Here is a 72,089-nt window from a genome sequence, read left to right on the forward strand (position 1 = left end):
AAGGCCTTATTCTCTTGGTGGCCCGCTTGACTCTTCGTGGGCTTGGATCATGGTGTAAATGACTCGATTGTCTCTCTCCACGCCCTCAATATCTTTGTGAACTCCATGTTGGTCTTGGACAAGTCTAACCAGAACTTGGAGTGATTCTTTGAAGAGCTTGGCCCGTGCACGCGTGATTGGGCCCAATGGAACTCGGACTGGGTCATTACTTGGGCTAAGGTCCGTGCACACATTAGTCCCCTCCACTTGAGAAGGATTTGTCCTCAAATCTGGATGGAAATGAATGACACGAACAAGGGTTGGTAGTCTGAATCCTCAAATCGAACGCCACCACAGATTGACTTACATGTTTCTTGGTTAGTTTGAAAAAATGCTCACAACCAGCCTAGAAAAACTCATGGCTTTACTCCAGTGGCTCCTCTTGTTCATATCATTCCCCTCCTCTTGAAAGCAATTTGCCCACAAATTGAAGCAAGAATGGTGACAAGACGAGTTACATGCCTTCGACTCAATCTTGTTATGATGGCTACAGATGGCATCCAATTCAAAGCCCATGTGCTAAGTTGGAAAATAACCCTTGTCGAACCTTGAATCTCACAAACCATCTTCAATGTATGCTCAACTTGATCGTTTGTGGTCATGAGGTAAGGGTCCTCAAAGTGGCATGAAGTGTATCCCATGAAATCGAACTCGGGCTCGAACACACTTGCAAGGCACCAAGGCGGATTTGGTGATGTTGGAGCTTCATGTGGACTAAGAGCAAGACAAAAATCATAATGGTCATTGAGGTACTTGTTCTTTAAACGAACCCTTGGTACACAACCATCCCCAAAATGTGGAGTGTTCCCTTCAAGACGAGCTCGAATCAACTCCCCTTTGGTGTGGACTAATTTGAGTTGACATTGTTCCATGAATGGATACCAACGGGGTTTAACTCTTGGAGTACCAACTCCATGGAGGCTTGCAACATCTACAATTGATTTTGGAATGGAACACACCAAGATCAGCTCAACTTGCCTTTGCTTGGTCTGTATAAAAGAAGAAACACTACACAAGGCAAGGGCAAGTTCGTTAAGGAAATAATAGGCCTTCACCGGGTTGCTCAAGATCAGCCCACTTTCTCTCTTTTCTTCCTTTTTACCACCCATCTCATTAGATTTTTTCATCTCTTTTTCTAGTTCAACAGCTGACCCTTTGATCTCATTCCTTTCAACTCCCTCGGATTTTACCTCTTCAGGCTCAAATCCCTCATCTCGCTTTTTCTCCATCCTATAACGCTCAAGCTCACTTTTCATGCGTGCTAGATCAATACAAAGCTGGTCATAAGTAAGTGATACTAGTCCAAAACGACGACCATTAAATAAGAAGGAATACTTATTAGCATGTCCGTCATATTTAACTTCTCGCCTTGACATCCATGCTTTGCCTAACAACACATGTGTCACTTGAATTGGGACTACATCACACAACACCTCATCCACATATTTGCCGATTTGAATAGGTACAAGTGTGTGCTTAGTAACCCAAACATCACCATGAGTGCTCGTCAACTTGTACGGTTGAAGATGATCAATGGTTGGAAGATTTAATTTCTCAACCATGATAGCACTTGCAAGGTTGACTTCACAACTCCCATCAATGGTCAAGCTACTGATTTTATCTTTGACACCACAACGAGTATAAAACCAACCAAGCAACTGAGATTTGATGTTGTCCAATTGCTCATCTACACCACGTAATGCCACTTCTTTGACTCCCTTAGGATCAGGAAGACAATGTTGTGAGCTAGCTTTTTATGCGTCTTGTACTCGCCATGAATGTATGAGGGAACCTGCAAAAAGTTAGCAACGAAACCGAAGATATTGCCTTTCACGCTCCCTTGCGTGTATCCACTCGCACTCATGTATATGGATGTCACTCTAATGCTCTCACGACACTTCTCAAGTCACAAATTGTTCCCCTTGAAGAACTGGAATTCCTCAATGAGTTTTGAATCAACTTCTCTCCAAGCACTCCAAGATGGCAACGTTTAAGTGGCTGGAATTTGAAAGGAAATTTTGGACAGATTTGATGGATGCGCTATTGTGAATGGAATCTCAATGAAAACTTAGCTTCCTAAAATGTAGGAGAGAATGTAGGAGAGTGTTCCTAAAATGTAGGAGAGAGTATAGGAGAGTGTTCCTTAAACGTAGGAGAGTGTTCCTAAAACGTAGGAGAGAATATAGGAGAGTGTCCAAGTGAAAACAAAGAAACCCTAGCGCAAATGAAGCCCTAGCCACAAGTAGAAACCCTAGCGCAAACGAAACCTTAGTCGCACAAATGAAATCCTAGCCGCACAAAGGGAACCCTAGCCGCCACAAGGAAACCCTAGCCGTCGCCCTCTTGTTTCCTTGTTGCCTTCGGCTATGACTAACGACTTGGACAGAATTTGGTAGCAATGTTGGAACACCAACGACCAGAAATTTCGATGCAACAAACGACTCAATACCACGAAACAACTTGCGGACAGATTGTTCACAACAACTACGGATGAATGGATAGAAATTGGACTCACGAAGACCAACAAAATTCCGGGCAGATTTGACACAACAAAGAAACATGCACGGCAGAATTGAAGATGCAAGACACAACCAAGTTTGGACAGATTTTCAAGCAACGACGTGACACACAAACGGACAGAATTGGTGACACAACCAACGACTCCAACGCAAGAACAAGTTGTGGACAGAAATTATCAATAAACTAGACACAACACAAAGGAGAAAACACACCAACAGATTTTGTGTTTGTATGAACAGTAACGTGAACAGTGTCGGATGAACATTACCGGTGAACAGTGTCGATGAACAGTACGATGAACAGTCGTTTTTTTTTTTTGGTTGTAAAGCAAGGCAGCGGAACAAGAAACGCAAAGACAAACTACGGTTGTAACGGAAGATACCTCAACCAAAGCTCTGAAGCCAACTGATACGTTCCTCGATCAACACGTTTCGAGACACGTAGCCCGTTTGCCCAAGGATCTAGCGAGGTTGTCCAACGCTTGGTTTGCGGAACCTAGAATCAAACGGACGACACGATTTGATTTAGGTAGTAGACGACACTCTGATGAAGGTGAATACTCCAGGGGAATAGGTCGGATGAACAATCAAGGACAGGACGCAAGATTGCTCAATAACCCTATCCAAAGCAAGTTAAAGGCTCGAATTCTCTAAAAAAGAAAACGAAAGTACTAAGAATTTTATTCATAAAACTTGTGTCTTTAACCTTACAAAGCTAGCCTATTTATAGGCTAAAGTGACTAAAACCCTAAAGGCTAGGAAAAGGAAAAAGTCGGCCCATGCTGTTGGAACAAGATGGGCCGGCCCATGCTCTTACTTAATCATTAACTAATTGCTAACTAATTGATGGGGCCTAAGGCCTTATTCTCTTGGTGGCCCGCTTGACTCTTCGTGGGCTTGGATCATGGTGTAAATGACTCGATTGTCTCTCTCCACGCCCTCAATATCTTTGTGAACTCCATGTTGGTCTTGGACAAGTCTAACCAGAACTTGGAGTGATTCTTTGAAGAGCTTGGCCCGTGCACGCGTGATTGGGCCCAATGGAACTCGGACTGGGTCATTACTTGGGCTAAGGTCCGTGCACACATTAGTCCCCTCCACTTGAGAAGGATTTGTCCTCAAATCTGGATGGAAATGAATGACACGAACAAGGGTTGGTAGTCTGAATCCTCAAATCGAACGCCACCACAGATTGACTTACATGTTTCTTGGTTAGTTTGAAAAAATGCTCACAACCAGCCTAGAAAAACTCATGGCTTTACTCCAGTGGCTCCTCTTGTTCATATCATTCCCCTCCTCTTGAAAGCAATTTGCCCACAAATTGAAGCAAGAATGGTGACAAGACGAGTTACATGCCTTCGACTCAATCTTGTTATGATGGCTACAGATGGCATCCAATTCAAAGCCCATGTGCTAAGTTGGAAAATAACCCTTGTCGAACCTTGAATCTCACAAACCATCTTCAATGTATGCTCAACTTGATCGTTTGTGGTCATGAGGTAAGGGTCCTCAAAGTGGCATGAAGTGTATCCCATGAAATCGAACTCGGGCTCGAACACACTTGCAAGGCACCAAGGCGGATTTGGTGATGTTGGAGCTTCATGTGGACTAAGAGCAAGACAAAAATCATAATGGTCATTGAGGTACTTGTTCTTTAAACGAACCCTTGGTACACAACCATCCCCAAAATGTGGAGTGTTCCCTTCAAGACGAGCTCGAATCAACTCCCCTTTGGTGTGGACTAATTTGAGTTGACATTGTTCCATGAATGGATACCAACGGGGTTTAACTCTTGGAGTACCAACTCCATGGAGGCTTGCAACATCTACAATTGATTTTGGAATGGAACACACCAAGATCAGCTCAACTTGCCTTTGCTTGGTCTGTATAAAAGAAGAAACACTACACAAGGCAAGGGCAAGTTCGTTAAGGAAATAATAGGCCTTCACCGGGTTGCTCAAGATCAGCCCACTTTCTCTCTTTTCTTCCTTTTTACCACCCATCTCATTAGATTTTTTCATCTCTTTTTCTAGTTCAACAGCTGACCCTTTGATCTCATTCCTTTCAACTCCCTCGGATTTTACCTCTTCAGGCTCAAATCCCTCATCTCGCTTTTTCTCCATCCTATAACGCTCAAGCTCACTTTTCATGCGTGCTAGATCAATACAAAGCTGGTCATAAGTAAGTGATACTAGTCCAAAACGACGACCATTAAATAAGAAGGAATACTTATTAGCATGTCCGTCATATTTAACTTCTCGCCTTGACATCCATGCTTTGCCTAACAACACATGTGTCACTTGAATTGGGACTACATCACACAACACCTCATCCACATATTTGCCGATTTGAATAGGTACAAGTGTGTGCTTAGTAACCCAAACATCACCATGAGTGCTCGTCAACTTGTACGGTTGAAGATGATCAATGGTTGGAAGATTTAATTTCTCAACCATGATAGCACTTGCAAGGTTGACTTCACAACTCCCATCAATGGTCAAGCTACTGATTTTATCTTTGACACCACAACGAGTATAAAACCAACCAAGCAACTGAGATTTGATGTTGTCCAATTGCTCATCTACACCACGTAATGCCACTTCTTTGACTCCCTTAGGATCAGGAAGACAATGTTGTGAGCTAGCTTTTTATGCGTCTTGTACTCGCCATGAATGTATGAGGGAACCTGCAAAAAGTTAGCAACGAAACCGAAGATATTGCCTTTCACGCTCCCTTGCGTGTATCCACTCGCACTCATGTATATGGATGTCACTCTAATGCTCTCACGACACTTCTCAAGTCACAAATTGTTCCCCTTGAAGAACTGGAATTCCTCAATGAGTTTTGAATCAACTTCTCTCCAAGCACTCCAAGATGGCAACGTTTAAGTGGCTGGAATTTGAAAGGAAATTTTGGACAGATTTGATGGATGCGCTATTGTGAATGGAATCTCAATGAAAACTTAGCTTCCTAAAATGTAGGAGAGAATGTAGGAGAGTGTTCCTAAAATGTAGGAGAGAGTATAGGAGAGTGTTCCTTAAACGTAGGAGAGTGTTCCTAAAACGTAGGAGAGAATATAGGAGAGTGTCCAAGTGAAAACAAAGAAACCCTAGCGCAAATGAAGCCCTAGCCACAAGTAGAAACCCTAGCGCAAACGAAACCTTAGTCGCACAAATGAAATCCTAGCCGCACAAAGGGAACCCTAGCCGCCACAAGGAAACCCTAGCCGTCGCCCTCTTGTTTCCTTGTTGCCTTCGGCTATGACTAACGACTTGGACAGAATTTGGTAGCAATGTTGGAACACCAACGACCAGAAATTTCGATGCAACAAACGACTCAATACCACGAAACAACTTGCGGACAGATTGTTCACAACAACTACGGATGAATGGATAGAAATTGGACTCACGAAGACCAACAAAATTCCGGGCAGATTTGACACAACAAAGAAACATGCACGGCAGAATTGAAGATGCAAGACACAACCAAGTTTGGACAGATTTTCAAGCAACGACGTGACACACAAACGGACAGAATTGGTGACACAACCAACGACTCCAACGCAAGAACAAGTTGTGGACAGAAATTATCAATAAACTAGACACAACACAAAGGAGAAAACACACCAACAGATTTTGTGTTCGGATGAACAGTAACGTGAACAGTGTCGGATGAACATTACCGGTGAACAGTGTCGATGAACAGTGACAGTTTTTTTTTTTTTTTGGTTGTAAAGCAAGGCAGCGGAACAAGAAACGCAAAGACAAACTACGGATATAACGGAAGATACCTCAACCAAAGCTCTGAAGCCAACTGATACGTTCCTCGATCAACACGTTTCGAGACACGTAGCCCGTTTGCCCAAGGATCTAGCGAGGTTGTCCAACGCTTGGTTTGCGGAACCTAGAATCAAACGGACGACACGATTTGATTTAGGTAGTAGACGACACTCTGATGAAGGTGAATACTCCAGGGGAATAGGTCGGATGAACAATCAAGGACAGGACGCAAGATTGCTCAATAACCCTATCCAAAGCAAGTTAAAGGCTCGAATTCTCTAAAAAAGAAAACGAAAGTACTAAGAATTTTATTCATAAAACTTGTGTCTTTAACCTTACAAAGCTAGCCTATTTATAGGCTAAAGTGACTAAAACCCTAAAGGCTAGGAAAAGGAAAAAGTCGGCCCATGCTCTTGGAACAAGATGGGCCGGCCCATGCTCTTACTTAATCATTAACTAATTGCTAACTAATTGATGGGGCCTAAGGCCTTATTCTCTTGGTGGCCCGCTTGACTCTTCGTGGGCTTGGATCATGGTGTAAATGACTCGATTGTCTCTCTCCACGCCCTCAATATCTTTGTGAACTCCATGTTGGTCTTGGACAAGTCTAACCAGAACTTGGAGTGATTCTTTGAAGAGCTTGGCCCGTGCACGCGTGATTGGGCCCAATGGAACTCGGACTGGGTCATTACTTGGGCTAAGGTCCGTGCACACATTAGTCCCCTCCACTTGAGAAGGATTTGTCCTCAAATCTGGATGGAAATGAATGACACGAACAAGGGTTGGTAGTCTGAATCCTCAAATCGAACGCCACCACAGATTGACTTACATGTTTCTTGGTTAGTTTGAAAAAATGCTCACAACCAGCCTAGAAAAACTCATGGCTTTACTCCAGTGGCTCCTCTTGTTCATATCATTCCCCTCCTCTTGAAAGCAATTTGCCCACAAATTGAAGCAAGAATGGTGACAAGACGAGTTACATGCCTTCGACTCAATCTTGTTATGATGGCTACAGATGGCATCCAATTCAAAGCCCATGTGCTAAGTTGGAAAATAACCCTTGTCGAACCTTGAATCTCACAAACCATCTTCAATGTATGCTCAACTTGATCGTTTGTGGTCATGAGGTAAGGGTCCTCAAAGTGGCATGAAGTGTATCCCATGAAATCGAACTCGGGCTCGAACACACTTGCAAGGCACCAAGGCGGATTTGGTGATGTTGGAGCTTCATGTGGACTAAGAGCAAGACAAAAATCATAATGGTCATTGAGGTACTTGTTCTTTAAACGAACCCTTGGTACACAACCATCCCCAAAATGTGGAGTGTTCCCTTCAAGACGAGCTCGAATCAACTCCCCTTTGGTGTGGACTAATTTGAGTTGACATTGTTCCATGAATGGATACCAACGGGGTTTAACTCTTGGAGTACCAACTCCATGGAGGCTTGCAACATCTACAATTGATTTTGGAATGGAACACACCAAGATCAGCTCAACTTGCCTTTGCTTGGTCTGTATAAAAGAAGAAACACTACACAAGGCAAGGGCAAGTTCGTTAAGGAAATAATAGGCCTTCACCGGGTTGCTCAAGATCAGCCCACTTTCTCTCTTTTCTTCCTTTTTACCACCCATCTCATTAGATTTTTTCATCTCTTTTTCTAGTTCAACAGCTGACCCTTTGATCTCATTCCTTTCAACTCCCTCGGATTTTACCTCTTCAGGCTCAAATCCCTCATCTCGCTTTTTCTCCATCCTATAACGCTCAAGCTCACTTTTCATGCGTGCTAGATCAATACAAAGCTGGTCATAAGTAAGTGATACTAGTCCAAAACGACGACCATTAAATAAGAAGGAATACTTATTAGCATGTCCGTCATATTTAACTTCTCGCCTTGACATCCATGCTTTGCCTAACAACACATGTGTCACTTGAATTGGGACTACATCACACAACACCTCATCCACATATTTGCCGATTTGAATAGGTACAAGTGTGTGCTTAGTAACCCAAACATCACCATGAGTGCTCGTCAACTTGTACGGTTGAAGATGATCAATGGTTGGAAGATTTAATTTCTCAACCATGATAGCACTTGCAAGGTTGACTTCACAACTCCCATCAATGGTCAAGCTACTGATTTTATCTTTGACACCACAACGAGTATAAAACCAACCAAGCAACTGAGATTTGATGTTGTCCAATTGCTCATCTACACCACGTAATGCCACTTCTTTGACTCCCTTAGGATCAGGAAGACAATGTTGTGAGCTAGCTTTTTATGCGTCTTGTACTCGCCATGAATGTATGAGGGAACCTGCAAAAAGTTAGCAACGAAACCGAAGATATTGCCTTTCACGCTCCCTTGCGTGTATCCACTCGCACTCATGTATATGGATGTCACTCTAATGCTCTCACGACACTTCTCAAGTCACAAATTGTTCCCCTTGAAGAACTGGAATTCCTCAATGAGTTTTGAATCAACTTCTCTCCAAGCACTCCAAGATGGCAACGTTTAAGTGGCTGGAATTTGAAAGGAAATTTTGGACAGATTTGATGGATGCGCTATTGTGAATGGAATCTCAATGAAAACTTAGCTTCCTAAAATGTAGGAGAGAATGTAGGAGAGTGTTCCTAAAATGTAGGAGAGAGTATAGGAGAGTGTTCCTTAAACGTAGGAGAGTGTTCCTAAAACGTAGGAGAGAATATAGGAGAGTGTCCAAGTGAAAACAAAGAAACCCTAGCGCAAATGAAGCCCTAGCCACAAGTAGAAACCCTAGCGCAAACGAAACCTTAGTCGCACAAATGAAATCCTAGCCGCACAAAGGGAACCCTAGCCGCCACAAGGAAACCCTAGCCGTCGCCCTCTTGTTTCCTTGTTGCCTTCGGCTATGACTAACGACTTGGACAGAATTTGGTAGCAATGTTGGAACACCAACGACCAGAAATTTCGATGCAACAAACGACTCAATACCACGAAACAACTTGCGGACAGATTGTTCACAACAACTACGGATGAATGGATAGAAATTGGACTCACGAAGACCAACAAAATTCCGGGCAGATTTGACACAACAAAGAAACATGCACGGCAGAATTGAAGATGCAAGACACAACCAAGTTTGGACAGATTTTCAAGCAACGACGTGACACACAAACGGACAGAATTGGTGACACAACCAACGACTCCAACGCAAGAACAAGTTGTGGACAGAAATTATCAATAAACTAGACACAACACAAAGGAGAAAACACACCAACAGATTTTGTGTTTGTATGAACAGTAACGTGAACAGTGTCGGATGAACATTACCGGTGAACAGTGTCGATGAACAGTACGATGAACAGTCGTTTTTTTTTTTTGGTTGTAAAGCAAGGCAGCGGAACAAGAAACGCAAAGACAAACTACGGTTATAACGGAAGATACCTCAACCAAAGCTCTGAAGCCAACTGATACGTTCCTCGATCAACACGTTTCGAGACACGTAGCCCGTTTGCCCAAGGATCTAGCGAGGTTGTCCAACGCTTGGTTTGCGGAACCTAGAATCAAACGGACGACACGATTTGATTTAGGTAGTAGACGACACTCTGATGAAGGTGAATACTCCAGGGGAATAGGTCGGATGAACAATCAAGGACAGGACGCAAGATTGCTCAATAACCCTATCCAAAGCAAGTTAAAGGCTCGAATTCTCTAAAAAAGAAAACGAAAGTACTAAGAATTTTATTCATAAAACTTGTGTCTTTAACCTTACAAAGCTAGCCTATTTATAGGCTAAAGTGACTAAAACCCTAAAGGCTAGGAAAAGGAAAAAGTCGGCCCATGCTCTTGGAACAAGATGGGCCGGCCCATGCTCTTACTTAATCATTAACTAATTGCTAACTAATTGATGGGGCCTAAGGCCTTATTCTCTTGGTGGCCCGCTTGACTCTTCGTGGGCTTGGATCATGGTGTAAATGACTCGATTGTCTCTCTCCACGCCCTCAATATCTTTGTGAACTCCATGTTGGTCTTGGACAAGTCTAACCAGAACTTGGAGTGATTCTTTGAAGAGCTTGGCCCGTGCACGCGTGATTGGGCCCAATGGAACTCGGACTGGGTCATTACTTGGGCTAAGGTCCGTGCACACATTAGTCCCCTCCACTTGAGAAGGATTTGTCCTCAAATCTGGATGGAAATGAATGACACGAACAAGGGTTGGTAGTCTGAATCCTCAAATCGAACGCCACCACAGATTGACTTACATGTTTCTTGGTTAGTTTGAAAAAATGCTCACAACCAGCCTAGAAAAACTCATGGCTTTACTCCAGTGGCTCCTCTTGTTCATATCATTCCCCTCCTCTTGAAAGCAATTTGCCCACAAATTGAAGCAAGAATGGTGACAAGACGAGTTACATGCCTTCGACTCAATCTTGTTATGATGGCTACAGATGGCATCCAATTCAAAGCCCATGTGCTAAGTTGGAAAATAACCCTTGTCGAACCTTGAATCTCACAAACCATCTTCAATGTATGCTCAACTTGATCGTTTGTGGTCATGAGGTAAGGGTCCTCAAAGTGGCATGAAGTGTATCCCATGAAATCGAACTCGGGCTCGAACACACTTGCAAGGCACCAAGGCGGATTTGGTGATGTTGGAGCTTCATGTGGACTAAGAGCAAGACAAAAATCATAATGGTCATTGAGGTACTTGTTCTTTAAACGAACCCTTGGTACACAACCATCCCCAAAATGTGGAGTGTTCCCTTCAAGACGAGCTCGAATCAACTCCCCTTTGGTGTGGACTAATTTGAGTTGACATTGTTCCATGAATGGATACCAACGGGGTTTAACTCTTGGAGTACCAACTCCATGGAGGCTTGCAACATCTACAATTGATTTTGGAATGGAACACACCAAGATCAGCTCAACTTGCCTTTGCTTGGTCTGTATAAAAGAAGAAACACTACACAAGGCAAGGGCAAGTTCGTTAAGGAAATAATAGGCCTTCACCGGGTTGCTCAAGATCAGCCCACTTTCTCTCTTTTCTTCCTTTTTACCACCCATCTCATTAGATTTTTTCATCTCTTTTTCTAGTTCAACAGCTGACCCTTTGATCTCATTCCTTTCAACTCCCTCGGATTTTACCTCTTCAGGCTCAAATCCCTCATCTCGCTTTTTCTCCATCCTATAACGCTCAAGCTCACTTTTCATGCGTGCTAGATCAATACAAAGCTGGTCATAAGTAAGTGATACTAGTCCAAAACGACGACCATTAAATAAGAAGGAATACTTATTAGCATGTCCGTCATATTTAACTTCTCGCCTTGACATCCATGCTTTGCCTAACAACACATGTGTCACTTGAATTGGGACTACATCACACAACACCTCATCCACATATTTGCCGATTTGAATAGGTACAAGTGTGTGCTTAGTAACCCAAACATCACCATGAGTGCTCGTCAACTTGTACGGTTGAAGATGATCAATGGTTGGAAGATTTAATTTCTCAACCATGATAGCACTTGCAAGGTTGACTTCACAACTCCCATCAATGGTCAAGCTACTGATTTTATCTTTGACACCACAACGAGTATAAAACCAACCAAGCAACTGAGATTTGATGTTGTCCAATTGCTCATCTACACCACGTAATGCCACTTCTTTGACTCCCTTAGGATCAGGAAGACAATGTTGTGAGCTAGCTTTTTATGCGTCTTGTACTCGCCATGAATGTATGAGGGAACCTGCAAAAAGTTAGCAACGAAACCGAAGATATTGCCTTTCACGCTCCCTTGCGTGTATCCACTCGCACTCATGTATATGGATGTCACTCTAATGCTCTCACGACACTTCTCAAGTCACAAATTGTTCCCCTTGAAGAACTGGAATTCCTCAATGAGTTTTGAATCAACTTCTCTCCAAGCACTCCAAGATGGCAACGTTTAAGTGGCTGGAATTTGAAAGGAAATTTTGGACAGATTTGATGGATGCGCTATTGTGAATGGAATCTCAATGAAAACTTAGCTTCCTAAAATGTAGGAGAGAATGTAGGAGAGTGTTCCTAAAATGTAGGAGAGAGTATAGGAGAGTGTTCCTTAAACGTAGGAGAGTGTTCCTAAAACGTAGGAGAGAATATAGGAGAGTGTCCAAGTGAAAACAAAGAAACCCTAGCGCAAATGAAGCCCTAGCCACAAGTAGAAACCCTAGCGCAAACGAAACCTTAGTCGCACAAATGAAATCCTAGCCGCACAAAGGGAACCCTAGCCGCCACAAGGAAACCCTAGCCGTCGCCCTCTTGTTTCCTTGTTGCCTTCGGCTATGACTAACGACTTGGACAGAATTTGGTAGCAATGTTGGAACACCAACGACCAGAAATTTCGATGCAACAAACGACTCAATACCACGAAACAACTTGCGGACAGATTGTTCACAACAACTACGGATGAATGGATAGAAATTGGACTCACGAAGACCAACAAAATTCCGGGCAGATTTGACACAACAAAGAAACATGCACGGCAGAATTGAAGATGCAAGACACAACCAAGTTTGGACAGATTTTCAAGCAACGACGTGACACACAAACGGACAGAATTGGTGACACAACCAACGACTCCAACGCAAGAACAAGTTGTGGACAGAAATTATCAATAAACTAGACACAACACAAAGGAGAAAACACACCAACAGATTTTGTGTTCGGATGAACAGTAACGTGAACAGTGTCGGATGAACATTACCGGTGAACAGTGTCGATGAACAGTACGATGAACAGTTTTTTTTTTTTTTGGTTGTAAAGCAAGGCAGCGGAACAAGAAACGCAAAGACAAACTACGGATATAACGGAAGATACCTCAACCAAAGCTCTGAAGCCAACTGATACGTTCCTCGATCAACACGTTTCGAGACACGTAGCCCGTTTGCCCAAGGATCTAGCGAGGTTGTCCAACGCTTGGTTTGCGGAACCTAGAATCAAACGGACGACACGATTTGATTTAGGTAGTAGACGACACTCTGATGAAGGTGAATACTCCAGGGGAATAGGTCGGATGAACAATCAAGGACAGGACGCAAGATTGCTCAATAACCCTATCCAAAGCAAGTTAAAGGCTCGAATTCTCTAAAAAAGAAAACGAAAGTACTAAGAATTTTATTCATAAAACTTGTGTCTTTAACCTTACAAAGCTAGCCTATTTATAGGCTAAAGTGACTAAAACCCTAAAGGCTAGGAAAAGGAAAAAGTCGGCCCATGCTCTTGGAACAAGATGGGCCGGCCCATGCTCTTACTTAATCATTAACTAATTGCTAACTAATTGATGGGGCCTAAGGCCTTATTCTCTTGGTGGCCCGCTTGACTCTTCGTGGGCTTGGATCATGGTGTAAATGACTCGATTGTCTCTCTCCACGCCCTCAATATCTTTGTGAACTCCATGTTGGTCTTGGACAAGTCTAACCAGAACTTGGAGTGATTCTTTGAAGAGCTTGGCCCGTGCACGCGTGATTGGGCCCAATGGAACTCGGACTGGGTCATTACTTGGGCTAAGGTCCGTGCACACATTAGTCCCCTCCACTTGAGAAGGATTTGTCCTCAAATCTGGATGGAAATGAATGACACGAACAAGGGTTGGTAGTCTGAATCCTCAAATCGAACGCCACCACAGATTGACTTACATGTTTCTTGGTTAGTTTGAAAAAATGCTCACAACCAGCCTAGAAAAACTCATGGCTTTACTCCAGTGGCTCCTCTTGTTCATATCATTCCCCTCCTCTTGAAAGCAATTTGCCCACAAATTGAAGCAAGAATGGTGACAAGACGAGTTACATGCCTTCGACTCAATCTTGTTATGATGGCTACAGATGGCATCCAATTCAAAGCCCATGTGCTAAGTTGGAAAATAACCCTTGTCGAACCTTGAATCTCACAAACCATCTTCAATGTATGCTCAACTTGATCGTTTGTGGTCATGAGGTAAGGGTCCTCAAAGTGGCATGAAGTGTATCCCATGAAATCGAACTCGGGCTCGAACACACTTGCAAGGCACCAAGGCGGATTTGGTGATGTTGGAGCTTCATGTGGACTAAGAGCAAGACAAAAATCATAATGGTCATTGAGGTACTTGTTCTTTAAACGAACCCTTGGTACACAACCATCCCCAAAATGTGGAGTGTTCCCTTCAAGACGAGCTCGAATCAACTCCCCTTTGGTGTGGACTAATTTGAGTTGACATTGTTCCATGAATGGATACCAACGGGGTTTAACTCTTGGAGTACCAACTCCATGGAGGCTTGCAACATCTACAATTGATTTTGGAATGGAACACACCAAGATCAGCTCAACTTGCCTTTGCTTGGTCTGTATAAAAGAAGAAACACTACACAAGGCAAGGGCAAGTTCGTTAAGGAAATAATAGGCCTTCACCGGGTTGCTCAAGATCAGCCCACTTTCTCTCTTTTCTTCCTTTTTACCACCCATCTCATTAGATTTTTTCATCTCTTTTTCTAGTTCAACAGCTGACCCTTTGATCTCATTCCTTTCAACTCCCTCGGATTTTACCTCTTCAGGCTCAAATCCCTCATCTCGCTTTTTCTCCATCCTATAACGCTCAAGCTCACTTTTCATGCGTGCTAGATCAATACAAAGCTGGTCATAAGTAAGTGATACTAGTCCAAAACGACGACCATTAAATAAGAAGGAATACTTATTAGCATGTCCGTCATATTTAACTTCTCGCCTTGACATCCATGCTTTGCCTAACAACACATGTGTCACTTGAATTGGGACTACATCACACAACACCTCATCCACATATTTGCCGATTTGAATAGGTACAAGTGTGTGCTTAGTAACCCAAACATCACCATGAGTGCTCGTCAACTTGTACGGTTGAAGATGATCAATGGTTGGAAGATTTAATTTCTCAACCATGATAGCACTTGCAAGGTTGACTTCACAACTCCCATCAATGGTCAAGCTACTGATTTTATCTTTGACACCACAACGAGTATAAAACCAACCAAGCAACTGAGATTTGATGTTGTCCAATTGCTCATCTACACCACGTAATGCCACTTCTTTGACTCCCTTAGGATCAGGAAGACAATGTTGTGAGCTAGCTTTTTATGCGTCTTGTACTCGCCATGAATGTATGAGGGAACCTGCAAAAAGTTAGCAACGAAACCGAAGATATTGCCTTTCACGCTCCCTTGCGTGTATCCACTCGCACTCATGTATATGGATGTCACTCTAATGCTCTCACGACACTTCTCAAGTCACAAATTGTTCCCCTTGAAGAACTGGAATTCCTCAATGAGTTTTGAATCAACTTCTCTCCAAGCACTCCAAGATGGCAACGTTTAAGTGGCTGGAATTTGAAAGGAAATTTTGGACAGATTTGATGGATGCGCTATTGTGAATGGAATCTCAATGAAAACTTAGCTTCCTAAAATGTAGGAGAGAATGTAGGAGAGTGTTCCTAAAATGTAGGAGAGAGTATAGGAGAGTGTTCCTTAAACGTAGGAGAGTGTTCCTAAAACGTAGGAGAGAATATAGGAGAGTGTCCAAGTGAAAACAAAGAAACCCTAGCGCAAATGAAGCCCTAGCCACAAGTAGAAACCCTAGCGCAAACGAAACCTTAGTCGCACAAATGAAATCCTAGCCGCACAAAGGGAACCCTAGCCGCCACAAGGAAACCCTAGCCGTCGCCCTCTTGTTTCCTTGTTGCCTTCGGCTATGACTAACGACTTGGACAGAATTTGGTAGCAATGTTGGAACACCAACGACCAGAAATTTCGATGCAACAAACGACTCAATACCACGAAACAACTTGCGGACAGATTGTTCACAACAACTACGGATGAATGGATAGAAATTGGACTCACGAAGACCAACAAAATTCCGGGCAGATTTGACACAACAAAGAAACATGCACGGCAGAATTGAAGATGCAAGACACAACCAAGTTTGGACAGATTTTCAAGCAACGACGTGACACACAAACGGACAGAATTGGTGACACAACCAACGACTCCAACGCAAGAACAAGTTGTGGACAGAAATTATCAATAAACTAGACACAACACAAAGGAGAAAACACACCAACAGATTTTGTGTTCGGATGAACAGTAACGTGAACAGTGTCGGATGAACATTACCGGTGAACAGTGTCGATGAACAGTACGATGAACAGTTTTTTTTTTTTTTTGGTTGTAAAGCAAGGCAGCGGAACAAGAAACGCAAAGACAAACTACGGATATAACGGAAGATACCTCAACCAAAGCTCTGAAGCCAACTGATACGTTCCTCGATCAACACGTTTCGAGACACGTAGCCCGTTTGCCCAAGGATCTAGCGAGGTTGTCCAACGCTTGGTTTGCGGAACCTAGAATCAAACGGACGACACGATTTGATTTAGGTAGTAGACGACACTCTGATGAAGGTGAATACTCCAGGGGAATAGGTCGGATGAACAATCAAGGACAGGACGCAAGATTGCTCAATAACCCTATCCAAAGCAAGTTAAAGGCTCGAATTCTCTAAAAAAGAAAACGAAAGTACTAAGAATTTTATTCATAAAACTTGTGTCTTTAACCTTACAAAGCTAGCCTATTTATAGGCTAAAGTGACTAAAACCCTAAAGGCTAGGAAAAGGAAAAAGTCGGCCCATGCTCTTGGAACAAGATGGGCCGGCCCATGCTCTTACTTAATCATTAACTAATTGCTAACTAATTGATGGGGCCTAAGGCCTTATTCTCTTGGTGGCCCGCTTGACTCTTCGTGGGCTTGGATCATGGTGTAAATGACTCGATTGTCTCTCTCCACGCCCTCAATATCTTTGTGAACTCCATGTTGGTCTTGGACAAGTCTAACCAGAACTTGGAGTGATTCTTTGAAGAGCTTGGCCCGTGCACGCGTGATTGGGCCCAATGGAACTCGGACTGGGTCATTACTTGGGCTAAGGTCCGTGCACACATTAGTCCCCTCCACTTGAGAAGGATTTGTCCTCAAATCTGGATGGAAATGAATGACACGAACAAGGGTTGGTAGTCTGAATCCTCAAATCGAACGCCACCACAGATTGACTTACATGTTTCTTGGTTAGTTTGAAAAAATGCTCACAACCAGCCTAGAAAAACTCATGGCTTTACTCCAGTGGCTCCTCTTGTTCATATCATTCCCCTCCTCTTGAAAGCAATTTGCCCACAAATTGAAGCAAGAATGGTGACAAGACGAGTTACATGCCTTCGACTCAATCTTGTTATGATGGCTACAGATGGCATCCAATTCAAAGCCCATGTGCTAAGTTGGAAAATAACCCTTGTCGAACCTTGAATCTCACAAACCATCTTCAATGTATGCTCAACTTGATCGTTTGTGGTCATGAGGTAAGGGTCCTCAAAGTGGCATGAAGTGTATCCCATGAAATCGAACTCGGGCTCGAACACACTTGCAAGGCACCAAGGCGGATTTGGTGATGTTGGAGCTTCATGTGGACTAAGAGCAAGACAAAAATCATAATGGTCATTGAGGTACTTGTTCTTTAAACGAACCCTTGGTACACAACCATCCCCAAAATGTGGAGTGTTCCCTTCAAGACGAGCTCGAATCAACTCCCCTTTGGTGTGGACTAATTTGAGTTGACATTGTTCCATGAATGGATACCAACGGGGTTTAACTCTTGGAGTACCAACTCCATGGAGGCTTGCAACATCTACAATTGATTTTGGAATGGAACACACCAAGATCAGCTCAACTTGCCTTTGCTTGGTCTGTATAAAAGAAGAAACACTACACAAGGCAAGGGCAAGTTCGTTAAGGAAATAATAGGCCTTCACCGGGTTGCTCAAGATCAGCCCACTTTCTCTCTTTTCTTCCTTTTTACCACCCATCTCATTAGATTTTTTCATCTCTTTTTCTAGTTCAACAGCTGACCCTTTGATCTCATTCCTTTCAACTCCCTCGGATTTTACCTCTTCAGGCTCAAATCCCTCATCTCGCTTTTTCTCCATCCTATAACGCTCAAGCTCACTTTTCATGCGTGCTAGATCAATACAAAGCTGGTCATAAGTAAGTGATACTAGTCCAAAACGACGACCATTAAATAAGAAGGAATACTTATTAGCATGTCCGTCATATTTAACTTCTCGCCTTGACATCCATGCTTTGCCTAACAACACATGTGTCACTTGAATTGGGACTACATCACACAACACCTCATCCACATATTTGCCGATTTGAATAGGTACAAGTGTGTGCTTAGTAACCCAAACATCACCATGAGTGCTCGTCAACTTGTACGGTTGAAGATGATCAATGGTTGGAAGATTTAATTTCTCAACCATGATAGCACTTGCAAGGTTGACTTCACAACTCCCATCAATGGTCAAGCTACTGATTTTATCTTTGACACCACAACGAGTATAAAACCAACCAAGCAACTGAGATTTGATGTTGTCCAATTGCTCATCTACACCACGTAATGCCACTTCTTTGACTCCCTTAGGATCAGGAAGACAATGTTGTGAGCTAGCTTTTTATGCGTCTTGTACTCGCCATGAATGTATGAGGGAACCTGCAAAAAGTTAGCAACGAAACCGAAGATATTGCCTTTCACGCTCCCTTGCGTGTATCCACTCGCACTCATGTATATGGATGTCACTCTAATGCTCTCACGACACTTCTCAAGTCACAAATTGTTCCCCTTGAAGAACTGGAATTCCTCAATGAGTTTTGAATCAACTTCTCTCCAAGCACTCCAAGATGGCAACGTTTAAGTGGCTGGAATTTGAAAGGAAATTTTGGACAGATTTGATGGATGCGCTATTGTGAATGGAATCTCAATGAAAACTTAGCTTCCTAAAATGTAGGAGAGAATGTAGGAGAGTGTTCCTAAAATGTAGGAGAGAGTATAGGAGAGTGTTCCTTAAACGTAGGAGAGTGTTCCTAAAACGTAGGAGAGAATATAGGAGAGTGTCCAAGTGAAAACAAAGAAACCCTAGCGCAAATGAAGCCCTAGCCACAAGTAGAAACCCTAGCGCAAACGAAACCTTAGTCGCACAAATGAAATCCTAGCCGCACAAAGGGAACCCTAGCCGCCACAAGGAAACCCTAGCCGTCGCCCTCTTGTTTCCTTGTTGCCTTCGGCTATGACTAACGACTTGGACAGAATTTGGTAGCAATGTTGGAACACCAACGACCAGAAATTTCGATGCAACAAACGACTCAATACCACGAAACAACTTGCGGACAGATTGTTCACAACAACTACGGATGAATGGATAGAAATTGGACTCACGAAGACCAACAAAATTCCGGGCAGATTTGACACAACAAAGAAACATGCACGGCAGAATTGAAGATGCAAGACACAACCAAGTTTGGACAGATTTTCAAGCAACGACGTGACACACAAACGGACAGAATTGGTGACACAACCAACGACTCCAACGCAAGAACAAGTTGTGGACAGAAATTATCAATAAACTAGACACAACACAAAGGAGAAAACACACCAACAGATTTTGTGTTCGGATGAACAGTAACGTGAACAGTGTCGGATGAACATTACCGGTGAACAGTGTCGATGAACAGTACGATGAACAGTCGTTTTTTTTTTTTGGTTGTAAAGCAAGGCAGCGGAACAAGAAACGCAAAGACAAACTACGGATATAACGGAAGATACCTCAACCAAAGCTCTGAAGCCAACTGATACGTTCCTCGATCAACACGTTTCGAGACACGTAGCCCGTTTGCCCAAGGATCTAGCGAGGTTGTCCAACGCTTGGTTTGCGGAACCTAGAATCAAACGGACGACACGATTTGATTTAGGTAGTAGACGACACTCCGATGAAGGTGAATACTCCAGGGGAATAGGTCGGATGAACAATCAAGGACAGGACGCAAGATTGCTCAATAACCCTATCCAAAGCAAGTTAAAGGCTCGAATTCTCTAAAAAAGAAAACGAAAGTACTAAGAATTTTATTCATAAAACTTGTGTCTTTAACCTTACAAAGCTAGCCTATTTATAGGCTAAAGTGACTAAAACCCTAAAGGCTAGGAAAAGGAAAAAGTCGGCCCATGCTCTTGGAACAAGATGGGCCGGCCCATGCTCTTACTTAATCATTAACTAATTGCTAACTAATTGATGGGGCCTAAGGCCTTATTCTCTTGGTGGCCCGCTTGACTCTTCGTGGGCTTGGATCATGGTGTAAATGACTCGATTGTCTCTCTCCACGCCCTCAATATCTTTGTGAACTCCATGTTGGTCTTGGACAAGTCTAACCAGAACTTGGAGTGATTCTTTGAAGAGCTTGGCCCGTGCACGCGTGATTGGGCCCAATGGAACTCGGACTGGGTCATTACTTGGGCTAAGGTCCGTGCACACATTAGTCCCCTCCACTTGAGAAGGATTTGTCCTCAAATCTGGATGGAAATGAATGACACGAACAAGGGTTGGTAGTCTGAATCCTCAAATCGAACGCCACCACAGATTGACTTACATGTTTCTTGGTTAGTTTGAAAAAATGCTCACAACCAGCCTAGAAAAACTCATGGCTTTACTCCAGTGGCTCCTCTTGTTCATATCATTCCCCTCCTCTTGAAAGCAATTTGCCCACAAATTGAAGCAAGAATGGTGACAAGACGAGTTACATGCCTTCGACTCAATCTTGTTATGATGGCTACAGATGGCATCCAATTCAAAGCCCATGTGCTAAGTTGGAAAATAACCCTTGTCGAACCTTGAATCTCACAAACCATCTTCAATGTATGCTCAACTTGATCGTTTGTGGTCATGAGGTAAGGGTCCTCAAAGTGGTATGAAGTGTATCCCATGAAATCGAACTCGGGCTCGAACACACTTGCAAGGCACCAAGGCGGATTTGGTGATGTTGGAGCTTCATGTGGACTAAGAGCAAGACAAAAATCATAATGGTCATTGAGGTACTTGTTCTTTAAACGAACCCTTGGTACACAACCATCCCCAAAATGTGGAGTGTTCCCTTCAAGACGAGCTCGAATCAACTCCCCTTTGGTGTGGACTAATTTGAGTTGACATTGTTCCATGAATGGATACCAACGGGGTTTAACTCTTGGAGTACCAACTCCATGGAGGCTTGCAACATCTACAATTGATTTTGGAATGGAACACACCAAGATCAGCTCAACTTGCCTTTGCTTGGTCTGTATAAAAGAAGAAACACTACACAAGGCAAGGGCAAGTTCGTTAAGGAAATAATAGGCCTTCACCGGGTTGCTCAAGATCAGCCCACTTTCTCTCTTTTCTTCCTTTTTACCACCCATCTCATTAGATTTTTTCATCTCTTTTTCTAGTTCAACAGCTGACCCTTTGATCTCATTCCTTTCAACTCCCTCGGATTTTACCTCTTCAGGCTCAAATCCCTCATCTCGCTTTTTCTCCATCCTATAACGCTCAAGCTCACTTTTCATGCGTGCTAGATCAATACAAAGCTGGTCATAAGTAAGTGATACTAGTCCAAAACGACGACCATTAAATAAGAAGGAATACTTATTAGCATGTCCGTCATATTTAACTTCTCGCCTTGACATCCATGCTTTGCCTAACAACACATGTGTCACTTGAATTGGGACTACATCACACAACACCTCATCCACATATTTGCCGATTTGAATAGGTACAAGTGTGTGCTTAGTAACCCAAACATCACCATGAGTGCTCGTCAACTTGTACGGTTGAAGATGATCAATGGTTGGAAGATTTAATTTCTCAACCATGATAGCACTTGCAAGGTTGACTTCACAACTCCCATCAATGGTCAAGCTACTGATTTTATCTTTGACACCACAACGAGTATAAAACCAACCAAGCAACTGAGATTTGATGATGTCCAATTGCTCATCTACACCACGTAATGCCACTTCTTTGACTCCCTTAGGATCAGGAAGACAATGTTGTGAGCTAGCTTTTTATGCGTCTTGTACTCGCCATGAATGTATGAGGGAACCTGCAAAAAGTTAGCAACGAAACCGAAGATATTGCCTTTCACGCTCCCTTGCGTGTATCCACTCGCACTCATGTATATGGATGTCACTCTAATGCTCTCACGACACTTCTCAAGTCACAAATTGTTCCCCTTGAAGAACTGGAATTCCTCAATGAGTTTTGAATCAACTTCTCTCCAAGTACTCCAAGATGGCAACGTTTAAGTGGCTGGAATTTGAAAGGAAATTTTGGACAGATTTGATGGATGCGCTATTGTGAATGGAATCTCAATGAAAACTTAGCTTCCTAAAATGTAGGAGAGAATGTAGGAGAGTGTTCCTAAAATGTAGGAGAGAGTATAGGAGAGTGTTCCTTAAACGTAGGAGAGTGTTCCTAAAACGTAGGAGAGAATATAGGAGAGTGTCCAAGTGAAAACAAAGAAACCCTAGCGCAAATGAAGCCCTAGCCACAAGTAGAAACCCTAGCGCAAACGAAACCTTAGTCGCACAAATGAAATCCTAGCCGCACAAAGGGAACCCTAGCCGCCACAAGGAAACCCTAGCCGTCGCCCTCTTGTTTCCTTGTTGCCTTCGGCTATGACTAACGACTTGGACAGAATTTGGTAGCAATGTTGGAACACCAACGACCAGAAATTTCGATGCAACAAACGACTCAATACCACGAAACAACTTGCGGACAGATTGTTCACAACAACTACGGATGAATGGATAGAAATTGGACTCACGAAGACCAACAAAATTCCGGGCAGATTTGACACAACAAAGAAACATGCACGGCAGAATTGAAGATGCAAGACACAACCAAGTTTGGACAGATTTTCAAGCAACGACGTGACACACAAACGGACAGAATTGGTGACACAACCAACGACTCCAACGCAAGAACAAGTTGTGGACAGAAATTATCAATAAACTAGACACAACACAAAGGAGAAAACACACCAACAGATTTTGTGTTCGGATGAACAGTAACGTGAACAGTGTCGGATGAACATTACCGGTGAACAGTGTCGATGAACAGTACGATACGATGAACAGTTTTTTTTTTTTTTTGGTTGTAAAGCAAGGCAGCGGAACAAGAAACGCAAAGACAAACTACGGATATAACGGAAGATACCTCAACCAAAGCTCTGAAGCCAACTGATACGTTCCTCGATCAACACGTTTCGAGACACGTAGCCCGTTTGCCCAAGGATCTAGCGAGGTTGTCCAACGCTTGGTTTGCGGAACCTAGAATCAAACGGACGACACGATTTGATTTAGGTAGTAGACGACACTCCGATGAAGGTGAATACTCCAGGGGAATAGGTCGGATGAACAATCAAGGACAGGACGCAAGATTGCTCAATAACCCTATCCAAAGCAAGTTAAAGGCTCGAATTCTCTAAAAAAGAAAACGAAAGTACTAAGAATTTTATTCATAAAACTTGTGTCTTTAACCTTACAAAGCTAGCCTATTTATAGGCTAAAGTGACTAAAACCCTAAAGGCTAGGAAAAGGAAAAAGTCGGCCCATGCTCTTGGAACAAGATGGGCCGGCCCATGCTCTTACTTAATCATTAACTAATTGCTAACTAATTGATGGGGCCTAAGGCCTTATTCTCTTGGTGGCCCGCTTGACTCTTCGTGGGCTTGGATCATGGTGTAAATGACTCGATTGTCTCTCTCCACGCCCTCAATATCTTTGTGAACTCCATGTTGGTCTTGGACAAGTCTAACCAGAACTTGGAGTGATTCTTTGAAGAGCTTGGCCCGTGCACGCGTGATTGGGCCCAATGGAACTCGGACTGGGTCATTACTTGGGCTAAGGTCCGTGCACACATTAGTCCCCTCCACTTGAGAAGGATTTGTCCTCAAATCTGGATGGAAATGAATGACACGAACAAGGGTTGGTAGTCTGAATCCTCAAATCGAACGCCACCACAGATTGACTTACATGTTTCTTGGTTAGTTTGAAAAAATGCTCACAACCAGCCTAGAAAAACTCATGGCTTTACTCCAGTGGCTCCTCTTGTTCATATCATTCCCCTCCTCTTGAAAGCAATTTGCCCACAAATTGAAGCAAGAATGGTGACAAGACGAGTTACATGCCTTCGACTCAATCTTGTTATGATGGCTACAGATGGCATCCAATTCAAAGCCCATGTGCTAAGTTGGAAAATAACCCTTGTCGAACCTTGAATCTCACAAACCATCTTCAATGTATGCTCAACTTGATCGTTTGTGGTCATGAGGTAAGGGTCCTCAAAGTGGTATGAAGTGTATCCCATGAAATCGAACTCGGGCTCGAACACACTTGCAAGGCACCAAGGCGGATTTGGTGATGTTGGAGCTTCATGTGGACTAAGAGCAAGACAAAAATCATAATGGTCATTGAGGTACTTGTTCTTTAAACGAACCCTTGGTACACAACCATCCCCAAAATGTGGAGTTTTCCCTTCAAGACGAGCTCGAATCAACTCCCCTTTGGTGTGGACTAATTTGAGTTGACATTGTTCCATGAATGGATACCAACGGGGTTTAACTCTTGGAGTACCAACTCCATGGAGGCTTGCAACATCTACAATTGATTTTGGAATGGAACACACCAAGATCAGCTCAACTTGCCTTTGCTTGGTCTGTATAAAAGAAGAAACACTACACAAAGCAAGGGCAAGTTCGTTAAGGAAATAATAGGCCTTCACCGGGTTGCTCAAGATCAGCCCACTTTCTCTCTTTTCTTCCTTTTTACCACCCATCTCATTAGATTTTTTCATCTCTTTTTCTAGTTCAACAGCTGACCCTTTGATCTCATTCCTTTCAACTCCCTCGGATTTTACCTCTTCAGGCTCAAATCCCTCATCTCGCTTTTTCTCCATCCTATAACGCTCAAGCTCACTTTTCATGCGTGCTAGATCAATACAAAGCTGGTCATAAGTAAGTGATACTAGTCCAAAACGACGACCATTAAATAAGAAGGAATACTTATTAGCATGTCCGTCATATTTAACTTCTCGCCTTGACATCCATGCTTTGCCTAACAACACATGTGTCACTTGAATTGGGACTACATCACACAACACCTCATCCACATATTTGCCGATTTGAATAGGTACAAGTGTGTGCTTAGTAATCCAAACATCACCATGAGTGCTCGTCAACTTGTACGGTTGAAGATGATCAATGGTTGGAAGATTTAATTTCTCAACCATGATAGCACTTGCAAGGTTGACTTCACAACTCCCATCAATGGTCAAGCTACTGATTTTATCTTTGACACCACAACGAGTATAAAACCAACCAAGCAACTGAGATTTGATGATGTCCAATTGCTCATCTACACCACGTAATGCCACTTCTTTGACTCCCTTAGGATCAGGAAGACAATGTTGTGAGCTAGCTTTTATGCGTCTTGTACTCGCCATGAATGTATGAGGGAACCTGCAAAAAGTTAGCAACGAAACCGAAGATATTGCCTTTCACGTTCCCTTGCGTGTATCCACTCGCACTCATGTATATGGATGTCACTCTAATGCTCTCACGACACTTCTCAAGTCACAAATTGTTCCCCTTGAAGAACTGGAATTCCTCAATGAGTTTTGAATCAACTTCTCTCCAAGTACTCCAAGATGGCAACGTTTAAGTGGCTGGAATTTGAAAGGAAATTTTGGACAGATTTGATGGATGCGCTATTGTGAATGGAATCTCAATGAAAACTTAGCTTCCTAAAATGTAGGAGAGAATGTAGGAGAGTGTTCCTAAAATGTAGGAGAGAGTATAGGAGAGTGTTCCTTAAACGTAGGAGAGTGTTCCTAAAACGTAGGAGAGAATATAGGAGAGTGTCCAAGTGAAAACAAAGAAACCCTAGCGCAAATGAAGCCCTAGCCACAAGTAGAAACCCTAGCGCAAACGAAACCTTAGTCGCACAAATGAAATCCTAGCCGCACAAAGGGAACCCTAGCCGCCACAAGGAAACCCTAGCCGTCGCCCTCTTGTTTCCTTGTTGCCTTCGGCTATGACTAACGACTTGGACAGAATTTGGTAGCAATGTTGGAACACCAACGACCAGAAATTTCGATGCAACAAACGACTCAATACCACGAAACAACTTGCGGACAGATTGTTCACAACAACTACGGATGAATGGATAGAAATTGGACTCACGAAGACCAACAAAATTCCGGGCAGATTTGACACAACAAAGAAACATGCACGGCAGAATTGAAGATGCAAGACACAACCAAGTTTGGACAGATTTTCAAGCAACGACGTGACACACAAACGGACAGAATTGGTGACACAACCAACGACTCCAACGCAAGAACAAGTTGTGGACAGAAATTATCAATAAACTAGACACAACACAAAGGAGAAAACACACCAACAGATTTTGTGTTCGGATGAACAGTAACGTGAACAGTGTCGGATGAACATTACCGGTGAACAGTGTCGATGAACAGTACGATGAACAGTGACGTTTTTTTTTTTTTTTTGTTGTAAAGCAAGGCAGCGGAACAAGAAACGCAAAGACAAACTACGGATATAACGGAAGATACCTCAACCAAAGCTCTGAAGCCAACTGATACGTTCCTCGATCAACACGTTTCGAGACACGTAGCCCGTTTGCCCAAGGATCTAGCGAGGTTGTCCAACGCTTGGTTTGCGAAACCTAGAATCAAACGGACGACACGATTTGATTTAGGTAGTAGACGACACTCCGATGAAGGTGAATACTCCAGGGGAATAGGTCGGATGAACAATCAAGGACAGGACGCAAGATTGCTCAATAACCCTATCCAAAGCAAGTTAAAGGCTCGAATTCTCTAAAAAAGAAAACGAAAGTACTAAGAATTTTATTGATAAAACTTGTGTCTTTAACCTTACAAAGCTAGCCTATTTATAGGCTAAAGTGACTAAAACCCTAAAGGCTAGGAAAAGGAAAAAGTCGGCCCATGCTCTTGGAACAAGATGGGCCGGCCCATGCTCTTACTTAATCATTAACTAATTGCTAACTAATTGATGGGGCCTAAGGCCTTATTCTCTTGGTGGCCCGCTTGACTCTTCGTGGGCTTGGATCATGGTGTAAATGACTCGATTGTTTCTCTCCACGGCCTCAATATCTTTGTGAACTCCATGTTGGTCTTGGACAAGTCTAACCAGAACTTGGAGTGATTCTTTGAAGAGCTTGGCCCGTGCACGCGTGATTGGGCCCAATGAACTCGGACTGGGTCATTACTTGGGCTAAGGTCCGTGCACACATTAGTCCCCTCCACTTGAGAAGGATTTGTCCTCAAATCTGGATGGAAATGAATGACACGAACAAGGGTTGGTAGTCTGAATCCTCAAATCGAACGCCACCACAGATTGACTTACATGTTTCTTGGTTAGTTTGAAAAAATGCTCACAACCAGCCTAGAAAAACTCATGGCTTTACTCCAGTGGCTCCTCTTGTTCATATCATTCCCCTCCTCTTGAAAGCAATTTGCCCACAAATTGAAGCAAGAATGGTGACAAGACGAGTTACATGCCTTCGACTCAATCTTGTTATGATGGCTACAGATGGCATCCAATTCAAAGCCCATGTGCTAAGTTGGAAAATAACCCTTGTCGAACCTTGAATCTCACAAACCATCTTCAATGTATGCTCAACTTGATCGTTTGTGGTCATGAGGTAAGGGTCCTCAAAGTGGTATGAAGTGTATCCCATGAAATCGAACTCGGGCTCGAACACACTTGCAAGGCACCAAGGCGGATTTGGTGATGTTGGAGCTTCATGTGGACTAAGAGCAAGACAAAAATCATAATGGTCATTGAGGTACTTGTTCTTTAAACGAACCCTTGGTACACAACCATCCCCAAAATGTGGAGTTTTCCCTTCAAGACGAGCTCGAATCAACTCCCCTTTGGTGTGGACTAATTTGAGTTGACATTGTTCCATGAATGGATACCAACGGGGTTTAACTCTTGGAGTACCAACTCCATGGAGGCTTGCAACATCTACAATTGATTTTGGAATGGAACACACCAAGATCAGCTCAACTTGCCTTTGCTTGGTCTGTATAAAAGAAGAAACACTACACAAAGCAAGGGCAAGTTCGTTAAGGAAATAATAGGCCTTCACCGGGTTGCTCAAGATCAGCCCACTTTCTCTCTTTTCTTCCTTTTTACCACCCATCTCATTAGATTTTTGCATCTCTTTTTCTAGTTCAACAGCTGACCCTTTGATCTCATTCCTTTCAACTCCCTCGGATTTTACCTCTTCAGGCTCAAATCCCTCATCTCGCTTTTTCTCCATCCTATAACGCTCAAGCTCACTTTTCATGCGTGCTAGATCAATACAAAGCTGGTCATAAGTAAGTGATACTAGTCCAAAACGACGACCATTAAATAAGAAGGAATACTTATTAGCATGTCCGTCATATTTAACTTCTCGCCTTGACATCCATGCTTTGCCTAACAACACATGTGTCACTTGAATTGGGACTACATCACACAACACCTCATCCACATATTTGCCGATTTGAATAGGTACAAGTGTGTGCTTAGTAATCCAAACCTCACCATGAGTGCTCGTCAACTTGTACGGTTGAAGATGATCAATGGTTGGAAGATTTAATTTCTCAACCATGATAGCACTTGCAAGGTTGACTTCACAACTCCCATCAATGGTCAAGCTACTGATTTTATCTTTGACACCACGATTATTAAAACCAACCAAGCAACTGAGATTTGATGATGTCCAATTGCTCATCTACACCACGTAATGCCACTTCTTTGACTCCCTTAAGATCAGGAAGACAATGTTGTGAGCTAGCTTTTATGCGTCTTGTACTCGCCATGAATGTATGAGGGAACCTGCAAAAAGTTAGCAACGAAACCGAAGATATTGCCTTTCACGTTCCCTTGCGTGTATCCACTCGCACTCATGTATATGGATGTCACTCTAATGCTCTCACGACACTTCTCAAGTCACAAATTGTTCCCCTTGAAGAACTGGAATTCCTCAATGAGTTTTGAATCAACTTCTCTCCAAGCACTCCAAGATGGCAACGTTTAAGTGGCTGGAATTTGAAAGGAAATTTTGGACAGATTTGATGGATGCGCTATTGTGAATGGAATCTCAATGAAAACTTAGCTTCCTAAAATGTAGGAGAGAATGTAAGAGAGTGTTCCTAAAATGTAGGAGAGAGTATAGGAGAGTGTTCCTTAAACGTAGGAGAGTGTTCCTAAAACGTATGAGAGAATATAGGAGAGTGTCCAAGTGAAAACAAAGAAACCCTAGCGCAAATGAAGCCCTAGCCACAAGTAGAAACCCTAGCGCAAACGAAACCTTAGTCGCACAAATGAAATCCTAGCCGCACAAAGGGAACCCTAGCCGTCACAAGGAAACCCTAGCCGTCGCCCTCTTGTTTCCTTGTTGCCTTCGGCTATGACTAACGACTTGGACAGAATTTGGTAGCAATGTTGGAACACCAACGACCAGAAATTTCGATGCAACAAACGACTCAATACCACGAAACAACTTGCGGACAGATTGTTCACAACAACTACGGATGAATGGATAGAAATTGGACTCACGAAGACCAACAAAATTCCGGGCAGATTTGACACAACAAAGAAACATGCACGGCAGAATTGAAGATGCAAGACACAACCAAGTTTGGACAGATTTTCAAGCAACGACGTGACACACAAACGGACAGAATTGGTGACACAACCAACGACTCCAACGCAAGAACAAGTTGTGGACAGAAATTATCAATAAACTAGACACAACACAAAGGAGAAAACACACCAACAGATTTTGTGTTTGTATGAACAGTAACGTGAACAGTGTCGGATGAACATTACCGGTGAACAGTGTCGATGAACAGTACGATGAACATTTTTTTTTTTTGGTTGTAAAGCAAGGCAGCGGAACAAGAAACGCAAAGACAAACTACGGTTATAACGGAAGATACCTCAACCAAAGCTCTGAAGCCAACTGATACGTTCCTCGATCAACACGTTTCGAGACACGTAGCCCGTTTGCCCAAGGATCTAGCGAGGTTGTCCAACGCTTGGTTTGCGGAACCTAGAATCAAACGGACGACACGATTTGATTTAGGTAGTAGACGACACTCCGATGAAGGTGAATACTCCAGGGGAATAGGTCGGATGAACAATCAAGGACAGGACGCAAGATTGCTCAATAACCCTATCCAAAGCAAGTTAAAGGCTCGAATTCTCTAAAAAAGAAAACGAAAGTACTAAGAATTTTATTCATAAAACTTGTGTCTTTAACCTTACAAAGCTAGCCTATTTATAGGCTAAAGTGACTAAAACCCTAAAGGCTAGGAAAAGGAAAAAGTCGGCCCATGCTCTTGGAACAAGATGGGCCGGCCCATGCTCTTACTTAATCATTAACTAATTGCTAACTAATTGATGGGGCCTAAGGCCTTATTCTCTTGGTGGTCCGCTTGACTCTTCGTGGGCTTGGATCATGGTGTAAATGACTCGATTGTCTCTCTCCACACCCTCAATATCTTTGTGAACTCCATGTTGGTCTTGGACAAGTCTAACCAGAACTTGGAGTGATTCTTTGAAGAGCTTGGCCCGTGCACGCGTGATTGGGCCCAATGGAACTCGGACTGGGTCATTACTTGGGCTAAGGTCCGTGCACACATTAGTCCCCTCCACTTGAGAAGGATTTGTCCTCAAATCTGGATGGAAATGAATGACACGAACAAGGGTTGGTAGTCTGAATCCTCAAATCGAACGCCACCACAGATTGACTTACATGTTTCTTGGTTAGTTTGAAAAAATGCTCACAACCAGCCTAGAAAAACTCATGGCTTTACTCCAGTGGCTCCTCTTGTTCATATCATTCCCCTCCTCTTGAAAGCAATTTGCCCACAAATTGAAGCAAGAATGGTGACAAGACGAGTTACATGCCTTCGACTCAATCTTGTTATGATGGCTACAGATGGCATCCAATTCAAAGCCCATGTGCTAAGTTGGAAAATAACCCTTGTCGAACCTTGAATCTCACAAACCATCTTCAATGTATGCTCAACTTGATCGTTTGTGGTCATGAGGTAAGGGTCCTCAAAGTGGTATGAAGTGTATCCCATGAAATCGAACTCGGGCTCGAACACACTTGCAAGGCACCAAGGCGGATTTGGTGATGTTGGAGCTTCATGTGGACTAAGAGCAAGACAAAAATCATAATGGTCATTGAGGTACTTGTTCTTTAAACGAACCCTTGGTACACAACCATCCCCAAAATGTGGAGTTTTCCCTTCAAGACGAGCTCGAATCAACTCCCCTTTGGTGTGGACTAATTTGAGTTGACATTGTTCCATGAATGGATACCAACGGGGTTTAACTCTTGGAGTACCAACTCCATGGAGGCTTGCAACATCTACAATTGATTTTGGAATGGAACACACCAAGATCAGCTCAACTTGCCTTTGCTTGGTCTGTATAAAAGAAGAAACACTACACAAAGCAAGGGCAAGTTCGTTAAGGAAATAATAGGCCTTCACCGGGTTGCTCAAGATCAGCCCACTTTCTCTCTTTTCTTCCTTTTTACCACCCATCTCATTAGATTTTTTCATCTCTTTTTCTAGTTCAACAGCTGACCCTTTGATCTCATTCCTTTCAACTCCCTCGGATTTTACCTCTTCAGGCTCAAATCCCTCATCTCGCTTTTTCTCCATCCTATAACGCTCAAGCTCACTTTTCATGCGTGCTAGATCAATACAAAGCTGGTCATAAGTAAGTGATACTAGTCCAAAACGACGACCATTAAATAAGAAGGAATACTTATTAGCATGTCCGTCATATTTAACTTCTCGCCTTGACATCCATGCTTTGCCTAACAACACATGTGTCACTTGAATTGGGACTACATCACACAACACCTCATCCACATATTTGCCGATTTGAATAGGTACAAGTGTGTGCTTAGTAATCCAAACATCACCATGAGTGCTCGTCAACTTGTACGGTTGAAGATGATCAATGGTTGGAAGATTTAATTTCTCAACCATGATAGCACTTGCAAGGTTGACTTCACAACTCCCATCAATGGTCAAGCTACTGATTTTATCTTTGACACCACAACGAGTATAAAACCAACCAAGCAACTGAGATTTGATGATGTCCAATTGCTCATCTACACCACGTAATGCCACTTCTTTGACTCCCTTAGGATCAGGAAGACAATGTTGTGAGCTAGCTTTTATGCGTCTTGTACTCGCCATGAATGTATGAGGGAACCTGCAAAAAGTTAGCAACGAAACCGAAGATATTGCCTTTCACGTTCCCTTGCGTGTATCCACTCGCACTCATGTATATGGATGTCACTCTAATGCTCTCACGACACTTCTCAAGTCACAAATTGTTCCCCTTGAAGAACTGGAATTCCTCAATGAGTTTTGAATCAACTTCTCTCCAAGTACTCCAAGATGGCAACGTTTAAGTGGCTGGAATTTGAAAGGAAATTTTGGACAGATTTGATGGATGCGCTATTGTGAATGGAATCTCAATGAAAACTTAGCTTCCTAAAATGTAGGAGAGAATGTAGGAGAGTGTTCCTAAAATGTAGGAGAGAGTATAGGAGAGTGTTCCTTAAACGTAGGAGAGTGTTCCTAAAACGTAGGAGAGAATATAGGAGAGTGTCCAAGTGAAAACAAAGAAACCCTAGCGCAAATGAAGCCCTAGCCACAAGTAGAAACCCTAGCGCAAACGAAACCTTAGTCGCACAAATGAAATCCTAGCCGCACAAAGGGAACCCTAGCCGCCACAAGGAAACCCTAGCCGTCGCCCTCTTGTTTCCTTGTTGCCTTCGGCTATGACTAACGACTTGGACAGAATTTGGTAGCAATGTTGGAACACCAACGACCAGAAATTTCGATGCAACAAACGACTCAATACCACGAAACAACTTGCGGACAGATTGTTCACAACAACTACGGATGAATGGATAGAAATTGGACTCACGAAGACCAACAAAATTCCGGGCAGATTTGACACAACAAAGAAACATGCACGGCAGAATTGAAGATGCAAGACACAACCAAGTTTGGACAGATTTTCAAGCAACGACGTGACACACAAACGGACAGAATTGGTGACACAACCAACGACTCCAACGCAAGAACAAGTTGTGGACAGAAATTATCAATAAACTAGACACAACACAAAGGAGAAAACACACCAACAGATTTTGTGTTCGGATGAACAGTAACGTGAACAGTGTCGGATGAACATTACCGGTGAACAGTGTCGATGAACAGTACGATGAACAGTGACGTTTTTTTTTTTTTTTGTTGTAAAGCAAGGCAGCGGAACAAGAAACGCAAAGACAAACTACGGATATAACGGAAGATACCTCAACCAAAGCTCTGAAGCCAACTGATACGTTCCTCGATCAACACGTTTCGAGACACGTAGCCCGTTTGCCCAAGGATCTAGCGAGGTTGTCCAACGCTTGGTTTGCGAAACCTAGAATCAAACGGACGACACGATTTGATTTAGGTAGTAGACGACACTCCGATGAAGGTGAATACTCCAGGGGAATAGGTCGGATGAACAATCAAGGACAGGACGCAAGATTGCTCAATAACCCTATCCAAAGCAAGTTAAAGGCTCGAATTCTCTAAAAAAGAAAACGAAAGTACTAAGAATTTTATTGATAAAACTTGTGTCTTTAACCTTACAAAGCTAGCCTATTTATAGGCTAAAGTGACTAAAACCCTAAAGGCTAGGAAAAGGAAAAAGTCGGCCCATGCTCTTGGAACAAGATGGGCCGGCCCATGCTCTTACTTAATCATTAACTAATTGCTAACTAATTGATGGGGCCTAAGGCCTTATTCTCTTGGTGGCCCGCTTGACTCTTCGTGGGCTTGGATCATGGTGTAAATGACTCGATTGTTTCTCTCCACGGCCTCAATATCTTTGTGAACTCCATGTTGGTCTTGGACAAGTCTAACCAGAACTTGGAGTGATTCTTTGAAGAGCTTGGCCCGTGCACGCGTGATTGGGCCCAATGAACTCGGACTGGGTCATTACTTGGGCTAAGGTCCGTGCACACATTAGTCCCCTCCACTTGAGAAGGATTTGTCCTCAAATCTGGATGGAAATGAATGACACGAACAAGGGTTGGTAGTCTGAATCCTCAAATCGAACGCCACCACAGATTGACTTACATGTTTCTTGGTTAGTTTGAAAAAATGCTCACAACCAGCCTAGAAAAACTCATGGCTTTACTCCAGTGGCTCCTCTTGTTCATATCATTCCCCTCCTCTTGAAAGCAATTTGCCCACAAATTGAAGCAAGAATGGTGACAAGACGAGTTACATGCCTTCGACTCAATCTTGTTATGATGGCTACAGATGGCATCCAATTCAAAGCCCATGTGCTAAGTTGGAAAATAACCCTTGTCGAACCTTGAATCTCACAAACCATCTTCAATGTATGCTCAACTTGATCGTTTGTGGTCATGAGGTAAGGGTCCTCAAAGTGGTATGAAGTGTATCCCATGAAATCGAACTCGGGCTCGAACACACTTGCAAGGCACCAAGGCGGATTTGGTGATGTTGGAGCTTCATGTGGACTAAGAGCAAGACAAAAATCATAATGGTCATTGAGGTACTTGTTCTTTAAACGAACCCTTGGTACACAACCATCCCCAAAATGTGGAGTTTTCCCTTCAAGACGAGCTCGAATCAACTCCCCTTTGGTGTGGACTAATTTGAGTTGACATTGTTCCATGAATGGATACCAACGGGGTTTAACTCTTGGAGTACCAACTCCATGGAGGCTTGCAACATCTACAATTGATTTTGGAATGGAACACACCAAGATCAGCTCAACTTGCCTTTGCTTGGTCTGTATAAAAGAAGAAACACTACACAAAGCAAGGGCAAGTTCGTTAAGGAAATAATAGGCCTTCACCGGGTTGCTCAAGATCAGCCCACTTTCTCTCTTTTCTTCCTTTTTACCACCCATCTCATTAGATTTTTGCATCTCTTTTTCTAGTTCAACAGCTGACCCTTTGATCTCATTCCTTTCAACTCCCTCGGATTTTACCTCTTCAGGCTCAAATCCCTCATCTCGCTTTTTCTCCATCCTATAACGCTCAAGCTCACTTTTCATGCGTGCTAGATCAATACAAAGCTGGTCATAAGTAAGTGATACTAGTCCAAAACGACGACCATTAAATAAGAAGGAATACTTATTAGCATGTCCGTCATATTTAACTTCTCGCCTTGACATCCATGCTTTGCCTAACAACACATGTGTCACTTGAATTGGGACTACATCACACAACACCTCATCCACATATTTGCCGATTTGAATAGGTACAAGTGTGTGCTTAGTAATCCAAACCTCACCATGAGTGCTCGTCAACTTGTACGGTTGAAGATGATCAATGGTTGGAAGATTTAATTTCTCAACCATGATAGCACTTGCAAGGTTGACTTCACAACTCCCATCAATGGTCAAGCTACTGATTTTATCTTTGACACCACGATTATTAAAACCAACCAAGCAACTGAGATTTGATGATGTCCAATTGCTCATCTACACCACGTAATGCCACTTCTTTGACTCCCTTAAGATCAGGAAGACAATGTTGTGAGCTAGCTTTTATGCGTCTTGTACTCGCCATGAATGTATGAGGGAACCTGCAAAAAGTTAGCAACGAAACCGAAGATATTGCCTTTCACGTTCCCTTGCGTGTATCCACTCGCACTCATGTATATGGATGTCACTCTAATGCTCTCACGACACTTCTCAAGTCACAAATTGTTCCCCTTGAAGAACTGGAATTCCTCAATGAGTTTTGAATCAACTTCTCTCCAAGCACTCCAAGATGGCAACGTTTAAGTGGCTGGAATTTGAAAGGAAATTTTGGACAGATTTGATGGATGCGCTATTGTGAATGGAATCTCAATGAAAACTTAGCTTCCTAAAATGTAGGAGAGAATGTAAGAGAGTGTTCCTAAAATGTAGGAGAGAGTATAGGAGAGTGTTCCTTAAACGTAGGAGAGTGTTCCTAAAACGTATGAGAGAATATAGGAGAGTGTCCAAGTGAAAACAAAGAAACCCTAGCGCAAATGAAGCCCTAGCCACAAGTAGAAACCCTAGCGCAAACGAAACCTTAGTCGCACAAATGAAATCCTAGCCGCACAAAGGGAACCCTAGCCGTCACAAGGAAACCCTAGCCGTCGCCCTCTTGTTTCCTTGTTGCCTTCGGCTATGACTAACGACTTGGACAGAATTTGGTAGCAATGTTGGAACACCAACGACCAGAAATTTCGATGCAACAAACGACTCAATACCACGAAACAACTTGCGGACAGATTGTTCACAACAACTACGGATGAATGGATAGAAATTGGACTCACGAAGACCAACAAAATTCCGGGCAGATTTGACACAACAAAGAAACATGCACGGCAGAATTGAAGATGCAAGACACAACCAAGTTTGGACAGATTTTCAAGCAACGACGTGACACACAAACGGACAGAATTGGTGACACAACCAACGACTCCAACGCAAGAACAAGTTGTGGACAGAAATTATCAATAAACTAGACACAACACAAAGGAGAAAACACACCAACAGATTTTGTGTTTGTATGAACAGTAACGTGAACAGTGTCGGATGAACATTACCGGTGAACAGTGTCGATGAACAGTACGATGAACAGTGACGTTTTTTTTTTTTTTTGGTTGTAAAGCAAGGCAGCGGAACAAGAAACGCAAAGACAAACTACGGATATAACGGAAGATACCTCAACCAAAGCTCTGAAGCCAACTGATACGTTCCTCGATCAACACGTTTCGAGACACGTAGCCCGTTTGCCCAAGGATCTAGCGAGGTTGTCCAACGCTTGGTTTGCGGAACCTAGAATCAAACGGACGACACGATTTGATTTAGGTAGTAGACGACACTCCGATGAAGGTGAATACTCCAGGGGAATAGGTCGGATGAACAATCAAGGACAGGACGCAAGATTGCTCAATAACCCTATCCAAAGCAAGTTAAAGGCTCGAATTCTCTAAAAAAGAAAACGAAAGTACTAAGAATTTTATTCATAAAACTTGTGTCTTTAACCTTACAAAGCTAGCCTATTTATAGGCTAAAGTGACTAAAACCCTAAAGGCTAGGAAAAGGAAAAAGTCGGCCCATGCTCTTGGAACAAGATGGGCCGGCCCATGCTCTTACTTAATCATTAACTAATTGCTAACTAATTGATGGGGCCTAAGGCCTTATTCTCTTGGTGGCCCGCTTGACTCTTCGTGGGCTTGGATCATGGTGTAAATGACTCGATTGTCTCTCTCCACACCCTCAATATCTTTGTGAACTCCATGTTGGTCTTGGACAAGTCTAACCAGAACTTGGAGTGATTCTTTGAAGAGCTTGGCCCGTGCACGCGTGATTGGGCCCAATGAACTCGGACTGGGTCATTACTTGGGCTAAGGTCCGTGCACACATTAGTCCCCTCCACTTGAGAAGGATTTGTCCTCAAATCTGGATGGAAATGAATGACACGAACAAGGGTTGGTAGTCTGAATCCTCAAATCGAACGCCACCACAGATTGACTTACATGTTTCTTGGTTAGTTTGAAAAAATGCTCACAACCAGCCTAGAAAAACTCATGGCTTTACTCCAGTGGCTCCTCTTGTTCATATCATTCCCCTCCTCTTGAAAGCAATTTGCCCACAAATTGAAGCAAGAATGGTGACAAGACGAGTTACATGCCTTCGACTCAATCTTGTTATGATGGCTACAGATGGCATCCAATTCAAAGCCCATGTGCTAAGTTGGAAAATAACCCTTGTCGAACCTTGAATCTCACAAACCATCTTCAATGTATGCTCAACTTGATCGTTTGTGGTCATGAGGTAAGGGTCCTCAAAGTGGTATGAAGTGTATCCCATGAAATCGAACTCGGGCTCGAACACACTTGCAAGGCACCAAGGCGGATTTGGTGATGTTGGAGCTTCATGTGGACTAAGAGCAAGACAAAAATCATAATGGTCATTGAGGTACTTGTTCTTTAAACGAACCCTTGGTACACAACCATCCCCAAAATGTGGAGTTTTCCCTTCAAGACGAGCTCGAATCAACTCCCCTTTGGTGTGGACTAATTTGAGTTGACATTGTTCCATGAATGGATACCAACGGGGTTTAACTCTTGGAGTACCAACTCCATGGAGGCTTGCAACATCTACAATTGATTTTGGAATGGAACACACCAAGATCAGCTCAACTTGCCTTTGCTTGGTCTGTATAAAAGAAGAAACACTACACAAAGCAAGGGCAAGTTCGTTAAGGAAATAATAGGCCTTCACCGGGTTGCTCAAGATCAGCCCACTTTCTCTCTTTTCTTCCTTTTTACCACCCATCTCATTAGATTTTTGCATCTCTTTTTCTAGTTCAACAGCTGACCCTTTGATCTCATTCCTTTCAACTCCCTCGGATTTTACCTCTTCAGGCTCAAATCCCTCATCTCGCTTTTTCTCCATCCTATAACGCTCAAGCTCACTTTTCATGCGTGCTAGATCAATACAAAGCTGGTCATAAGTAAGTGATACTAGTCCAAAACGACGACCATTAAATAAGAAGGAATACTTATTAGCATGTCCGTCATATTTAACTTCTCGCCTTGACATCCATGCTTTGCCTAACAACACATGTGTCACTTGAATTGGGACTACATCACACAACACCTCATCCACATATTTGCCGATTTGAATAGGTACAAGTGTGTGCTTAGTAATCCAAACCTCACCATGAGTGCTCGTCAACTTGTACGGTTGAAGATGATCAATGGTTGGAAGATTTAATTTCTCAACCATGATAGCACTTGCAAGGTTGACTTCACAACTCCCATCAATGGTCAAGCTACTGATTTTATCTTTGACACCACGATTATTAAAACCAACCAAGCAACTGAGATTTGATGATGTCCAATTGCTCATCTACACCACGTAATGCCACTTCTTTGACTCCCTTAAGATCAGGAAGACAATGTTGTGAGCTAGCTTTTATGCGTCTTGTACTCGCCATGAATGTATGAGGGAACCTGCAAAAAGTTAGCAACGAAACCGAAGATATTGCCTTTCACGTTCCCTTGCGTGTATCCACTCGCACTCATGTATATGGATGTCACTCTAATGCTCTCACGACACTTCTCAAGTCACAAATTGTTCCCCTTGAAGAACTGGAATTCCTCAATGAGTTTTGAATCAACTTCTCTCCAAGCACTCCAAGATGGCAACGTTTAAGTGGCTGGAATTTGAAAGGAAATTTTGGACAGATTTGATGGATGCGCTATTGTGAATGGAATCTCAATGAAAACTTAGCTTCCTAAAATGTAGGAGAGAATGTAAGAGAGTGTTCCTAAAATGTAGGAGAGAGTATAGGAGAGTGTTCCTTAAACGTAGGAGAGTGTTCCTAAAACGTATGAGAGAATATAGGAGAGTGTCCAAGTGAAAACAAAGAAACCCTAGCGCAAATGAAGCCCTAGCCACAAGTAGAAACCCTAGCGCAAACGAAACCTTAGTCGCACAAATGAAATCCTAGCCGCACAAAGGGAACCCTAGCCGTCACAAGGAAACCCTAGCCGTCGCCCTCTTGTTTCCTTGTTGCCTTCGGCTATGACTAACGACTTGGACAGAATTTGGTAGCAATGTTGGAACACCAACGACCAGAAATTTCGATGCAACAAACGACTCAATACCACGAAACAACTTGCGGACAGATTGTTCACAACAACTACGGATGAATGGATAGAAATTGGACTCACGAAGACCAACAAAATTCCGGGCAGATTTGACACAACAAAGAAACATGCACGGCAGAATTGAAGATGCAAGACACAACCAAGTTTGGACAGATTTTCAAGCAACGACGTGACACACAAACGGACAGAATTGGTGACACAACCAACGACTCCAACGCAAGAACAAGTTGTGGACAGAAATTATCAATAAACTAGACACAACACAAAGGAGAAAACACACCAACAGATTTTGTGTTTGTATGAACAGTAACGTGAACAGTGTCGGATGAACATTACCGGTGAACAGTGTCGATGAACAGTACGATGAACATTTTTTTTTTTTGGTTGTAAAGCAAGGCAGCGGAACAAGAAACGCAAAGACAAACTACGGTTATAACGGAAGATACCTCAACCAAAGCTCTGAAGCCAACTGATACGTTCCTCGATCAACACGTTTCGAGACACGTAGCCCGTTTGCCCAAGGATCTAGCGAGGTTGTCCAACGCTTGGTTTGCGGAACCTAGAATCAAACGGACGACACGATTTGATTTAGGTAGTAGACGACACTCCGATGAAGGTGAATACTCCAGGGGAATAGGTCGGATGAACAATCAAGGACAGGACGCAAGATTGCTCAATAACCCTATCCAAAGCAAGTTAAAGGCTCGAATTCTCTAAAAAAGAAAACGAAAGTACTAAGAATTTTATTCATAAAACTTGTGTCTTTAACCTTACAAAGCTAGCCTATTTATAGGCTAAAGTGACTAAAACCCTAAAGGCTAGGAAAAGGAAAAAGTCGGCCCATGCTCTTGGAACAAGATGGGCCGGCCCATGCTCTTACTTAATCATTAACTAATTGCTAACTAATTGATGGGGCCTAAGGCCTTATTCTCTTGGTGGTCCGCTTGACTCTTCGTGGGCTTGGATCATGGTGTAAATGACTCGATTGTCTCTCTCCACACCCTCAATATCTTTGTGAACTCCATGTTGGTCTTGGACAAGTCTAACCAGAACTTGGAGTGATTCTTTGAAGAGCTTGGCCCGTGCACGCGTGATTGGGCCCAATGGAACTCGGACTGGGTCATTACTTGGGCTAAGGTCCGTGCACACATTAGTCCCCTCCACTTGAGAAGGATTTGTCCTCAAATCTGGATGGAAATGAATGACACGAACAAGGGTTGGTAGTCTGAATCCTCAAATCGAACGCCACCACAGATTGACTTACATGTTTCTTGGTTAGTTTGAAAAAATGCTCACAACCAGCCTAGAAAAACTCATGGCTTTACTCCAGTGGCTCCTCTTGTTCATATCATTCCCCTCCTCTTGAAAGCAATTTGCCCACAAATTGAAGCAAGAATGGTGACAAGACGAGTTACATGCCTTCGACTCAATCTTGTTATGATGGCTACAGATGGCATCCAATTCAAAGCCCATGTGCTAAGTTGGAAAATAACCCTTGTCGAACCTTGAATCTCACAAACCATCTTCAATGTATGCTCAACTTGATCGTTTGTGGTCATGAGGTAAGGGTCCTCAAAGTGGTATGAAGTGTATCCCATGAAATCGAACTCGGGCTCGAACACACTTGCAAGGCACCAAGGCGGATTTGGTGATGTTGGAGCTTCATGTGGACTAAGAGCAAGACAAAAATCATAATGGTCATTGAGGTACTTGTTCTTTAAACGAACCCTTGGTACACAACCATCCCCAAAATGTGGAGTTTTCCCTTCAAGACGAGCTCGAATCAACTCCCCTTTGGTGTGGACTAATTTGAGTTGACATTGTTCCATGAATGGATACCAACGGGGTTTAACTCTTGGAGTACCAACTCCATGGAGGCTTGCAACATCTACAATTGATTTTGGAATGGAACACACCAAGATCAGCTCAACTTGCCTTTGCTTGGTCTGTATAAAAGAAGAAACACTACACAAAGCAAGGGCAAGTTCGTTAAGGAAATAATAGGCCTTCACCGGGTTGCTCAAGATCAGCCCACTTTCTCTCTTTTCTTCCTTTTTACCACCCATCTCATTAGATTTTTTCATCTCTTTTTCTAGTTCAACAGCTGACCCTTTGATCTCATTCCTTTCAACTCCCTCGGATTTTACCTCTTCAGGCTCAAATCCCTCATCTCGCTTTTTCTCCATCCTATAACGCTCAAGCTCACTTTTCATGCGTGCTAGATCAATACAAAGCTGGTCATAAGTAAGTGATACTAGTCCAAAACGACGACCATTAAATAAGAAGGAATACTTATTAGCATGTCCGTCATATTTAACTTCTCGCCTTGACATCCATGCTTTGCCTAACAACACATGTGTCACTTGAATTGGGACTACATCACACAACACCTCATCCACATATTTGCCGATTTGAATAGGTACAAGTGTGTGCTTAGTAATCCAAACATCACCATGAGTGCTCGTCAACTTGTACGGTTGAAGATGATCAATGGTTGGAAGATTTAATTTCTCAACCATGATAGCACTTGCAAGGTTGACTTCACAACTCCCATCAATGGTCAAGCTACTGATTTTATCTTTGACACCACAACGAGTATAAAACCAACCAAGCAACTGAGATTTGATGATGTCCAATTGCTCATCTACACCACGTAATGCCACTTCTTTGACTCCCTTAGGATCAGGAAGACAATGTTGTGAGCTAGCTTTTATGCGTCTTGTACTCGCCATGAATGTATGAGGGAACCTGCAAAAAGTTAGCAACGAAACCGAAGATATTGCCTTTCACGTTCCCTTGCGTGTATCCACTCGCACTCATGTATATGGATGTCACTCTAATGCTCTCACGACACTTCTCAAGTCACAAATTGTTCCCCTTGAAGAACTGGAATTCCTCAATGAGTTTTGAATCAACTTCTCTCCAAGTACTCCAAGATGGCAACGTTTAAGTGGCTGGAATTTGAAAGGAAATTTTGGACAGATTTGATGGATGCGCTATTGTGAATGGAATCTCAATGAAAACTTAGCTTCCTAAAATGTAGGAGAGAATGTAGGAGAGTGTTCCTAAAATGTAGGAGAGAGTATAGGAGAGTGTTCCTTAAACGTAGGAGAGTGTTCCTAAAACGTAGGAGAGAATATAGGAGAGTGTCCAAGTGAAAACAAAGAAACCCTAGCGCAAATGAAGCCCTAGCCACAAGTAGAAACCCTAGCGCAAACGAAACCTTAGTCGCACAAATGAAATCCTAGCCGCACAAAGGGAACCCTAGCCGCCACAAGGAAACCCTAGCCGTCGCCCTCTTGTTTCCTTGTTGCCTTCGGCTATGACTAACGACTTGGACAGAATTTGGTAGCAATGTTGGAACACCAACGACCAGAAATTTCGATGCAACAAACGACTCAATACCACGAAACAACTTGCGGACAGATTGTTCACAACAACTACGGATGAATGGATAGAAATTGGACTCACGAAGACCAACAAAATTCCGGGCAGATTTGACACAACAAAGAAACATGCACGGCAGAATTGAAGATGCAAGACACAACCAAGTTTGGACAGATTTTCAAGCAACGACGTGACACACAAACGGACAGAATTGGTGACACAACCAACGACTCCAACGCAAGAACAAGTTGTGGACAGAAATTATCAATAAACTAGACACAACACAAAGGAGAAAACACACCAACAGATTTTGTGTTCGGATGAACAGTAACGTGAACAGTGTCGGATGAACATTACCGGTGAACAGTGTCGATGAACAGTACGATGAACAGTGACGTTTTTTTTTTTTTTTGTTGTAAAGCAAGGCAGCGGAACAAGAAACGCAAAGACAAACTACGGATATAACGGAAGATACCTCAACCAAAGCTCTGAAGCCAACTGATACGTTCCTCGATCAACACGTTTCGAGACACGTAGCCCGTTTGCCCAAGGATCTAGCGAGGTTGTCCAACGCTTGGTTTGCGAAACCTAGAATCAAACGGACGACACGATTTGATTTAGGTAGTAGACGACACTCCGATGAAGGTGAATACTCCAGGGGAATAGGTCGGATGAACAATCAAGGACAGGACGCAAGATTGCTCAATAACCCTATCCAAAGCAAGTTAAAGGCTCGAATTCTCTAAAAAAGAAAACGAAAGTACTAAGAATTTTATTGATAAAACTTGTGTCTTTAACCTTACAAAGCTAGCCTATTTATAGGCTAAAGTGACTAAAACCCTAAAGGCTAGGAAAAGGAAAAAGTCGGCCCATGCTCTTGGAACAAGATGGGCCGGCCCATGCTCTTACTTAATCATTAACTAATTGCTAACTAATTGATGGGGCCTAAGGCCTTATTCTCTTGGTGGCCCGCTTGACTCTTCGTGGGCTTGGATCATGGTGTAAATGACTCGATTGTTTCTCTCCACGGCCTCAATATCTTTGTGAACTCCATGTTGGTCTTGGACAAGTCTAACCAGAACTTGGAGTGATTCTTTGAAGAGCTTGGCCCGTGCACGCGTGATTGGGCCCAATGAACTCGGACTGGGTCATTACTTGGGCTAAGGTCCGTGCACACATTAGTCCCCTCCACTTGAGAAGGATTTGTCCTCAAATCTGGATGGAAATGAATGACACGAACAAGGGTTGGTAGTCTGAATCCTCAAATCGAACGCCACCACAGATTGACTTACATGTTTCTTGGTTAGTTTGAAAAAATGCTCACAACCAGCCTAGAAAAACTCATGGCTTTACTCCAGTGGCTCCTCTTGTTCATATCATTCCCCTCCTCTTGAAAGCAATTTGCCCACAAATTGAAGCAAGAATGGTGACAAGACGAGTTACATGCCTTCGACTCAATCTTGTTATGATGGCTACAGATGGCATCCAATTCAAAGCCCATGTGCTAAGTTGGAAAATAACCCTTGTCGAACCTTGAATCTCACAAACCATCTTCAATGTATGCTCAACTTGATCGTTTGTGGTCATGAGGTAAGGGTCCTCAAAGTGGTATGAAGTGTATCCCATGAAATCGAACTCGGGCTCGAACACACTTGCAAGGCACCAAGGCGGATTTGGTGATGTTGGAGCTTCATGTGGACTAAGAGCAAGACAAAAATCATAATGGTCATTGAGGTACTTGTTCTTTAAACGAACCCTTGGTACACAACCATCCCCAAAATGTGGAGTTTTCCCTTCAAGACGAGCTCGAATCAACTCCCCTTTGGTGTGGACTAATTTGAGTTGACATTGTTCCATGAATGGATACCAACGGGGTTTAACTCTTGGAGTACCAACTCCATGGAGGCTTGCAACATCTACAATTGATTTTGGAATGGAACACACCAAGATCAGCTCAACTTGCCTTTGCTTGGTCTGTATAAAAGAAGAAACACTACACAAAGCAAGGGCAAGTTCGTTAAGGAAATAATAGGCCTTCACCGGGTTGCTCAAGATCAGCCCACTTTCTCTCTTTTCTTCCTTTTTACCACCCATCTCATTAGATTTTTGCATCTCTTTTTCTAGTTCAACAGCTGACCCTTTGATCTCATTCCTTTCAACTCCCTCGGATTTTACCTCTTCAGGCTCAAATCCCTCATCTCGCTTTTTCTCCATCCTATAACGCTCAAGCTCACTTTTCATGCGTGCTAGATCAATACAAAGCTGGTCATAAGTAAGTGATACTAGTCCAAAACGACGACCATTAAATAAGAAGGAATACTTATTAGCATGTCCGTCATATTTAACTTCTCGCCTTGACATCCATGCTTTGCCTAACAACACATGTGTCACTTGAATTGGGACTACATCACACAACACCTCATCCACATTTTTGCCGATTTGAATAGGTACAAGTGTGTGCTTAGTAATCCAAACCTCACCATGAGTGCTCGTCAACTTGTACGGTTGAAGATGATCAATGGTTGGAAGATTTAATTTCTCAACCATGATAGCACTTGCAAGGTTGACTTCACAACTCCCATCAATGGTCAAGCTACTGATTTTATCTTTGACACCACGATTATTAAAACCAACCAAGCAACTGAGATTTGATGATGTCCAATTGCTCATCTACACCACGTAATGCCACTTCTTTGACTCCCTTAAGATCAGGAAGACAATGTTGTGAGCTAGCTTTTATGCGTCTTGTACTCGCCATGAATGTATGAGGGAACCTGCAAAAAGTTAGCAACGAAACCGAAGATATTGCCTTTCACGTTCCCTTGCGTGTATCCACTCGCACTCATGTATATGGATGTCACTCTAATGCTCTCACGACACTTCTCAAGTCACAAATTGTTCCCCTTGAAGAACTGGAATTCCTCAATGAGTTTTGAATCAACTTCTCTCCAAGCACTCCAAGATGGCAACGTTTAAGTGGCTGGAATTTGAAAGGAAATTTTGGACAGATTTGATGGATGCGCTATTGTGAATGGAATCTCAATGAAAACTTAGCTTCCTAAAATGTAGGAGAGAATGTAAGAGAGTGTTCCTAAAATGTAGGAGAGAGTATAGGAGAGTGTTCCTTAAACGTAGGAGAGTGTTCCTAAAACGTATGAGAGAATATAGGAGAGTGTCCAAGTGAAAACAAAGAAACCCTAGCGCAAATGAAGCCCTAGCCACAAGTAGAAACCCTAGCGCAAACGAAACCTTAGTCGCACAAATGAAATCCTAGCCGCACAAAGGGAACCCTAGCCGTCACAAGGAAACCCTAGCCGTCGCCCTCTTGTTTCCTTGTTGCCTTCGGCTATGACTAACGACTTGGACAGAATTTGGTAGCAATGTTGGAACACCAACGACCAGAAATTTCGATGCAACAAACGACTCAATACCACGAAACAACTTGCGGACAGATTGTTCACAACAACTACGGATGAATGGATAGAAATTGGACTCACGAAGACCAACAAAATTCCGGGCAGATTTGACACAACAAAGAAACATGCACGGCAGAATTGAAGATGCAAGACACAACCAAGTTTGGACAGATTTTCAAGCAACGACGTGACACACAAACGGACAGAATTGGTGACACAACCAACGACTCCAACGCAAGAACAAGTTGTGGACAGAAATTATCAATAAACTAGACACAACACAAAGGAGAAAACACACCAACAGATTTTGTGTTTGTATGAACAGTAACGTGAACAGTGTCGGATGAACATTACCGGTGAACAGTGTCGATGAACAGTACGATGAACATTTTTTTTTTTTGGTTGTAAAGCAAGGCAGCGGAACAAGAAACGCAAAGACAAACTACGGTTATAACGGAAGATACCTCAACCAAAGCTCTGAAGCCAACTGATACGTTCCTCGATCAACACGTTTCGAGACACGTAGCCCGTTTGCCCAAGGATCTAGCGAGGTTGTCCAACGCTTGGTTTGCGGAACCTAGAATCAAACGGACGACACGATTTGATTTAGGTAGTAGACGACACTCCGATGAAGGTGAATACTCCAGGGGAATAGGTCGGATGAACAATCAAGGACAGGACGCAAGATTGCTCAATAACCCTATCCAAAGCAAGTTAAAGGCTCGAATTCTCTAAAAAAGAAAACGAAAGTACTAAGAATTTTATTCATAAAACTTGTGTCTTTAACCTTACAAAGCTAGCCTATTTATAGGCTAAAGTGACTAAAACCCTAAAGGCTAGGAAAAGGAAAAAGTCGGCCCATGCTCTTGGAACAAGATGGGCCGGCCCATGCTCTTACTTAATCATTAACTAATTGCTAACTAATTGATGGGGCCTAAGGCCTTATTCTCTTGGTGGTCCGCTTGACTCTTCGTGGGCTTGGATCATGGTGTAAATGACTCGATTGTCTCTCTCCACACCCTCAATATCTTTGTGAACTCCATGTTGGTCTTGGACAAGTCTAACCAGAACTTGGAGTGATTCTTTGAAGAGCTTGGCCCGTGCACGCGTGATTGGGCCCAATGGAACTCGGACTGGGTCATTACTTGGGCTAAGGTCCGTGCACACATTAGTCCCCTCCACTTGAGAAGGATTTGTCCTCAAATCTGGATGGAAATGAATGACACGAACAAGGGTTGGTAGTCTGAATCCTCAAATCGAACGCCACCACAGATTGACTTACATGTTTCTTGGTTAGTTTGAAAAAATGCTCACAACCAGCCTAGAAAAACTCATGGCTTTACTCCAGTGGCTCCTCTTGTTCATATCATTCCCCTCCTCTTGAAAGCAATTTGCCCACAAATTGAAGCAAGAATGGTGACAAGACGAGTTACATGCCTTCGACTCAATCTTGTTATGATGGCTACAGATGGCATCCAATTCAAAGCCCATGTGCTAAGTTGGAAAATAACCCTTGTCGAACCTTGAATCTCACAAACCATCTTCAATGTATGCTCAACTTGATCGTTTGTGGTCATGAGGTAAGGGTCCTCAAAGTGGTATGAAGTGTATCCCATGAAATCGAACTCGGGCTCGAACACACTTGCAAGGCACCAAGGCGGATTTGGTGATGTTGGAGCTTCATGTGGACTAAGAGCAAGACAAAAATCATAATGGTCATTGAGGTACTTGTTCTTTAAACGAACCCTTGGTACACAACCATCCCCAAAATGTGGAGTTTTCCCTTCAAGACGAGCTCGAATCAACTCCCCTTTGGTGTGGACTAATTTGAGTTGACATTGTTCCATGAATGGATACCAACGGGGTTTAACTCTTGGAGTACCAACTCCATGGAGGCTTGCAACATCTACAATTGATTTTGGAATGGAACACACCAAGATCAGCTCAACTTGCCTTTGCTTGGTCTGTATAAAAGAAGAAACACTACACAAAGCAAGGGCAAGTTCGTTAAGGAAATAATAGGCCTTCACCGGGTTGCTCAAGATCAGCCCACTTTCTCTCTTTTCTTCCTTTTTACCACCCATCTCATTAGATTTTTTCATCTCTTTTTCTAGTTCAACAGCTGACCCTTTGATCTCATTCCTTTCAACTCCCTCGGATTTTACCTCTTCAGGCTCAAATCCCTCATCTCGCTTTTTCTCCATCCTATAACGCTCAAGCTCACTTTTCATGCGTGCTAGATCAATACAAAGCTGGTCATAAGTAAGTGATACTAGTCCAAAACGACGACCATTAAATAAGAAGGAATACTTATTAGCATGTCCGTCATATTTAACTTCTCGCCTTGACATCCATGCTTTGCCTAACAACACATGTGTCACTTGAATTGGGACTACATCACACAACACCTCATCCACATATTTGCCGATTTGAATAGGTACAAGTGTGTGCTTAGTAATCCAAACCTCACCATGAGTGCTCGTCAACTTGTACGGTTGAAGATGATCAATGGTTGGAAGATTTAATTTCTCAACCATGATAGCACTTGCAAGGTTGACTTCACAACTCCCATCAATGGTCAAGCTACTGATTTTATCTTTGACACCACAACGAGTATAAAACCAACCAAGCAACTGAGATTTGATGATGTCCAATTGCTCATCTACACCACGTAATGCCACTTCTTTGACTCCCTTAGGATCAGGAAGACAATGTTGTGAGCTAGCTTTTATGCGTCTTGTACTCGCCATGAATGTATGAGGGAACCTGCAAAAAGTTAGCAACGAAACCGAAGATATTGCCTTTCACGTTCCCTTGCGTGTATCCACTCGCACTCATGTATATGGATGTCACTCTAATGCTCTCACGACACTTCTCAAGTCACAAATTGTTCCCCTTGAAGAACTGGAATTCCTCAATGAGTTTTGAATCAACTTCTCTCCAAGCACTCCAAGATGGCAACGTTTAAGTGGCTGGAATTTGAAAGGAAATTTTGGACAGATTTGATGGATGCGCTATTGTGAATGGAATCTCAATGAAAACTTAGCTTCCTAAAATGTAGGAGAGAATGTAGGAGAGTGTTCCTAAAATGTAGGAGAGAGTATAGGAGAGTGTTCCTTAAACGTAGGAGAGTGTTCCTAAAACGTAGGAGAGAATATAGGAGAGTGTCCAAGTGAAAACAAAGAAACCCTAGCGCAAATGAAGCCCTAGCCACAAGTAGAAACCCTAGCGCAAACGAAACCTTAGTCGCACAAATGAAATCCTAGCCGCACAAAGGGAACCCTAGCCGCCACAAGGAAACCCTAGCCGTCGCCCTCTTGTTTCCTTGTTGCCTTCGGCTATGACTAACGACTTGGACAGAATTTGGTAGCAATGTTGGAACACCAACGACCAGAAATTTCGATGCAACAAACGACTCAATACCACGAAACAACTTGCGGACAGATTGTTCACAACAACTACGGATGAATGGATAGAAATTGGACTCACGAAGACCAACAAAATTCCGGGCAGATTTGACACAACAAAGAAACATGCACGGCAGAATTGAAGATGCAAGACACAACCAAGTTTGGACAGATTTTCAAGCAACGACGTGACACACAAACGGACAGAATTGGTGACACAACCAACGACTCCAACGCAAGAACAAGTTGTGGACAGAAATTATCAATAAACTAGACACAACACAAAGGAGAAAACACACCAACAGATTTTGTGTTCGGATGAACAGTAACGTGAACAGTGTCGGATGAACATTACCGGTGAACAGTGTCGATGAACAGTACGATGAACAGTGACGTTTTTTTTTTTTTTGGTTGTAAAGCAAGGCAGCGGAACAAGAAACGCAAAGACAAACTACGGATATAACGGAAGATACCTCAACCAAAGCTCTGAAGCCAACTGATACGTTCCTCGATCAACACGTTTCGAGACACGTAGCCCGTTTGCCCAAGGATCTAGCGAGGTTGTCCAACGCTTGGTTTGCGGAACCTAGAATCAAACGGACGACACGATTTGATTTAGGTAGTAGACGACACTCCGATGAAGGTGAATACTCCAGGGGAATAGGTCGGATGAACAATCAAGGACAGGACGCAAGATTGCTCAATAACCCTATCCAAAGCAAGTTAAAGGCTCGAATTCTCTAAAAAAGAAAACGAAAGTACTAAGAATTTTATTCATAAAACTTGTGTCTTTAACCTTACAAAGCTAGCCTATTTATAGGCTAAAGTGACTAAAACCCTAAAGGCTAGGAAAAGGAAAAAGTCGGCCCATGCTCTTGGAACAAGATGGGCCGGCCCATGCTCTTACTTAATCATTAACTAATTGCTAACTAATTGATGGGGCCTAAGGCCTTATTCTCTTGGTGGCCCGCTTGACTCTTCGTGGGCTTGGATCATGGTGTAAATGACTCGATTGTCTCTCTCCACACCCTCAATATCTTTGTGAACTCCATGTTGGTCTTGGACAAGTCTAACCAGAACTTGGAGTGATTCTTTGAAGAGCTTGGCCCGTGCACGCGTGATTGGGCCCAATGGAACTCGGACTGGGTCATTACTTGGGCTAAGGTCCGTGCACACATTAGTCCCCTCCACTTGAGAAGGATTTGTCCTCAAATCTGGATGGAAATGAATGACACGAACAAGGGTTGGTAGTCTGAATCCTCAAATCGAACGCCACCACAGATTGACTTACATGTTTCTTGGTTAGTTTGAAAAAATGCTCACAACCAGCCTAGAAAAACTCATGGCTTTACTCCAGTGGCTCCTCTTGTTCATATCATTCCCCTCCTCTTGAAAGCAATTTGCCCACAAATTGAAGCAAGAATGGTGACAAGACGAGTTACATGCCTTCGACTCAATCTTGTTATGATGGCTACAGATGGCATCCAATTCAAAGCCCATGTGCTAAGTTGGAAAATAACCCTTGTCGAACCTTGAATCTCACAAACCATCTTCAATGTATGCTCAACTTGATCGTTTGTGGTCATGAGGTAAGGGTCCTCAAAGTGGTATGAAGTGTATCCCATGAAATCGAACTCGGGCTCGAACACACTTGCAAGGCACCAAGGCGGATTTGGTGATGTTGGAGCTTCATGTGGACTAAGAGCAAGACAAAAATCATAATGGTCATTGAGGTACTTGTTCTTTAAACGAACCCTTGGTACACAACCATCCCCAAAATGTGGAGTTTTCCCTTCAAGACGAGCTCGAATCAACTCCCCTTTGGTGTGGACTAATTTGAGTTGACATTGTTCCATGAATGGATACCAACGGGGTTTAACTCTTGGAGTACCAACTCCATGGAGGCTTGCAACATCTACAATTGATTTTGGAATGGAACACACCAAGATCAGCTCAACTTGCCTTTGCTTGGTCTGTATAAAAGAAGAAACACTACACAAAGCAAGGGCAAGTTCGTTAAGGAAATAATAGGCCTTCACCGGGTTGCTCAAGATCAGCCCACTTTCTCTCTTTTCTTCCTTTTTACCACCCATCTCATTAGATTTTTGCATCTCTTTTTCTAGTTCAACAGCTGACCCTTTGATCTCATTCCTTTCAACTCCCTCGGATTTTACCTCTTCAGGCTCAAATCCCTCATCTCGCTTTTTCTCCATCCTATAACGCTCAAGCTCACTTTTCATGCGTGCTAGATCAATACAAAGCTGGTCATAAGTAAGTGATACTAGTCCAAAACGACGACCATTAAATAAGAAGGAATACTTATTAGCATGTCCGTCATATTTAACTTCTCGCCTTGACATCCATGCTTTGCCTAACAACACATGTGTCACTTGAATTGGGACTACATCACACAACACCTCATCCACATATTTGCCGATTTGAATAGGTACAAGTGTGTGCTTAGTAATCCAAACCTCACCATGAGTGCTCGTCAACTTGTACGGTTGAAGATGATCAATGGTTGGAAGATTTAATTTCTCAACCATGATAGCACTTGCAAGGTTGACTTCACAACTCCCATCAATGGTCAAGCTACTGATTTTATCTTTGACACCACGATTATTAAAACCAACCAAGCAACTGAGATTTGATGATGTCCAATTGCTCATCTACACCACGTAATGCCACTTCTTTGACTCCCTTAAGATCAGGAAGACAATGTTGTGAGCTAGCTTTTATGCGTCTTGTACTCGCCATGAATGTATGAGGGAACCTGCAAAAAGTTAGCAACGAAACCGAAGATATTGCCTTTCACGTTCCCTTGCGTGTATCCACTCGCACTCATGTATATGGATGTCACTCTAATGCTCTCACGACACTTCTCAAGTCACAAATTGTTCCCCTTGAAGAACTGGAATTCCTCAATGAGTTTTGAATCAACTTCTCTCCAAGCACTCCAAGATGGCAACGTTTAAGTGGCTGGAATTTGAAAGGAAATTTTGGACAGATTTGATGGATGCGCTATTGTGAATGGAATCTCAATGAAAACTTAGCTTCCTAAAATGTAGGAGAGAATGTAAGAGAGTGTTCCTAAAATGTAGGAGAGAGTATAGGAGAGTGTTCCTTAAACGTAGGAGAGTGTTCCTAAAACGTATGAGAGAATATAGGAGAGTGTCCAAGTGAAAACAAAGAAACCCTAGCGCAAATGAAGCCCTAGCCACAAGTAGAAACCCTAGCGCAAACGAAACCTTAGTCGCACAAATGAAATCCTAGCCGCACAAAGGGAACCCTAGCCGTCACAAGGAAACCCTAGCCGTCGCCCTCTTGTTTCCTTGTTGCCTTCGGCTATGACTAACGACTTGGACAGAATTTGGTAGCAATGTTGGAACACCAACGACCAGAAATTTCGATGCAACAAACGACTCAATACCACGAAACAACTTGCGGACAGATTGTTCACAACAACTACGGATGAATGGATAGAAATTGGACTCACGAAGACCAACAAAATTCCGGGCAGATTTGACACAACAAAGAAACATGCACGGCAGAATTGAAGATGCAAGACACAACCAAGTTTGGACAGATTTTCAAGCAACGACGTGACACACAAACGGACAGAATTGGTGACACAACCAACGACTCCAACGCAAGAACAAGTTGTGGACAGAAATTATCAATAAACTAGACACAACACAAAGGAGAAAACACACCAACAGATTTTGTGTTTGTATGAACAGTAACGTGAACAGTGTCGGATGAACATTACCGGTGAACAGTGTCGATGAACAGTACGATGAACATTTTTTTTTTTTGGTTGTAAAGCAAGGCAGCGGAACAAGAAACGCAAAGACAAACTACGGTTATAACGGAAGATACCTCAACCAAAGCTCTGAAGCCAACTGATACGTTCCTCGATCAACACGTTTCGAGACACGTAGCCCGTTTGCCCAAGGATCTAGCGAGGTTGTCCAACGCTTGGTTTGCGGAACCTAGAATCAAACGGACGACACGATTTGATTTAGGTAGTAGACGACACTCCGATGAAGGTGAATACTCCAGGGGAATAGGTCGGATGAACAATCAAGGACAGGACGCAAGATTGCTCAATAACCCTATCCAAAGCAAGTTAAAGGCTCGAATTCTCTAAAAAAGAAAACGAAAGTACTAAGAATTTTATTCATAAAACTTGTGTCTTTAACCTTACAAAGCTAGCCTATTTATAGGCTAAAGTGACTAAAACCCTAAAGGCTAGGAAAAGGAAAAAGTCGGCCCATGCTCTTGGAACAAGATGGGCCGGCCCATGCTCTTACTTAATCATTAACTAATTGCTAACTAATTGATGGGGCCTAAGGCCTTATTCTCTTGGTGGTCCGCTTGACTCTTCGTGGGCTTGGATCATGGTGTAAATGACTCGATTGTCTCTCTCCACACCCTCAATATCTTTGTGAACTCCATGTTGGTCTTGGACAAGTCTAACCAGAACTTGGAGTGATTCTTTGAAGAGCTTGGCCCGTGCACGCGTGATTGGGCCCAATGGAACTCGGACTGGGTCATTACTTGGGCTAAGGTCCGTGCACACATTAGTCCCCTCCACTTGAGAAGGATTTGTCCTCAAATCTGGATGGAAATGAATGACACGAACAAGGGTTGGTAGTCTGAATCCTCAAATCGAACGCCACCACAGATTGACTTACATGTTTCTTGGTTAGTTTGAAAAAATGCTCACAACCAGCCTAGAAAAACTCATGGCTTTACTCCAGTGGCTCCTCTTGTTCATATCATTCCCCTCCTCTTGAAAGCAATTTGCCCACAAATTGAAGCAAGAATGGTGACAAGACGAGTTACATGCCTTCGACTCAATCTTGTTATGATGGCTACAGATGGCATCCAATTCAAAGCCCATGTGCTAAGTTGGAAAATAACCCTTGTCGAACCTTGAATCTCACAAACCATCTTCAATGTATGCTCAACTTGATCGTTTGTGGTCATGAGGTAAGGGTCCTCAAAGTGGTATGAAGTGTATCCCATGAAATCGAACTCGGGCTCGAACACACTTGCAAGGCACCAAGGCGGATTTGGTGATGTTGGAGCTTCATGTGGACTAAGAGCAAGACAAAAATCATAATGGTCATTGAGGTACTTGTTCTTTAAACGAACCCTTGGTACACAACCATCCCCAAAATGTGGAGTTTTCCCTTCAAGACGAGCTCGAATCAACTCCCCTTTGGTGTGGACTAATTTGAGTTGACATTGTTCCATGAATGGATACCAACGGGGTTTAACTCTTGGAGTACCAACTCCATGGAGGCTTGCAACATCTACAATTGATTTTGGAATGGAACACACCAAGATCAGCTCAACTTGCCTTTGCTTGGTCTGTATAAAAGAAGAAACACTACACAAAGCAAGGGCAAGTTCGTTAAGGAAATAATAGGCCTTCACCGGGTTGCTCAAGATCAGCCCACTTTCTCTCTTTTCTTCCTTTTTACCACCCATCTCATTAGATTTTTTCATCTCTTTTTCTAGTTCAACAGCTGACCCTTTGATCTCATTCCTTTCAACTCCCTCGGATTTTACCTCTTCAGGCTCAAATCCCTCATCTCGCTTTTTCTCCATCCTATAACGCTCAAGCTCACTTTTCATGCGTGCTAGATCAATACAAAGCTGGTCATAAGTAAGTGATACTAGTCCAAAACGACGACCATTAAATAAGAAGGAATACTTATTAGCATGTCCGTCATATTTAACTTCTCGCCTTGACATCCATGCTTTGCCTAACAACACATGTGTCACTTGAATTGGGACTACATCACACAACACCTCATCCACATATTTGCCGATTTGAATAGGTACAAGTGTGTGCTTAGTAATCCAAACATCACCATGAGTGCTCGTCAACTTGTACGGTTGAAGATGATCAATGGTTGGAAGATTTAATTTCTCAACCATGATAGCACTTGCAAGGTTGACTTCACAACTCCCATCAATGGTCAAGCTACTGATTTTATCTTTGACACCACAACGAGTATAAAACCAACCAAGCAACTGAGATTTGATGATGTCCAATTGCTCATCTACACCACGTAATGCCACTTCTTTGACTCCCTTAGGATCAGGAAGACAATGTTGTGAGCTAGCTTTTATGCGTCTTGTACTCGCCATGAATGTATGAGGGAACCTGCAAAAAGTTAGCAACGAAACCGAAGATATTGCCTTTCACGTTCCCTTGCGTGTATCCACTCGCACTCATGTATATGGATGTCACTCTAATGCTCTCACGACACTTCTCAAGTCACAAATTGTTCCCCTTGAAGAACTGGAATTCCTCAATGAGTTTTGAATCAACTTCTCTCCAAGTACTCCAAGATGGCAACGTTTAAGTGGCTGGAATTTGAAAGGAAATTTTGGACAGATTTGATGGATGCGCTATTGTGAATGGAATCTCAATGAAAACTTAGCTTCCTAAAATGTAGGAGAGAATGTAGGAGAGTGTTCCTAAAATGTAGGAGAGAGTATAGGAGAGTGTTCCTTAAACGTAGGAGAGTGTTCCTAAAACGTAGGAGAGAATATAGGAGAGTGTCCAAGTGAAAACAAAGAAACCCTAGCGCAAATGAAGCCCTAGCCACAAGTAGAAACCCTAGCGCAAACGAAACCTTAGTCGCACAAATGAAATCCTAGCCGCACAAAGGGAACCCTAGCCGCCACAAGGAAACCCTAGCCGTCGCCCTCTTGTTTCCTTGTTGCCTTCGGCTATGACTAACGACTTGGACAGAATTTGGTAGCAATGTTGGAACACCAACGACCAGAAATTTCGATGCAACAAACGACTCAATACCACGAAACAACTTGCGGACAGATTGTTCACAACAACTACGGATGAATGGATAGAAATTGGACTCACGAAGACCAACAAAATTCCGGGCAGATTTGACACAACAAAGAAACATGCACGGCAGAATTGAAGATGCAAGACACAACCAAGTTTGGACAGATTTTCAAGCAACGACGTGACACACAAACGGACAGAATTGGTGACACAACCAACGACTCCAACGCAAGAACAAGTTGTGGACAGAAATTATCAATAAACTAGACACAACACAAAGGAGAAAACACACCAACAGATTTTGTGTTCGGATGAACAGTAACGTGAACAGTGTCGGATGAACATTACCGGTGAACAGTGTCGATGAACAGTACGATGAACAGTGACGTTTTTTTTTTTTTTTGTTGTAAAGCAAGGCAGCGGAACAAGAAACGCAAAGACAAACTACGGATATAACGGAAGATACCTCAACCAAAGCTCTGAAGCCAACTGATACGTTCCTCGATCAACACGTTTCGAGACACGTAGCCCGTTTGCCCAAGGATCTAGCGAGGTTGTCCAACGCTTGGTTTGCGAAACCTAGAATCAAACGGACGACACGATTTGATTTAGGTAGTAGACGACACTCCGATGAAGGTGAATACTCCAGGGGAATAGGTCGGATGAACAATCAAGGACAGGACGCAAGATTGCTCAATAACCCTATCCAAAGCAAGTTAAAGGCTCGAATTCTCTAAAAAAGAAAACGAAAGTACTAAGAATTTTATTGATAAAACTTGTGTCTTTAACCTTACAAAGCTAGCCTATTTATAGGCTAAAGTGACTAAAACCCTAAAGGCTAGGAAAAGGAAAAAGTCGGCCCATGCTCTTGGAACAAGATGGGCCGGCCCATGCTCTTACTTAATCATTAACTAATTGCTAACTAATTGATGGGGCCTAAGGCCTTATTCTCTTGGTGGCCCGCTTGACTCTTCGTGGGCTTGGATCATGGTGTAAATGACTCGATTGTTTCTCTCCACGGCCTCAATATCTTTGTGAACTCCATGTTGGTCTTGGACAAGTCTAACCAGAACTTGGAGTGATTCTTTGAAGAGCTTGGCCCGTGCACGCGTGATTGGGCCCAATGAACTCGGACTGGGTCATTACTTGGGCTAAGGTCCGTGCACACATTAGTCCCCTCCACTTGAGAAGGATTTGTCCTCAAATCTGGATGGAAATGAATGACACGAACAAGGGTTGGTAGTCTGAATCCTCAAATCGAACGCCACCACAGATTGACTTACATGTTTCTTGGTTAGTTTGAAAAAATGCTCACAACCAGCCTAGAAAAACTCATGGCTTTACTCCAGTGGCTCCTCTTGTTCATATCATTCCCCTCCTCTTGAAAGCAATTTGCCCACAAATTGAAGCAAGAATGGTGACAAGACGAGTTACATGCCTTCGACTCAATCTTGTTATGATGGCTACAGATGGCATCCAATTCAAAGCCCATGTGCTAAGTTGGAAAATAACCCTTGTCGAACCTTGAATCTCACAAACCATCTTCAATGTATGCTCAACTTGATCGTTTGTGGTCATGAGGTAAGGGTCCTCAAAGTGGTATGAAGTGTATCCCATGAAATCGAACTCGGGCTCGAACACACTTGCAAGGCACCAAGGCGGATTTGGTGATGTTGGAGCTTCATGTGGACTAAGAGCAAGACAAAAATCATAATGGTCATTGAGGTACTTGTTCTTTAAACGAACCCTTGGTACACAACCATCCCCAAAATGTGGAGTTTTCCCTTCAAGACGAGCTCGAATCAACTCCCCTTTGGTGTGGACTAATTTGAGTTGACATTGTTCCATGAATGGATACCAACGGGGTTTAACTCTTGGAGTACCAACTCCATGGAGGCTTGCAACATCTACAATTGATTTTGGAATGGAACACACCAAGATCAGCTCAACTTGCCTTTGCTTGGTCTGTATAAAAGAAGAAACACTACACAAAGCAAGGGCAAGTTCGTTAAGGAAATAATAGGCCTTCACCGGGTTGCTCAAGATCAGCCCACTTTCTCTCTTTTCTTCCTTTTTACCACCCATCTCATTAGATTTTTGCATCTCTTTTTCTAGTTCAACAGCTGACCCTTTGATCTCATTCCTTTCAACTCCCTCGGATTTTACCTCTTCAGGCTCAAATCCCTCATCTCGCTTTTTCTCCATCCTATAACGCTCAAGCTCACTTTTCATGCGTGCTAGATCAATACAAAGCTGGTCATAAGTAAGTGATACTAGTCCAAAACGACGACCATTAAATAAGAAGGAATACTTATTAGCATGTCCGTCATATTTAACTTCTCGCCTTGACATCCATGCTTTGCCTAACAACACATGTGTCACTTGAATTGGGACTACATCACACAACACCTCATCCACATTTTTGCCGATTTGAATAGGTACAAGTGTGTGCTTAGTAATCCAAACCTCACCATGAGTGCTCGTCAACTTGTACGGTTGAAGATGATCAATGGTTGGAAGATTTAATTTCTCAACCATGATAGCACTTGCAAGGTTGACTTCACAACTCCCATCAATGGTCAAGCTACTGATTTTATCTTTGACACCACGATTATTAAAACCAACCAAGCAACTGAGATTTGATGATGTCCAATTGCTCATCTACACCACGTAATGCCACTTCTTTGACTCCCTTAAGATCAGGAAGACAATGTTGTGAGCTAGCTTTTATGCGTCTTGTACTCGCCATGAATGTATGAGGGAACCTGCAAAAAGTTAGCAACGAAACCGAAGATATTGCCTTTCACGTTCCCTTGCGTGTATCCACTCGCACTCATGTATATGGATGTCACTCTAATGCTCTCACGACACTTCTCAAGTCACAAATTGTTCCCCTTGAAGAACTGGAATTCCTCAATGAGTTTTGAATCAACTTCTCTCCAAGCACTCCAAGATGGCAACGTTTAAGTGGCTGGAATTTGAAAGGAAATTTTGGACAGATTTGATGGATGCGCTATTGTGAATGGAATCTCAATGAAAACTTAGCTTCCTAAAATGTAGGAGAGAATGTAAGAGAGTGTTCCTAAAATGTAGGAGAGAGTATAGGAGAGTGTTCCTTAAACGTAGGAGAGTGTTCCTAAAACGTATGAGAGAATATAGGAGAGTGTCCAAGTGAAAACAAAGAAACCCTAGCGCAAATGAAGCCCTAGCCACAAGTAGAAACCCTAGCGCAAACGAAACCTTAGTCGCACAAATGAAATCCTAGCCGCACAAAGGGAACCCTAGCCGTCACAAGGAAACCCTAGCCGTCGCCCTCTTGTTTCCTTGTTGCCTTCGGCTATGACTAACGACTTGGACAGAATTTGGTAGCAATGTTGGAACACCAACGACCAGAAATTTCGATGCAACAAACGACTCAATACCACGAAACAACTTGCGGACAGATTGTTCACAACAACTACGGATGAATGGATAGAAATTGGACTCACGAAGACCAACAAAATTCCGGGCAGATTTGACACAACAAAGAAACATGCACGGCAGAATTGAAGATGCAAGACACAACCAAGTTTGGACAGATTTTCAAGCAACGACGTGACACACAAACGGACAGAATTGGTGACACAACCAACGACTCCAACGCAAGAACAAGTTGTGGACAGAAATTATCAATAAACTAGACACAACACAAAGGAGAAAACACACCAACAGATTTTGTGTTTGTATGAACAGTAACGTGAACAGTGTCGGATGAACATTACCGGTGAACAGTGTCGATGAACAGTACGATGAACATTTTTTTTTTTTGGTTGTAAAGCAAGGCAGCGGAACAAGAAACGCAAAGACAAACTACGGTTATAACGGAAGATACCTCAACCAAAGCTCTGAAGCCAACTGATACGTTCCTCGATCAACACGTTTCGAGACACGTAGCCCGTTTGCCCAAGGATCTAGCGAGGTTGTCCAACGCTTGGTTTGCGGAACCTAGAATCAAACGGACGACACGATTTGATTTAGGTAGTAGACGACACTCCGATGAAGGTGAATACTCCAGGGGAATAGGTCGGATGAACAATCAAGGACAGGACGCAAGATTGCTCAATAACCCTATCCAAAGCAAGTTAAAGGCTCGAATTCTCTAAAAAAGAAAACGAAAGTACTAAGAATTTTATTCATAAAACTTGTGTCTTTAACCTTACAAAGCTAGCCTATTTATAGGCTAAAGTGACTAAAACCCTAAAGGCTAGGAAAAGGAAAAAGTCGGCCCATGCTCTTGGAACAAGATGGGCCGGCCCATGCTCTTACTTAATCATTAACTAATTGCTAACTAATTGATGGGGCCTAAGGCCTTATTCTCTTGGTGGTCCGCTTGACTCTTCGTGGGCTTGGATCATGGTGTAAATGACTCGATTGTCTCTCTCCACACCCTCAATATCTTTGTGAACTCCATGTTGGTCTTGGACAAGTCTAACCAGAACTTGGAGTGATTCTTTGAAGAGCTTGGCCCGTGCACGCGTGATTGGGCCCAATGGAACTCGGACTGGGTCATTACTTGGGCTAAGGTCCGTGCACACATTAGTCCCCTCCACTTGAGAAGGATTTGTCCTCAAATCTGGATGGAAATGAATGACACGAACAAGGGTTGGTAGTCTGAATCCTCAAATCGAACGCCACCACAGATTGACTTACATGTTTCTTGGTTAGTTTGAAAAAATGCTCACAACCAGCCTAGAAAAACTCATGGCTTTACTCCAGTGGCTCCTCTTGTTCATATCATTCCCCTCCTCTTGAAAGCAATTTGCCCACAAATTGAAGCAAGAATGGTGACAAGACGAGTTACATGCCTTCGACTCAATCTTGTTATGATGGCTACAGATGGCATCCAATTCAAAGCCCATGTGCTAAGTTGGAAAATAACCCTTGTCGAACCTTGAATCTCACAAACCATCTTCAATGTATGCTCAACTTGATCGTTTGTGGTCATGAGGTAAGGGTCCTCAAAGTGGTATGAAGTGTATCCCATGAAATCGAACTCGGGCTCGAACACACTTGCAAGGCACCAAGGCGGATTTGGTGATGTTGGAGCTTCATGTGGACTAAGAGCAAGACAAAAATCATAATGGTCATTGAGGTACTTGTTCTTTAAACGAACCCTTGGTACACAACCATCCCCAAAATGTGGAGTTTTCCCTTCAAGACGAGCTCGAATCAACTCCCCTTTGGTGTGGACTAATTTGAGTTGACATTGTTCCATGAATGGATACCAACGGGGTTTAACTCTTGGAGTACCAACTCCATGGAGGCTTGCAACATCTACAATTGATTTTGGAATGGAACACACCAAGATCAGCTCAACTTGCCTTTGCTTGGTCTGTATAAAAGAAGAAACACTACACAAAGCAAGGGCAAGTTCGTTAAGGAAATAATAGGCCTTCACCGGGTTGCTCAAGATCAGCCCACTTTCTCTCTTTTCTTCCTTTTTACCACCCATCTCATTAGATTTTTTCATCTCTTTTTCTAGTTCAACAGCTGACCCTTTGATCTCATTCCTTTCAACTCCCTCGGATTTTACCTCTTCAGGCTCAAATCCCTCATCTCGCTTTTTCTCCATCCTATAACGCTCAAGCTCACTTTTCATGCGTGCTAGATCAATACAAAGCTGGTCATAAGTAAGTGATACTAGTCCAAAACGACGACCATTAAATAAGAAGGAATACTTATTAGCATGTCCGTCATATTTAACTTCTCGCCTTGACATCCATGCTTTGCCTAACAACACATGTGTCACTTGAATTGGGACTACATCACACAACACCTCATCCACATATTTGCCGATTTGAATAGGTACAAGTGTGTGCTTAGTAATCCAAACATCACCATGAGTGCTCGTCAACTTGTACGGTTGAAGATGATCAATGGTTGGAAGATTTAATTTCTCAACCATGATAGCACTTGCAAGGTTGACTTCACAACTCCCATCAATGGTCAAGCTACTGATTTTATCTTTGACACCACAACGAGTATAAAACCAACCAAGCAACTGAGATTTGATGATGTCCAATTGCTCATCTACACCACGTAATGCCACTTCTTTGACTCCCTTAGGATCAGGAAGACAATGTTGTGAGCTAGCTTTTATGCGTCTTGTACTCGCCATGAATGTATGAGGGAACCTGCAAAAAGTTAGCAACGAAACCGAAGATATTGCCTTTCACGTTCCCTTGCGTGTATCCACTCGCACTCATGTATATGGATGTCACTCTAATGCTCTCACGACACTTCTCAAGTCACAAATTGTTCCCCTTGAAGAACTGGAATTCCTCAATGAGTTTTGAATCAACTTCTCTCCAAGTACTCCAAGATGGCAACGTTTAAGTGGCTGGAATTTGAAAGGAAATTTTGGACAGATTTGATGGATGCGCTATTGTGAATGGAATCTCAATGAAAACTTAGCTTCCTAAAATGTAGGAGAGAATGTAGGAGAGTGTTCCTAAAATGTAGGAGAGAGTATAGGAGAGTGTTCCTTAAACGTAGGAGAGTGTTCCTAAAACGTAGGAGAGAATATAGGAGAGTGTCCAAGTGAAAACAAAGAAACCCTAGCGCAAATGAAGCCCTAGCCACAAGTAGAAACCCTAGCGCAAACGAAACCTTAGTCGCACAAATGAAATCCTAGCCGCACAAAGGGAACCCTAGCCGCCACAAGGAAACCCTAGCCGTCGCCCTCTTGTTTCCTTGTTGCCTTCGGCTATGACTAACGACTTGGACAGAATTTGGTAGCAATGTTGGAACACCAACGACCAGAAATTTCGATGCAACAAACGACTCAATACCACGAAACAACTTGCGGACAGATTGTTCACAACAACTACGGATGAATGGATAGAAATTGGACTCACGAAGACCAACAAAATTCCGGGCAGATTTGACACAACAAAGAAACATGCACGGCAGAATTGAAGATGCAAGACACAACCAAGTTTGGACAGATTTTCAAGCAACGACGTGACACACAAACGGACAGAATTGGTGACACAACCAACGACTCCAACGCAAGAACAAGTTGTGGACAGAAATTATCAATAAACTAGACACAACACAAAGGAGAAAACACACCAACAGATTTTGTGTTCGGATGAACAGTAACGTGAACAGTGTCGGATGAACATTACCGGTGAACAGTGTCGATGAACAGTACGATGAACAGTGACGTTTTTTTTTTTTTTTGTTGTAAAGCAAGGCAGCGGAACAAGAAACGCAAAGACAAACTACGGATATAACGGAAGATACCTCAACCAAAGCTCTGAAGCCAACTGATACGTTCCTCGATCAACACGTTTCGAGACACGTAGCCCGTTTGCCCAAGGATCTAGCGAGGTTGTCCAACGCTTGGTTTGCGAAACCTAGAATCAAACGGACGACACGATTTGATTTAGGTAGTAGACGACACTCCGATGAAGGTGAATACTCCAGGGGAATAGGTCGGATGAACAATCAAGGACAGGACGCAAGATTGCTCAATAACCCTATCCAAAGCAAGTTAAAGGCTCGAATTCTCTAAAAAAGAAAACGAAAGTACTAAGAATTTTATTGATAAAACTTGTGTCTTTAACCTTACAAAGCTAGCCTATTTATAGGCTAAAGTGACTAAAACCCTAAAGGCTAGGAAAAGGAAAAAGTCGGCCCATGCTCTTGGAACAAGATGGGCCGGCCCATGCTCTTACTTAATCATTAACTAATTGCTAACTAATTGATGGGGCCTAAGGCCTTATTCTCTTGGTGGCCCGCTTGACTCTTCGTGGGCTTGGATCATGGTGTAAATGACTCGATTGTTTCTCTCCACGGCCTCAATATCTTTGTGAACTCCATGTTGGTCTTGGACAAGTCTAACCAGAACTTGGAGTGATTCTTTGAAGAGCTTGGCCCGTGCACGCGTGATTGGGCCCAATGAACTCGGACTGGGTCATTACTTGGGCTAAGGTCCGTGCACACATTAGTCCCCTCCACTTGAGAAGGATTTGTCCTCAAATCTGGATGGAAATGAATGACACGAACAAGGGTTGGTAGTCTGAATCCTCAAATCGAACGCCACCACAGATTGACTTACATGTTTCTTGGTTAGTTTGAAAAAATGCTCACAACCAGCCTAGAAAAACTCATGGCTTTACTCCAGTGGCTCCTCTTGTTCATATCATTCCCCTCCTCTTGAAAGCAATTTGCCCACAAATTGAAGCAAGAATGGTGACAAGACGAGTTACATGCCTTCGACTCAATCTTGTTATGATGGCTACAGATGGCATCCAATTCAAAGCCCATGTGCTAAGTTGGAAAATAACCCTTGTCGAACCTTGAATCTCACAAACCATCTTCAATGTATGCTCAACTTGATCGTTTGTGGTCATGAGGTAAGGGTCCTCAAAGTGGTATGAAGTGTATCCCATGAAATCGAACTCGGGCTCGAACACACTTGCAAGGCACCAAGGCGGATTTGGTGATGTTGGAGCTTCATGTGGACTAAGAGCAAGACAAAAATCATAATGGTCATTGAGGTACTTGTTCTTTAAACGAACCCTTGGTACACAACCATCCCCAAAATGTGGAGTTTTCCCTTCAAGACGAGCTCGAATCAACTCCCCTTTGGTGTGGACTAATTTGAGTTGACATTGTTCCATGAATGGATACCAACGGGGTTTAACTCTTGGAGTACCAACTCCATGGAGGCTTGCAACATCTACAATTGATTTTGGAATGGAACACACCAAGATCAGCTCAACTTGCCTTTGCTTGGTCTGTATAAAAGAAGAAACACTACACAAAGCAAGGGCAAGTTCGTTAAGGAAATAATAGGCCTTCACCGGGTTGCTCAAGATCAGCCCACTTTCTCTCTTTTCTTCCTTTTTACCACCCATCTCATTAGATTTTTGCATCTCTTTTTCTAGTTCAACAGCTGACCCTTTGATCTCATTCCTTTCAACTCCCTCGGATTTTACCTCTTCAGGCTCAAATCCCTCATCTCGCTTTTTCTCCATCCTATAACGCTCAAGCTCACTTTTCATGCGTGCTAGATCAATACAAAGCTGGTCATAAGTAAGTGATACTAGTCCAAAACGACGACCATTAAATAAGAAGGAATACTTATTAGCATGTCCGTCATATTTAACTTCTCGCCTTGACATCCATGCTTTGCCTAACAACACATGTGTCACTTGAATTGGGACTACATCACACAACACCTCATCCACATTTTTGCCGATTTGAATAGGTACAAGTGTGTGCTTAGTAATCCAAACCTCACCATGAGTGCTCGTCAACTTGTACGGTTGAAGATGATCAATGGTTGGAAGATTTAATTTCTCAACCATGATAGCACTTGCAAGGTTGACTTCACAACTCCCATCAATGGTCAAGCTACTGATTTTATCTTTGACACCACGATTATTAAAACCAACCAAGCAACTGAGATTTGATGATGTCCAATTGCTCATCTACACCACGTAATGCCACTTCTTTGACTCCCTTAAGATCAGGAAGACAATGTTGTGAGCTAGCTTTTATGCGTCTTGTACTCGCCATGAATGTATGAGGGAACCTGCAAAAAGTTAGCAACGAAACCGAAGATATTGCCTTTCACGTTCCCTTGCGTGTATCCACTCGCACTCATGTATATGGATGTCACTCTAATGCTCTCACGACACTTCTCAAGTCACAAATTGTTCCCCTTGAAGAACTGGAATTCCTCAATGAGTTTTGAATCAACTTCTCTCCAAGCACTCCAAGATGGCAACGTTTAAGTGGCTGGAATTTGAAAGGAAATTTTGGACAGATTTGATGGATGCGCTATTGTGAATGGAATCTCAATGAAAACTTAGCTTCCTAAAATGTAGGAGAGAATGTAAGAGAGTGTTCCTAAAATGTAGGAGAGAGTATAGGAGAGTGTTCCTTAAACGTAGGAGAGTGTTCCTAAAACGTATGAGAGAATATAGGAGAGTGTCCAAGTGAAAACAAAGAAACCCTAGCGCAAATGAAGCCCTAGCCACAAGTAGAAACCCTAGCGCAAACGAAACCTTAGTCGCACAAATGAAATCCTAGCCGCACAAAGGGAACCCTAGCCGTCACAAGGAAACCCTAGCCGTCGCCCTCTTGTTTCCTTGTTGCCTTCGGCTATGACTAACGACTTGGACAGAATTTGGTAGCAATGTTGGAACACCAACGACCAGAAATTTCGATGCAACAAACGACTCAATACCACGAAACAACTTGCGGACAGATTGTTCACAACAACTACGGATGAATGGATAGAAATTGGACTCACGAAGACCAACAAAATTCCGGGCAGATTTGACACAACAAAGAAACATGCACGGCAGAATTGAAGATGCAAGACACAACCAAGTTTGGACAGATTTTCAAGCAACGACGTGACACACAAACGGACAGAATTGGTGACACAACCAACGACTCCAACGCAAGAACAAGTTGTGGACAGAAATTATCAATAAACTAGACACAACACAAAGGAGAAAACACACCAACAGATTTTGTGTTTGTATGAACAGTAACGTGAACAGTGTCGGATGAACATTACCGGTGAACAGTGTCGATGAACAGTACGATGAACATTTTTTTTTTTTGGTTGTAAAGCAAGGCAGCGGAACAAGAAACGCAAAGACAAACTACGGTTATAACGGAAGATACCTCAACCAAAGCTCTGAAGCCAACTGATACGTTCCTCGATCAACACGTTTCGAGACACGTAGCCCGTTTGCCCAAGGATCTAGCGAGGTTGTCCAACGCTTGGTTTGCGGAACCTAGAATCAAACGGACGACACGATTTGATTTAGGTAGTAGACGACACTCCGATGAAGGTGAATACTCCAGGGGAATAGGTCGGATGAACAATCAAGGACAGGACGCAAGATTGCTCAATAACCCTATCCAAAGCAAGTTAAAGGCTCGAATTCTCTAAAAAAGAAAACGAAAGTACTAAGAATTTTATTCATAAAACTTGTGTCTTTAACCTTACAAAGCTAGCCTATTTATAGGCTAAAGTGACTAAAACCCTAAAGGCTAGGAAAAGGAAAAAGTCGGCCCATGCTCTTGGAACAAGATGGGCCGGCCCATGCTCTTACTTAATCATTAACTAATTGCTAACTAATTGATGGGGCCTAAGGCCTTATTCTCTTGGTGGTCCGCTTGACTCTTCGTGGGCTTGGATCATGGTGTAAATGACTCGATTGTCTCTCTCCACACCCTCAATATCTTTGTGAACTCCATGTTGGTCTTGGACAAGTCTAACCAGAACTTGGAGTGATTCTTTGAAGAGCTTGGCCCGTGCACGCGTGATTGGGCCCAATGGAACTCGGACTGGGTCATTACTTGGGCTAAGGTCCGTGCACACATTAGTCCCCTCCACTTGAGAAGGATTTGTCCTCAAATCTGGATGGAAATGAATGACACGAACAAGGGTTGGTAGTCTGAATCCTCAAATCGAACGCCACCACAGATTGACTTACATGTTTCTTGGTTAGTTTGAAAAAATGCTCACAACCAGCCTAGAAAAACTCATGGCTTTACTCCAGTGGCTCCTCTTGTTCATATCATTCCCCTCCTCTTGAAAGCAATTTGCCCACAAATTGAAGCAAGAATGGTGACAAGACGAGTTACATGCCTTCGACTCAATCTTGTTATGATGGCTACAGATGGCATCCAATTCAAAGCCCATGTGCTAAGTTGGAAAATAACCCTTGTCGAACCTTGAATCTCACAAACCATCTTCAATGTATGCTCAACTTGATCGTTTGTGGTCATGAGGTAAGGGTCCTCAAAGTGGTATGAAGTGTATCCCATGAAATCGAACTCGGGCTCGAACACACTTGCAAGGCACCAAGGCGGATTTGGTGATGTTGGAGCTTCATGTGGACTAAGAGCAAGACAAAAATCATAATGGTCATTGAGGTACTTGTTCTTTAAACGAACCCTTGGTACACAACCATCCCCAAAATGTGGAGTTTTCCCTTCAAGACGAGCTCGAATCAACTCCCCTTTGGTGTGGACTAATTTGAGTTGACATTGTTCCATGAATGGATACCAACGGGGTTTAACTCTTGGAGTACCAACTCCATGGAGGCTTGCAACATCTACAATTGATTTTGGAATGGAACACACCAAGATCAGCTCAACTTGCCTTTGCTTGGTCTGTATAAAAGAAGAAACACTACACAAAGCAAGGGCAAGTTCGTTAAGGAAATAATAGGCCTTCACCGGGTTGCTCAAGATCAGCCCACTTTCTCTCTTTTCTTCCTTTTTACCACCCATCTCATTAGATTTTTTCATCTCTTTTTCTAGTTCAACAGCTGACCCTTTGATCTCATTCCTTTCAACTCCCTCGGATTTTACCTCTTCAGGCTCAAATCCCTCATCTCGCTTTTTCTCCATCCTATAACGCTCAAGCTCACTTTTCATGCGTGCTAGATCAATACAAAGCTGGTCATAAGTAAGTGATACTAGTCCAAAACGACGACCATTAAATAAGAAGGAATACTTATTAGCATGTCCGTCATATTTAACTTCTCGCCTTGACATCCATGCTTTGCCTAACAACACATGTGTCACTTGAATTGGGACTACATCACACAACACCTCATCCACATATTTGCCGATTTGAATAGGTACAAGTGTGTGCTTAGTAATCCAAACCTCACCATGAGTGCTCGTCAACTTGTACGGTTGAAGATGATCAATGGTTGGAAGATTTAATTTCTCAACCATGATAGCACTTGCAAGGTTGACTTCACAACTCCCATCAATGGTCAAGCTACTGATTTTATCTTTGACACCACAACGAGTATAAAACCAACCAAGCAACTGAGATTTGATGATGTCCAATTGCTCATCTACACCACGTAATGCCACTTCTTTGACTCCCTTAGGATCAGGAAGACAATGTTGTGAGCTAGCTTTTATGCGTCTTGTACTCGCCATGAATGTATGAGGGAACCTGCAAAAAGTTAGCAACGAAACCGAAGATATTGCCTTTCACGTTCCCTTGCGTGTATCCACTCGCACTCATGTATATGGATGTCACTCTAATGCTCTCACGACACTTCTCAAGTCACAAATTGTTCCCCTTGAAGAACTGGAATTCCTCAATGAGTTTTGAATCAACTTCTCTCCAAGTACTCCAAGATGGCAACGTTTAAGTGGCTGGAATTTGAAAGGAAATTTTGGACAGATTTGATGGATGCGCTATTGTGAATGGAATCTCAATGAAAACTTAGCTTCCTAAAATGTAGGAGAGAATGTAGGAGAGTGTTCCTAAAATGTAGGAGAGAGTATAGGAGAGTGTTCCTTAAACGTAGGAGAGTGTTCCTAAAACGTAGGAGAGAATATAGGAGAGTGTCCAAGTGAAAACAAAGAAACCCTAGCGCAAATGAAGCCCTAGCCACAAGTAGAAACCCTAGCGCAAACGAAACCTTAGTCGCACAAATGAAATCCTAGCCGCACAAAGGGAACCCTAGCCGCCACAAGGAAACCCTAGCCGTCGCCCTCTTGTTTCCTTGTTGCCTTCGGCTATGACTAACGACTTGGACAGAATTTGGTAGCAATGTTGGAACACCAACGACCAGAAATTTCGATGCAACAAACGACTCAATACCACGAAACAACTTGCGGACAGATTGTTCACAACAACTACGGATGAATGGATAGAAATTGGACTCACGAAGACCAACAAAATTCCGGGCAGATTTGACACAACAAAGAAACATGCACGGCAGAATTGAAGATGCAAGACACAACCAAGTTTGGACAGATTTTCAAGCAACGACGTGACACACAAACGGACAGAATTGGTGACACAACCAACGACTCCAACGCAAGAACAAGTTGTGGACAGAAATTATCAATAAACTAGACACAACACAAAGGAGAAAACACACCAACAGATTTTGTGTTCGGATGAACAGTAACGTGAACAGTGTCGGATGAACATTACCGGTGAACAGTGTCGATGAACAGTACGATGAACAGTGACGTTTTTTTTTTTTTTTGGTTGTAAAGCAAGGCAGCGGAACAAGAAACGCAAAGACAAACTACGGATATAACGGAAGATACCTCAACCAAAGCTCTGAAGCCAACTGATACGTTCCTCGATCAACACGTTTCGAGACACGTAGCCCGTTTGCCCAAGGATCTAGCGAGGTTGTCCAACGCTTGGTTTGCGGAACCTAGAATCAAACGGACGACACGATTTGATTTAGGTAGTAGACGACACTCCGATGAAGGTGAATACTCCAGGGGAATAGGTCGGATGAACAATCAAGGACAGGACGCAAGATTGCTCAATAACCCTATCCAAAGCAAGTTAAAGGCTCGAATTCTCTAAAAAAGAAAACGAAAGTACTAAGAATTTTATTCATAAAACTTGTGTCTTTAACCTTACAAAGCTAGCCTATTTATAGGCTAAAGTGACTAAAACCCTAAAGGCTAGGAAAAGGAAAAAGTCGGCCCATGCTCTTGGAACAAGATGGGCCGGCCCATGCTCTTACTTAATCATTAACTAATTGCTAACTAATTGATGGGGCCTAAGGCCTTATTCTCTTGGTGGCCCGCTTGACTCTTCGTGGGCTTGGATCATGGTGTAAATGACTCGATTGTCTCTCTCCACGCCCTCAATATCTTTGTGAACTCCATGTTGGTCTTGGACAAGTCTAACCAGAACTTGGAGTGATTCTTTGAAGAGCTTGGCCCGTGCACGCGTGATTGGGCCCAATGGAACTCGGACTGGGTCATTACTTGGGCTAAGGTCCGTGCACACATTAGTCCCCTCCACTTGAGAAGGATTTGTCCTCAAATCTGGATGGAAATGAATGACACGAACAAGGGTTGGTAGTCTGAATCCTCAAATCGAACGCCACCACAGATTGACTTACATGTTTCTTGGTTAGTTTGAAAAAATGCTCACAACCAGCCTAGAAAAACTCATGGCTTTACTCCAGTGGCTCCTCTTGTTCATATCATTCCCCTC

Source organism: Coffea arabica, chromosome 10c, assembly GCF_036785885.1.
Source record: "Coffea arabica cultivar ET-39 chromosome 10c, Coffea Arabica ET-39 HiFi, whole genome shotgun sequence".
NCBI lineage: Eukaryota > Viridiplantae > Streptophyta > Magnoliopsida > Gentianales > Rubiaceae > Coffea > Coffea arabica.